This window comes from Ceratosolen solmsi, unplaced genomic scaffold (genome assembly GCF_000503995.2).
Source record: "Ceratosolen solmsi marchali unplaced genomic scaffold, CerSol_1.0 scaffold41, whole genome shotgun sequence".
In the NCBI taxonomy this organism is placed as follows: domain Eukaryota; kingdom Metazoa; phylum Arthropoda; class Insecta; order Hymenoptera; family Agaonidae; genus Ceratosolen; species Ceratosolen solmsi.
The window spans coordinates 7,230,416-7,302,504 of record NW_011948424.1 but is presented as its reverse complement, the minus strand read 5'-3'; the positions used below and the strand labels follow the sequence as shown (position 1 = coordinate 7,302,504).

At 26.8% G+C, this 72,089-nt stretch overlaps 9 protein-coding genes across 11 annotated transcripts in view; 6 read left to right on the top strand and 3 right to left on the bottom strand.

Moving 5' to 3' along the window:
• LOC105362752 (ras-like protein family member 10B) overlaps positions 1–651 on the top strand; it is a 41,959-nt gene extending 41,308 nt beyond the window's left edge. Inside the window, exon 6 of the mRNA XM_011500239.1 lies at positions 307–651. Within this exon, the coding sequence (XP_011498541.1) occupies positions 307–453 (147 nt within the window). The 3' untranslated portion in view covers positions 454–651. The remainder of the gene's footprint in view (positions 1–306) is intronic.
• A 1,415-nt stretch (positions 652–2,066) lies between these two features.
• Positions 2,067–11,813, top strand: LOC105362644 (citrate synthase, mitochondrial). Of its 2 annotated transcripts, none has more exons than XM_011500127.1 (8): positions 2,067–2,826; positions 3,848–4,060; positions 5,836–6,186; positions 8,158–8,372; positions 10,198–10,330; positions 10,794–10,991; positions 11,278–11,379; positions 11,476–11,813. In XM_011500127.1, the coding sequence occupies exons 1-8, from the start codon at positions 2,695–2,697 to the stop codon at positions 11,701–11,703; spliced, it is 1,572 nt and encodes a 523-aa protein (XP_011498429.1). In that variant the 5' UTR covers positions 2,067–2,694; the 3' UTR covers positions 11,704–11,813. The 2 variants fall into 2 exon arrangements, with proteins under 2 accessions (XP_011498429.1, XP_011498428.1); XM_011500126.1 differs by having other exon boundaries at positions 5,782–6,186.
• Positions 11,814–14,611: 2,798 nt separating this feature from the next.
• Snap29 (Synaptosomal-associated protein 29kDa) lies at positions 14,612–16,394 on the top strand. The gene is made up of 2 exons (XM_011500125.1): positions 14,612–14,938; positions 15,604–16,394. Exons 1-2 carry the CDS (start codon positions 14,660–14,662, stop codon positions 16,168–16,170), a joined length of 846 nt encoding a protein of 281 aa, XP_011498427.1. The 5' UTR covers positions 14,612–14,659; the 3' UTR covers positions 16,171–16,394.
• Positions 16,395–16,692: 298 nt separating this feature from the next.
• Positions 16,693–20,481, bottom strand: LOC105362642 (Cuticular protein 57A). Its single transcript, XM_011500124.1, has 4 exons — positions 20,323–20,481; positions 19,092–19,293; positions 17,710–17,924; positions 16,693–17,138 (listed from the first exon to the last, which is right to left on the bottom strand). Exons 1-4 carry the CDS (start codon positions 20,335–20,337, stop codon positions 16,974–16,976), a joined length of 597 nt encoding a protein of 198 aa, XP_011498426.1. The 5' UTR covers positions 20,338–20,481; the 3' UTR covers positions 16,693–16,973.
• A 3,602-nt stretch (positions 20,482–24,083) lies between these two features.
• Positions 24,084–27,023, top strand: LOC105362641 (CXXC-type zinc finger protein 1). Its single transcript, XM_011500122.1, is given in 7 exon segments — positions 24,084–24,312; positions 24,498–24,619; positions 24,697–24,787; positions 24,876–25,114; positions 25,347–25,923; positions 26,484–26,764; positions 26,766–27,023. Coding segments are annotated over 7 exon segments (1,563 nt in total). The 5' UTR covers positions 24,084–24,285; the 3' UTR covers positions 26,992–27,023.
• A 594-nt stretch (positions 27,024–27,617) lies between these two features.
• LOC105362640 (uncharacterized) lies at positions 27,618–30,142 on the bottom strand. The gene is made up of 3 exons (XM_011500121.1): positions 30,007–30,142; positions 28,255–29,535; positions 27,618–28,100 (listed from the first exon to the last, which is right to left on the bottom strand). The coding sequence occupies exons 1-3, from the start codon at positions 30,038–30,040 to the stop codon at positions 27,733–27,735; spliced, it is 1,683 nt and encodes a 560-aa protein (XP_011498423.1). The 5' UTR covers positions 30,041–30,142; the 3' UTR covers positions 27,618–27,732.
• Positions 30,143–31,403: 1,261 nt separating this feature from the next.
• Positions 31,404–33,686, bottom strand: Edem1 (ER degradation-enhancing alpha-mannosidase-like protein 2). Its single transcript, XM_011500120.1, has 2 exons — positions 32,345–33,686; positions 31,404–32,160 (listed from the first exon to the last, which is right to left on the bottom strand). Exons 1-2 carry the CDS (start codon positions 33,684–33,686, stop codon positions 31,436–31,438), a joined length of 2,067 nt encoding a protein of 688 aa, XP_011498422.1. The 3' UTR covers positions 31,404–31,435.
• Positions 33,687–35,138: 1,452 nt separating this feature from the next.
• Positions 35,139–40,093, top strand: phtf (putative homeodomain transcription factor). The gene is made up of 15 exons (XM_011500238.1): positions 35,139–35,648; positions 36,130–36,269; positions 36,360–36,571; positions 36,738–36,921; positions 37,078–37,320; positions 37,395–37,589; positions 37,777–37,841; positions 37,993–38,159; positions 38,227–38,360; positions 38,594–38,897; positions 38,976–39,204; positions 39,391–39,486; positions 39,558–39,701; positions 39,774–39,869; positions 39,944–40,093. The coding sequence occupies exons 1-15, from the start codon at positions 35,623–35,625 to the stop codon at positions 40,091–40,093; spliced, it is 2,385 nt and encodes a 794-aa protein (XP_011498540.1). The 5' UTR covers positions 35,139–35,622.
• Positions 40,094–47,913: 7,820 nt separating this feature from the next.
• Positions 47,914–71,618, top strand: oys (lysophospholipid acyltransferase 6). 2 transcript variants are annotated; one of them, XM_011500118.1, is made up of 11 exons: positions 47,914–48,146; positions 56,405–56,550; positions 59,950–60,027; positions 64,710–64,801; positions 65,369–65,480; positions 65,787–65,913; positions 66,962–67,112; positions 67,219–67,424; positions 68,890–69,087; positions 69,183–69,334; positions 71,192–71,618. In XM_011500118.1, the coding sequence occupies exons 1-11, from the start codon at positions 48,063–48,065 to the stop codon at positions 71,364–71,366; spliced, it is 1,521 nt and encodes a 506-aa protein (XP_011498420.1). In that variant the 5' UTR covers positions 47,914–48,062; the 3' UTR covers positions 71,367–71,618. The 2 variants fall into 2 exon arrangements, with proteins under 2 accessions (XP_011498420.1, XP_011498421.1); XM_011500119.1 differs by lacking the exon at positions 47,914–48,146 and having other exon boundaries at positions 56,504–56,546; positions 59,954–60,027.
• The last annotated feature ends 471 nt before the right edge of the window (positions 71,619–72,089 follow it).

Below are 72,089 nucleotides of genomic sequence, written 5' to 3'. Positions count from 1 at the left end.
ATTATTATTTTCATTAGCTGAATGCATTTAAACGACAATTAAATAATGTAGAGTTTATTTATCTCCTCGTATACTGGCGTATAATAATAACACAAAAGACATTCACAAGACAAAAAACACATACACAAAGTGTTTGTTTATTGGATAAAGAATGTTCAAGCCTCTCTTCACGCTTTAAGAAATACGTGGATAATAAAAATAAGAAGATAATAAATCAAGACAGAGGAGAGATGAAGTAAATTGTCAATAAATATAAAATACTTTTGCATGGAAATGTGATTTGTTTGACATACTTGTAATGCGCAGGTCTTTCGCGAACTGATGAAAAGTATCCAGGCTGTGGAAGGTAAATCGTCTTCGCCAACGCCTACGAGTTCGCAACCACTTCGTCCACATCCACAGGTGGGCGGTGCGGTCGGCAATGTCGGCACCGACAAGTGCATACTTCTCTGACATTAAATGAAAGGGTCACTGTTGCTCTCTTTGCTCTTGGAGCCGAGGAAGCATTTTATTACTACGCACGTTGGTGAAAACGAGCTAGCAGCTTTTAATCGCGACTAAAGAAATCAATAATAATGTATAAAGATCATACGAATAAAGACAACCCGAATAGCCCTTTCCTAAGCATTAAGTAAGAGAAAGTTAATGGAAAATGGAAAATCGATTATCAAATAAGCGAACAATAATGGTGACTTAACGAGCGTAGCGGAACCTACGATTGTTTAATTAAGGAGGGCAAGTTTGAGCTGAACCGACGACTTGACGTTGCAATTAAGTACGTACCACCTAATGCTTTCTGAACAATGTCGGAACAATATCTTTTGTTTGTCAAGAGTTTAAAGAAAATGTTGAATAGGTGGAGATAATTTATTATTGAACGTGCACGGCCTAATGCAGCAATGTGTCATGCGTGGCATAGGGCGGCTCAAGCAATACTATTATTATCGCGTGATGATCACGCGTTGTATATTTTGCTATTATAATAAGCATCGAGAGAGTTCTTTCGCGCCGTACTAGAATTTATAGAACGAAAAGCAAGAAAAAATTATAATACAAAAATTATATAATTTTCCGTAAGTTTAATAATTACGGGATCCACGTCGAGTAATATACCACGTGTTTTTAGTGATGAATATAGGCTAGTAAAACTGACAAAATGAAAAAGGATTGATTAAACAAACGTTAACGAGCCATATGCGTTACATACAGTATATTGTTTGTAAAATATGAAAAAATTGATTAAATAATAATAATAATAACAACAACAACAACAACAACAACAACAATAATAATAATAATAATAATAATAATAATAATAATAATAATAATAATAATAATAATAATAATAATACTAATAACAATAACAACAGCAACAACAACAGCAACAACAACAACAACAACAACAACAACAATATTAATGATATGAGATTTTAACTATAGGTAATATTATAAAGCGTTAATGAGAATAAGAAAAACGTGACTCTATATATTATAATAATGCTAATGTCAATTTGTCGACTTCGGGATAGAAAATTTATCAACTTTGATAGCATTGACTGAAGTATGCAGAATAATAATTGCTAAATACACAATCGCACTTTATAATGACGATAATGATAATGATTGTGTTAAAAAAGAGAAGAGAGAGCGAGAGCGAGCGAGAGAGAGAGAGAGAGAGAGAGAGAGAGAGAGAAAATTGAAAAATTAAAATGAAGCTTTTTTAAGATTTCTATATACGGTTTATCAGTTTTATTTGATCGATATGTATTTTTGGTATAGATGGGTTTGAATAAACGACAAAAAAAAAAAAAAAATGAGAAATAAAACGCTGTGACACGTTATGTGATTTTTAGTACAGGATGGTAAAATAAGGTAAGATAAAGTAACAAACAAAAAAAAAATGGTAAAAAAAAGGAGAAAAAGAAGAAAAAAGAAAAAAAAAAGTGATAGAGTTCAATTTTACAGGAGTGAAAGAATAACACAGATACATATATATATATATATATATATATATCTATATATATATCTATTATTGGAGTGCCAAGTTTATATTTCTTACACTTAATTTAGAATCACGTATACAGGGTGTATAATTATTTATGTGTGGTAATGTTCATTCCAAAGAATCCTTTATGGGCGTGAATTGTTAACATAGAATATATTTTATTCTACAGTTTAACCCTTCCGCGTAATTAAGTTAATTATAATGTGTACGTTTTACCTTGAGGTGATTCATTTTCGTAACTGAGCTGCGCGAACATAATTGAAACTGTGCCATGTTATATTATTAGCTAAATAACCTATCGAATATGTAATATTCGCTAATTGTTTTTACCAAAATTTTCTCGCATACTTTATTAGTTACAAACAAAAGCTGACTACGCAGTTCGTGTATTAAAAATATGAGAATGTAAACTGTAAACGTTGTTGCAATTTGAGATGTGGCGGGAGTAACGACGACAAGTGAGAAATAAATATAGTAAAAACCTTGACATCAGCTGTATTCAGTACCTAACCTTTCCTTCTAAATTCTCAAGTGGTCTTTTGCTAGCTCATTTCATTATACGAAATTCTCGGTTACAATGGCTTCTAAGCAACTTTTTCAGTGTAATTTTTAAACTCACAATGTTATTTCGTGACAAGTCCAAGGGGTAGAATAAAAATTACTGCGTTAGCGAACGATAGTTCATCAAAATGTTTCAACTCTGTCGAAATGTGAAAATTAAATACCAATTCTTGGAATCAGCAAACGTTCTACTTTTCAAAATTGATAGTTCAACATCGTCTAGCAATTCTACAACTAATAATGAGAGCTTTGTGTTAAAGGTAAAATTTTATTGTATTTTAGGTTATGTCTTCCAACTATATATTTTTATTATGTAAATTTGATGTAATTCGGTAATATTTACATAATTGGTTCGATAGTGTAATTCAAAAGAAAAATTTATATTGTCATACTGCTGACAGAATTAAGGTATACGTATGCCTTCAAAACTATTTTATCGATTTTTTTTATCAAACATTTGATGACGTATTGGTAAATTTAATAGCTATTTACTTCCAATTTTAACATTAATTATTTAATTGCTCTGCGTCGGTTAATTAAGAAAATTGAACAATAAAAATATGTATTTCAATTAGATAAACGAACGAATTATTTTAAAGAATTAAAATAATCACGGGATTTGTGTTTGGTAATTAGAATCATATAAACGTAAAAATTCATGCAATGCATTCGTCTAATCATTATTAGGCCGTAAATATTTCCTTAAAAAAAAAAAAAAAAAAAAAAAAAAAAAAAAAAAAAAAAAAAAGTAAATAAAAAGAAAAGAAAGAGAAAAAAATGATAACAAACATTTCGTGTAAACAGTTTAATCGATACCTTATTCTCACTGAGTTTTACTACTTTAAAATTTTCATTCAAATTCAAATAAAAAATGATAACAAACATTTCGTGTAAACAGTTTAATCGATACCTTATTCTCACTGAGTTTTACTACTTTAAAATTTTCATTCAAATTCAAATGTTGTGCAAGCCAATATATATATATATATATATATATATATATATGTAGCAGTATCATATTAAAAAATGGATTTTTAACGACGTTCGTGACCCTTAAACATATTGCTTAACATCAACAAAATTAAAACATAGAAATGTTTATCAACTCATTTTACAATGAAATACAATTTTTTAATATTGTCGACGTGTTTTATGCATGAAAATGCAATGATCCAGGGCACTGCGCAAAGTGCGAGACTTAATAAGAATTATGTAAACCGAAACCTTCGTGTTATTAATTTGACATGTTTTTTTTTTTTTTTTGCTGGGGTTATATTGTAGCTATTGTCGACGAGGGGAGTACCGAGCACGAGTACGGATCTCAAGGAAGCTTTGTGCGAAAAAATACCCCTCCATCATGATCTCCTGAGGAATTTTCAGCAACTCCATGGATTGGATGTGGTTAGTCAAGTCACCGTCAATGATATCTATCGCGGACTCAGCGGCGTAGATGTTTTAATTCGGGAAACATCGGAGGTCAATACGAAAAGCCAAGTAAGACTTATTTTCCTCGATACATGACGCGATACTTTAAATAAACGAATTGCGTTAAAAATCATTGTGTAGATCCTTCCATTTCCTGTTTGTTACTTGCTAATAAACTCGACAAACGTATGTTTACAATCAGTACCGATTATAGATTATCATTATTTTTACATTATTTTAGTGATATGGAATTTATGCAAGTACTTGATTAGCATATTAGCGGCAATAGCAGTGTTTGTGAAAACTAATAATTTACTCGACATCATTAAGTTTTTAAATAAACGAAATTTTCATATGGAATTTGTCCCTGAAACGCCCGTATAAGTTTTTATCTATAGCAATTTCCTACCGCTTTATTCGATCGTTGTGCTATAGAATTAAATTCGGATGAACTTTTTGGTTTGCTATAAAAGCTTTTGTAAAATCAATGTGATATTAAAAGTTTCAAATTGATAAAAACAGCGTTACTAAGAAAGAGTATGGGAAGAAGAATTTCTGCCGTAGAATATTATGAATGCGCTTTTGAAAATAATGTATGCCCACAAAAAATAAATAAATAACAAGATATATATATATATGTATAGAATCACTTGTCAACGTACAACGTTAATTGTAATTACTTTATATATAAGCATTATTTATTTATTATTTTTTATAAACGCACGTTTATAAAAAAGGAAAAAAAGAAAAAAAAAGAAAAAAGAAAAACATAGTTACATTTATCTGTTACATTAATTTTGTTATGTTTATATTTTTAATATTTTTATAATCCATTAACATTAAGTAATATTGTTGATAAAGCTTTTCACGCTTCCAAAAATTCATTAATAATATAATTTTATAATACTTTTAAGAGCTACGGTAATAACACGTATGTTTACAGAAGGTAAAGTGTTGTGGCATATGTAATCGCCGAGTCATAAATCATAGATTATTTTGCAAGTAGAACATCAAACAAAATAACAATAATGAGAATACATTTTTTTTCTACTTATAGAAATAATTTTCTACCTCACTGTCCCATATTTTTCCAATACTTTAACATCTTCATTGTAATCAATGATTTTTATGATATTTTTTTATAAACATTTGCTTAAAATAAAATGCCTTAAAATTATTAATATATATATATATATATATATATATTATATTATATTATATTATATTAATATAATAATAAAATTAATATATTACGGCATTTTCCAACAAATGTTCATTACAATATCAAAGATAACGATCATTTGTTGTCGTCGTCGTCGTCATCGTCGTCGTCGTTGTTGCTTTCGTTATTATTATTATTATTATTATTATTATTATTACTATTATTATTATTATTATTATTATTATTATTATTATTATTATTTGTATTACATGCCAAGAGAAAGATAATGAAATGTTGATTAAAAGGAGACAATCGCGACTAATGCTGGTATTGTTCAATAGCAGTGACTGAGAAAGAGCAAATTGCTCAATTATTCAAAAATATATCACTATATTTAAACGTCGATTAAAATCACGAGCTACTGAGATATGATATAACATTGAAAATATGATAGTAAGGCAAATAAATGAATTTAAAACGCTAATCTTGCTCAATGAAGACTGTGTAGAGATGACGTCCAATTCTCCTTTCAATCGAATATTCGCGAGTAGCTCTAATGCACTTTATTTCTCATGACTTCCATTTCCATTTTAAAACCATCATGTCAATCTCTTCTAATCCACATAAGCTCGTAACGGAGATAAACCGAGTGTGCGCTGAAAGTAAAAAACCGCAACTTCAGATAAAATACAGAGGATTATCCATACCGGAGCTCTTCGACCTTCTGCCCCGTAAGGGCAAGTCGCCCAGCCCCGAGGCCGTCTTCTGGCTCCTGCTGACCGGTGACGTCCCCACCATCCAGCAAGCGGAGTCACTGATGGCCGACTGGACCGAGCGCCGTGACAGACGCAAGGATTGGTGGTGGTCCGGGTCGCCCGGCAAGTCAGGGGGCGTAGTCGGCAACGTCCTCCGGGCGCTGCCGCAAAACGTCTCCCCCGTCGCGAGGTTGGCAATCGCACTCACAGCCCTCGACGCCGACAAGCATTACAAAGAGGCCCTGAAGACCGGAGCCTTGAGTTACACTTACTGGGAGGTGGGTCAAGCTATCTCGACATTCGAAACCGTTGCTCGACGGCCAATTCATAGGCCCTTTTATTTATTATTTTTTATCGAGGCAAGGATCAATGCTCGTTCGAACGTGTTTTTTATTTTTTGTTTATTCGACGTTCCAATAGCGTTCCGTTGCGTCGATATTGCATCCATTAGTTGTGCGATTTGGCCATTTTAGTCGTGTTCTTATTTAAAAATAATTTTCATAATGACGAGATGAAACGATTTTCGTATTATAAATATGATTGAATATGGATTTTAATATGGATCCTAATATTCAATTACATTCAAAATTAAGCAATGATTAATTTATTATATTTTCATAATGGTAAAATGATTATTTATTTCTTAATTGACATTTTCTTCAATTAATAAGGGAAATATTAATTATTACATATTGATAAACATAATGGTTTCTAAATATTATTGAAACATTTTTTCAACAATTTTAAACATTAAATAATAATATAATGAGTAGTCGGTGCTGTAATTAATGATACAAATTACAAATAATAACGGAAAATTTCGATCGAAACTTAATACATAATTATATTTCACTTGATCTAAATTTTTGTAAATAAAAATGCTTGTAACCTGCCTAAGGAGTATCGTTTTTCTTAATCTAATGTGTCGACAGTAATGTACAAATTCGTTACTTTCTTAATCTATTGCATTTTTCATATGTATATATATATATATATATATATATATAAATTGCTAAATATAGATAAAAATTATTGATATAAAAATGGACGTCTATATTTAATAAAACATTTAAATTTAAATCTAAATTATCCGAATTGGCGGAAACCTTTAATTTATTGATTTTGAAAATAGTATTGAGTTAAAATATTAAAAAGAACGTCCATTCAAACATCCATAAAAAAAAAAAAACAAAAATTTATTCAATTTGTTGAATAATAAAATTTATTAAAATTCATTATAATATTTTTATCTTGATATAGAGAATAAAAGTATTATAAAAAATGTATTTCAAATTATTTTTGTTAATGCTTCAATAACTAAATTGATATCAACATTCGTGTTTATTTATCCAGTATTAAACAATTATTATACGTTAAATTATTATTATTAAATGTCTCTCTTCATATAAAAGTTGCACGATTCTTTTAATAAAATTCTTTTTAACTAATGCAAAAATAAAACGGGATTAGTTCTATAGTACAAATTGAAAAATTGTAATTTTTTACAAATAATCAAAATCCACAATCCACACAAAAATGTTTTTGAGCACAAAGAATTTATTTTATCCTCAAATTTGAACGTTGACAATGTATTTACATGTATATTTACTGGATTTTTAATAACACTGTTTAAAAATCTATTATTTTACATGAATACATGTAACCAGATAAATAGTACAAAGAAAATGTTTATAACCGATATATAAATACATACGTATATATATATATATATATATATAGACACATCCATATATTTATACACGAATGTATGTAGATACGATGTATTATATGTCATAGTTTTTTATTCAAAATATAGAATATTAATAGATAAATTACATAAATTTAAATTACATAAATTTAAAAATTAAAAATACAGAGACATTATGTATTGCGTTGTACTATGAATAAACTTCTGACACACTTTAGCACGTGCACGCTATCGTTTTAAATATACCATACTTAAGCAGTATTTAAATAGACTGTGCTTTAAGTAAGGTTTCATTAATATTTTGATTAATAATTCATTAAACATAAAGCATTGCAACTTGATGTATGAACGAGATAAGTCGAAATTAAAAAAAAAAAAAACAAAACGCGAGCATGAAGTAAGCGATGTGAATGGTCCGTTAATGATACTTTAAAAAGTGCAGTGCACGCACAAAACCATGAAACTAACTCTCCTCCTTGGGAATTATTATCGCCCAACCGAACCGACTCATTAATTATATCTCTCGCACTGCAATATATAGCACATTTACGAGGACAGTATGGAACTATTGGCATCGTTGCCCGCCATCGTTGCCCTTGTGAGTGCTTGCGAGATGCAACCAACGCCCTTATCACTGCAAAAGTCCGATTGGGTCGAATTCTTTCTCGACTGTCTGCACAATACCGCCAACAACTTCACCGAGGCTCAGCAGCAGAGTCTTGGAGATTTTCTAAGGCTCTACATCACCGTGAACGCGTGAGTTATCCGTTTTTCAGCGGGAGGCCCGTCTACGAGCCTGATTTATACTTTCAGGCAATAACAAACACTTTCTTGAAATTTCTTGACAGCTTCCTGTCAATATTGCTTTTCATATTAAATTAATTAAACGCACATGGTGACATTAGAAAAGGCAAGCTTTTGTTATCTCATCAACTGTCGAGCTTGTGTTGGCGTATTTCAATCAAAATCAATATGAAATTCTTGTCGAAACAATTTCATTAGTACCTTTTTATTTATATTTTTTTTTTCTTTTCAAGAAATTAGATAATTCATAGGTACTCTCCTTAATTGAATTGCATTGAATATTAAGGTTAATCATCTCATTTATTTACCTTTCAAATTGATATTACAATGCCTCGGTACTATTTTATAAGCAGTATATTTTTATGTTATTCTACATATATATCGGATTTTATTTTTGATATTATTATGAAAGTTTATCGTAAAATTTATCAGCGCGCTTAATTGAGAAGCACTTAATTTTACTTTTACAATTTGATATTTTTATTTAATAACACTAATTATTAAAATTTTAAAGCAAATTTGTTTATTAGTATAAAATTCTAGCACTTTATAATTTTACTACGTAATTATAACATCTAAGAGAAATTTTATTATTATTAAAATTATCATTATTTTTAAAATATCAATTGTTCACATCTTCTCTGTATTATAAAAAATGCATATTATTGTGCATGCGATACTTTTATAATTAAAATATTTCTTTATAATTGTTTATAAATTAATGATCGTGTTTGACTATTTTAAAGTTTTGATATTCAAAAAAAACTTTTCTTAATTAAGCTTCTGAAAGTTTAACGTAAATGTTTGATATTTAATTATTTATAAAATATTTTAAATATTGCTATGTATTTGTTAAGAAGAAGATGATGGAGAATGGACAGTAGTATAAATTTAAATTGTTACTATTACTAGTAATCTAATAAATAAACAATGTCGCCAGTAATAATTAGCATTTTCAATAAATTTATATTACAATGTAAATTCATTAATTGGATACTTATATCGTTTTGATTTTCTTGTTTTTTACGATAATTTACAACATATATTAGAATTAAAAATCTTTTATAATATATTAGATTTATTAATATTGAATTATAAATAAGGCGATCTTACTTAAACTTCAAACGTGATGGTTGTAATCTTAATTCTATCGATTTACTTGTTCGACACTAAAAAGCAAATCGAAAACACAATTGCACAATAGTATCACATTTGTTTATGGCGTGATATTTTTTTTAATTGTAATCGATTAACATTTTGCAAAATGGAAAATTTATATATTCTTTCATTGTAGTATGAGTTAATAATATATTATATAATTTAATATATGTGTTTGTGTTTTTGTCTCTGTGTGTGTGTGTGTGCGTGCGTGCGTGCGTGCGTGCGTGCGCGTGTGTGTGTGTGAGTATTATTTATAATTTACGAATGATATATTATTACTATTAAACTATATGTAAGCTAAAGACAATAGGGAAATTTCTTCTAATATGATAAGCTTCGGTTTTTTATTATTTGAAAAATAGAATATGAAATAGTATGTTGATAGGAAATTTTCCACAACAAATTTATGTAAAATTATGTAAAATTGATTTTATTAATATGCGAATGTAAAAATAATACAATGAAAAATATAAAACGTTATATTTCATATTTATCATATATTTACATAAGAGCTTGGGATTAATCTCTTTTATACGAAAGCATTGAATGCATTGATGAGGGTGAAAGTTTTTGTGGCTTATTTCTATAAAACTTTATTTGATAATTCTTTTATTAGGGACGATGACGGAGGAATACCAGGAGCACACGTGGCACAGATTATGGGATCCTGCCAATTCGATGCAAGTCGAGCTTTAGCCGCAGGTGTACTTGCATATGCCAATGAACCCACAAGTGGTACACTCTATCAAGTATGTATTATACATCCATATGGCAAATATTCCTCTTGTGTACTAAAAGGATGGCGGTGTATGAAAATGGCAGCTTCAATCTAAGTAAAGTCGCAAAATTTTACTCACGCGATCACCTTCAAGTATATACTTCACGATAATCATAAATTACAAACTACGTTAGACTCAATTGTCAAATAATATTAACATTCATCGCTATTTTATTTACCGTATGAGCTTAATATTATACAAAGACGTTATATATAGAAAGACAGTTCATTCATTTAAAATATAAATAGATATTTATTATTGAAAAAATAATGATTAAAAATATTTTAAATATTAAAAGATTAATACATTTAATATTACATTCAAAATTTCCATATGAAAACTTTTATTTAGCGCATTAGTTTTAAAAATGATTTATACAATATAAATTAATTAAAACGTGATTCATAGTTCTTTTTCTTCTTTTTTTTTCTAGTACATGAACTTCCTGATACAGTTACAAAATGCTGTTGGGCGAGAACCAAAACATGATATTTTGCGAAACTTTGTCAATACTCTTATTGAGAAACGATATCAAATAGCTGGTCATAAAATTTCACAATTCGAAGACTCGCGGTACAAGGTTTTGCAAAACTTTGTGAAAAATTATGTACCTAATAATTCAGAAATAAAGGTAACGACTGCGTACTCTTCAATTTAAACAATTATTATAAACATAATTCTCATAGAAAATTTTATAAGAAAATTTGTATATTAATTAGCTGTAATTAAATTAATTATACTTTATTAATTAATATTGTATAATTATTAAAATTAGTAAAATATAATATATAATATACAAAGTTATATATTTATAGTGGCTTTAAGTATTAATGTTATTTTATACTATTTTATACTATTTTACTAATGAGTTATAGTATGGCAATGTATAATTGTACTAATTAAACAATTTGTTTTAGTTATCCCAAGAAATATCTGACATTTACACTAAACAATTGAAGCAAGCAAGAAACCACTCGGTAGTCGCTGAGCAAAATGCAATCGCGGCACCTTTATTTCAAGTACAACTACTTTTATAATTAATCTAACGTATAAATAATCATCTATATAATTGTTAAAAGTAAAAGTATGAATGATTCCAAATTATGTCTGCGTAGTTTTACGGTTTGCGAGACATGGATTATAACCAGCTTCTGCTATGCATGTCACGGGCTCTCGGCATTGTGGCTTCAATGATATGGACAACAGCTTTAAACGCACCGGTTGAGCGACCGAGATCGAAATGTACCTACACGTATTTCAACGACTTTAGGCATAACCCTTCGAAACCCCGCTCCAGGTCTACGAAAATTACAAGAACACCGGGAAATAAAAATGCAAAGTGATATTGACGATTGAAAAATTACAATACGACTAGAACTATATGGTTATGTGAAAGTAAATCTGTGGTCGAACATAAATGATGAGCTATATGGTATTATATTATTTAGATAGACGCCAAATATTTCTTACCATTCTTATTAAATTTTAATGAATATTTTACTATTTATTTGATTGCATGAAAATATATAGAATGTTAAATTTGTATTTTAATATTTTACGCTTAAAAGTAATATTAAATCATAATTAATTAATGAACTTAAAATGATGTCCACTTAAAATTATGTGTAATTAGAATGTAATATTTATTGATATATATATATATATATATATAGTTACTTTTAAAAGTACTGTGGAAGCTTCTGAAAGATAAAAGATTAAAGAAACGTTAAGAAAACAGTAGTTTGTTTTTTTATAACCATCCATTATTTATAAAATGTTCGATAATAAAATTTATATTATTGTTCGATTAAAGTAATAGTTAAAAAATATGTTATAAATGTTTCATAAACTATGATATAACTATATCGCAATTATGTTAATTAAAGTAAATTCAATTATACGTATTATTTATAAAGCAACTATAAGAAAATAAAATTTTTTTTTCATAAGTGCCTCCATAAAACTAAATAGTACGTGAATAAATGTAGACTAATTAATGTATTCACACTTCTACATAATATCAGATGTGTGCGTGTGTGCGTGCGCGCGTGTGTGTAATCTAACATATCACCCGTTGATATATAAAAATAGAACATAATTTTTTATTTATAATTAAACTTTATAATAATATAATATTAATTGCTGTATAAGGCTTACATAGGGCCAACATGGTAGAGGCTCTACTAAATATTTTTAAAAGAGCCTTTTATTTCATAATTTCTCTAACATTGTCTCGCCTAGTACTTGTATCTATGCTATATAGCAGACAAAACGATAGAACATATTGAAAAATCAAATCTTCTCAAATTATCGATTTGACACAACAATTCTATGTACACGTAATATGTAAATATTAATGTCAATGAAAATTCTGCATCTTCTTTCATTCGCTCACCTGTCGACGTATCCTTTAATGCAACCAACAATGCAAATTTCCTTTGACAGCTTATTTTTCAAACACTGTTTAATTATATATATTTTTATAACTTTCCAATTAAAAGCCCATGTATTCCATTTTGTCACGTAATAAATAAGTGATGATAGCAGAGGAATATTTATTTGCATACTATGCATACTATCTATCATAAGTGCCTTGTATCTGAAAACCTACTTTATTGATATCGTTTGAAACAGATTTATGACAATACACGCACTTTTCATGCTGCTCTTGGCAATTACTAAAGCAAGTGATTTAATATCACTATTACGCAACTAATACAATTAAATGTATTGTCTGTATTCCAAAATTCAAAACTCTAGTCGCCAGTAGTTATAAGCTCTTAATCTATGATGTACATACGGAAAATGTAAACCCGCGCAGCAGTTTTCTTTTAATAAACTTAATCGAGACGTTTCCTCTTCTATATTGACATTACTAAGCGTGTATGATAATGTTTATTGAGCAACATCTGTTGATCCTAATTAAAAAAGGTTGACTAAAAAGTAAGAAGACTATATTTTATAAAAGTTCAATTACACAATAATCGTACATTATATGATAAGAATAGATTTTTATTTAGAAAGTGATAAATATTTCAAATATTTCAATTAGGAAGGCGCGATTGAATAAATAAAACAAGAATTATTAGAAAAATTATTGTACAATTTTATCGAGCAAAATCCGTTGAAAAATATTAATTCTTCATAATTTGGATTTTTTTAAAAATCGAGTCCCTTTTTTTGACGATAATTTAACAATCGTGTAAGTGAAATATTTTTTTTTAAGTTTAAACATTTTTTATTTATAAGATTGAAATTTGACGTCAATTCTATTTTATTTATTAATTATTCTGATGCAATATAAATACCTACGATTTTAAACGATTTTCAAACACTACGTAATTCTCCTATTTTCATTTACGCAAATGTTTCTTTACTTGCGTAAGCACAATCTTAATTTACTATTGTTTGTTAATTTTTTGTAATATAGTAAATACTGAATTTAATAACTTGTGATGGAAGCGCAATGTAAAAGTGACAAAGCGCAATTTTATTAAGATTTTTCTCTTAATGGTCGATTCTCTTTCGATAGAACTATTATAAATTTGTATTAATTCAATATGTAAAACAATCAAGGCTTCTATTTATCTTTCCTCATCAATTTCAAAAAAAGCATTTTATTTAACAGACACGTTTAGAGAGCACAGTTTACAATGTAACGGTATTTCCTTATTCTTTTTGAAATTACAAAATTTGCAACTGCGGAAGTGGAAGGGATACATTCCTGCCCATTTTTTTTTTTTTTTTTTTCCCAAATAAGTATTTAATATGCTGTAGCCTATACCTAACCTATCTAGTTTAAAGTATTCTATGTCAAGTGACAATGACAATGGGTGTCGATTATGTCTATAGTGTCATTTAGTTTGATTTTAACTTTCCCTTACCTTAACTATACAGACAGATTTAATACTTGAAACAATTTTATTAATTTTGTTACTAGATTTGTAAATTTTATATTAATAAGGGTGAAAAGTTTAGTATCGCTGCGAAGCTGTTAAATTGTTAGAGGTTAGTAATATACCGTTTGACTAATATGGATTTACTTTATGCCATATGAAAAACAGTGTGATGAATAATAAAGATGAATAATAAATTCCGAAAATGTATAATATATTCAATTAGTTATAATATAAAATTAGTTGTATTATAATCAATCAAATTGATAAATACAAATACATGAATTTTAATTTCTAGCATTTTATTTGTTAATTAATTTTTCTATGACGAGGGCCTTTAATTAATTTTCACAAAAATTTTATTTCATTTATAGAATAATAAATAAGACTGCATTTTGAAGCGATGGCTGCTCATAACTACCGAAGTGATCCAAAAAATCCATTTTTTTCATTAGAAGATGATATCGATGATGAGACTTTTTTAAGAAGCGCACCTCCAAGATATCCAACTGCCTATAACAATGGAATCAATCGTTACAAGAATGAAGATAATGAACTTGAACGAAAGCATCAGGAACTTGTTGAACGACAAAAAGTAATAGAAACTAGAACGATTAAATCATCTGAACGCTCTATATCATTATTGAGAGATACAGAAGAAGTTGGCACTGCCACTGCTGAGGTATTTTATCATTAATTATATTTTTTTTATTACTTTAATTACTTGAGTAAACAAAATCCTATAGTGCAGTGTATCGTAATGTATAATTCGATGTCAAGTTGAAAGATTTTTTATTGAATATGTCATCGTAGTTTCAAAACAATAATATCGAGAAAATAGGTATTATTTATATGTGTCACTTGTAGTATTAAAAATAAAATATTTTTAGAGATCTATTATTAATTGAATTATATTAGTAGGTATATAAAATAAGCAAACGCTCGCTTGATTATCTATTTATTATAAATATTAATACTGTAACTTATTTAAAATTTCAAAGCCACATTTAACAATTGATTTAATATAAATTTTGCCTATCATTATCTTAAAATAATGTGGAGGTAAAATAAAATTTTTGTTTAAAAATGTAAGTGCTATCATTAATTTATAGAAAAATCGAACGATGTAACTTAATTCATATGAATAAATAATGAGTTTATGTTTTATATATGTAAATGTGTATGTAATTAATTCATTTGTTCGTGTGTTATAAATAATAAAAATTCATTTTTATTTCTGTTTCTAATTTAAATATACTTTATTGCAAATATGATATACTTTGAATGCTCTGTTTTTTAATTAAAAATAAAAGAAATTATCATATTAAGCTATTTATTTTCGTACAGGAATTAATCAGACAACGAGAGCAATTGGAACGAACGGATAAGCGTCTTGATGATATAAATAGTACTTTACGTTTTAGTCAAAAACATATTCAAGGAATAAAAAGTGTCTTTGGCGGATTGAAAAATTATTTTAGCGGTAGTAAATCTATGGATTTAATACCTGGATCAAGTGCTACTGGAGTAAAGACTCCAGAGTCTCCTGTATCTCCTATATCTCCTATATCTCCTATATCTCCTACATCTAATAATAGTCTAGTTGATAAACTCAATACTTCTGCTGAAAATATTAGAAGAAACTCAGAACATCCATCATTTCGTATTCGTGGATTATCCGAAGAAGAACAAAAATATGATATTGCACCTGCTAAAAATATCGCAGCCGTATTAGAAAAAAATTTGGATGAAATGAGTGGTTCGATTGCACGATTAAAAGGTTTGGCCATTGGCCTATCAGAAGAAATCGATACGCAAAATGATTTAATTGATAGTATTACAGACAAAGCTGAAAAGGCTGATATCACGTTACAAAGACAAAATAAGGATATCAGACATTTATTAAAAAAGTAATGATTTTTTGAAAATTTCATATTATTGTTTTGAATTATTATCTACCTTATTATTGTTTATGTAAGTGAAACTATACATATGAAGCAACCTCAATCACTTGCAAAGGAGGAATTTTGAAAAGACTAGTTCAGTGAAATTTCTAACTAGATGCAGCTTTAATAATTTGAATATATCTTAAGGAAATAATGAAAATTATTTTTATAATAATTTGCTATTTTGCGTAGATTTAATTATTTTATTGTAAGTAAAAATAATTTGGAATAAGTGATAAATGTTTGTACTTATTCATTTACAATAAAATATATATATGAAAGTAATAAAATTTAATAAAACATAAACTAATTTGTACATATAAAAAAGATAACAATATTGTTTAAAATTTATAATAATTTAATAATTTTAAGAAAATTTGTATAAAAGTTATAATTATTTATAAAATACATAGTTTAAAAATGTCATATGGAAACTTAATAAAAAGCTGCTGTCAAAAACGAAAATTTCAATTGTTCAACAATTCAACATCATCTATTGAGTAGTGCATTGTTGTGCGTGCGTGCGCGCGCGTGCCTATGTAGTTGATATAATGAAGAAAAACATGTTATACCTAAAAATAAAATAATCAAGGCATTTATACTGGTTTTATCATTAAAATTTTGCCAATTGACTTTCAATGCGATGCTCACTCTAGCATTCCATTAAATTTGCATCCATTGGTTGTTTGTTTGTTTGTTTGTTTTTTTTTTTGTTTTTTGTTTTTTAATTAAAATATTCAATGTATAAACACAATTCTATAATTGCATACGTTAATTAAAATAACTTCCTGATTCGTTAACTTCATTCGCTACGGAAGTTGCTTCAAACGCCAAACGTTGGGCTTCGCGCTCTGCTGCTATTGCTGCATGTTCAGATGCAATTTTGTGGAACAAATTTAAATGACGATTTTTTGCTCTAGCGACACTTAGGGAGTCCTAAATATAAAAATAATTTAATCAAATAAGCGTCTTCTAAATAATTTTATACATACAAAACCAAATATCAGGCAAATCAAAATATAAATTGAGAGAAATTTTTAATTTTTTATATTATTTACAATCTGCATTCTATATCTTATATTGTTATTATTATTATTATAAATTGGCAAAAAATAAATATATATATATATATATATATATATATATATATATATATATATATATATATATATATATATATATATATATATATATATATATATATATATATATATATATATAGCATATATTTTTATTATCGTTTTATGAAATTAAAGAAAAACAATTTTTTTAACTATCAAAAAATTTAAATTGAACACTAAAATATGATTTCAAAAACATTAATTTTTTATACAGATACATAATAATCGAAATATATTTTATGAATTCAGTTTTATTCAGTGTAATATTATAATCGTACGTAAAAAAAGTTACAATCATAGATTCTTATTCAATTTATTAATGCATAAAGAATTCATATTTCTTCTTAATTAGTAAAGTAAGGAAAAATTATTTTTCGATGTTATACCTTAGGTAGTTGAGCTGGTGTACCCTGGGCATTCGTAGCTGCAATTTTTTCATAAAGTATACGATGCTTTTCTTTTTCGCGCTGAACAGCTTCAGAATCTTTTGGCTGCTCAAGGATATCATCAAAATTTATCAGTGATTGTTTAACGCCATTTTCATTCGCTATATATTGAACAGTTCGGACTTTGAATTTTGGATCAATAAATGAATAATATCCTGTAAAAAAGTATATATTAATATATTGATACAGGCATTGATATTTGTATATAATAATACGCTAAAGGTACAATTACAATTACAAGTCCGTCATAATGTGAAATATTATATAGAAATTAAAAACTCAAAATTTATCATAAATATTATATAAAGATTATTTCTATAATAATATTAATACACTATCTGTTATTTTAATTTCTATAAAACCAATGAGGAAATAAAATTTATTCAATTCTTTTATTTATTACCAAGTAATAAACTTAAACAGAATTTATTGTTGATTTTACCCGCGATTGCATTAATAATTCGATTTAAATTTATCCATTCTCCATATATCATAAAAGCGAGGAAAGCATCATTTAATAATCAATTTTATTATAAAAATGAAATTAATTAATATTTAAAGTAGAATTCATTGAATGAAAATGTGACTAATAATAGAATGAAAATTTCTGACAATGCATTGATACATTGTTTAAATGCTCTTTGACTTTACTTTTTGTTTAAATATATAACGAGGTCATATGTACTTACGGGAAATAAATTTATTGACGGAAAAAAAATAATATAAAACATATTATACCTCAAAATATCGATTCAAAAGACAATTTTTAATGTTAATTTTGACTTAAATACATTTTTTACAATATGCAATATTTTAAATATTTACAATGTATTGTACTAATTAATTAAATTTTTATTTTTTCCTAATTAAGATGATTAAGTAATTTTCAAATACTCCTACGCGAATAAATATCTTGCTTAATCTTTAAGATTTAATTCATATTTTTTTAGTTGTTGCAATTCTGCATTAACGACCAATATCAAAAGCAATTAATAATATAATTCTTAGAAAATAAAATCCTTTTCAGGATGGTATTTATCAGAAATAAAATATAATCTCATAATACAATCTCATAATAATATTTGTAAAAAGCAAATACTTTAAAGAATATAACTCTAGATCTCTAGAAAATCACGATTGGTATTTAATAAAATATATCCACTTAAAATACAACTGCAATGATAAAATTATTTTTCTAACTCACTTCTCATATGAGTAGACTGTACATCGTCACCTATACCATCCGTTTATTGAGAACAAACGGATTTGAACTCTCTCTCTCTCTCTCTCTCTCTCTCTCTCTCTCTCTGTGCAAAGCTCACCCTGAACACGACCAGCTCCATCGCCAGTTTCACTATGAATCCTGTCGACATGTCCAGGAAAACGTCCAGCACTATATTTGAAACTGTAGGGATTCGGTGGTCCCTCTGTTGTGGTTGTGGTTACTTCATCATCAACGAGTCTCGGTAACTGCAGAATTTGGGACACATCCCCTCGGCAGAGACTGGCCAAGCTGATAAAAGCCTAAATAAATAAGCGTATTCGGTTATCAATGATATTTTTTTAAGAGAGAATTCGGAAATTAAAAGATTTTTACAGTTTATAAATTGGAATTTATTAAATCACACGAGAATAATAATATTGAGCTCGATGCATTAGTATTGAAGATGAAGATAATATGAACGATATTTTGCAATTACAAACTAAACTTCTTTCGTTTACTTTAGCAAATTTACATTTTTTTACAACTTACAAAATTTTTATTTTAAAAAATAATCACGTTATGAATAATAATAAATATTCAACCGCTTAATAAGTTTGGATTTTGTCTTAAGTAATAAGTTTCTGTAAAAAATGTCTTTTACATATCGTATTCGTAATTTAATATCTAGTATTACTACATCTTGAGAAAATTTAAAAGTTACGTTTGTCCTTTAGAATTCAATGTTGACTCACTGTTCAATATTTTGTACTCTCATTTGATATATCAGTGCTATAGAAAAAATTATCACATCGTGAGTAAATCATTAAAAATTTATAGTTAATATATTTTATTAATTATAAAAATCATTTATAAATTATAAATTTTCTGGGACCATTAATTATTACGTGTATTATTTTAAATTAGTATAACAATGTATTAAACGTTCTAACACATTCAAATTAATATATATATATATATATATATATATGCATATGAACTTGTATATTTGGTTTGAATATTGTCTTCATAAAATATCAATGGAATGAATTATAAGAATATATAAGATTATATTCCACTACAGTCATTCGTAAATAATATATTATTATTGGCATAAAAGAATTGAATAATTGAAAATATTCTCATTTGCAAGCTACGTGTAGCGACAAATTTAATTGAAACGGTCACCGCATCCTATGCTTTCACTTTCCATACGTTATTTATATCGTCCTTTTTGAACACACACACGCACACAACACACATTAAACAATATAATCAAATACCATAAATTAATAATTCAATAAGATAATTCATTTATCATTGATCAAAACGTTCTATAACAATACACTTACTATTAAAGATTTCATTCTGGCATTCACGATCCACGACTTGGTAATTAAAAAGGAAAAAGGAATGTTCGTCTTGTTGTGTGATACCTCGTTCTCCGATGTGCTACTAAAACGAAATGCTCGAAGATATTCTTCTGGCTTCCAAGCAGTGAAAGTGATGGAAGGAACTTTAACGAAATACACTATGTGAAAAACTGTTCTAATAGATCGAGAGAGGAGGGGGATTTCATAAAAAATTTAATTATACTTAACGAGATAAAAAAAAATTAAGAGCATATTTGTGTTTCGTTAATTAATGTATAAATTATATGAAGAATATATTTTCTAATGTAGAATCATATGTAATACAATAAATAGATATAAGAATTATATTATAATTATGACAAAACAAAATTATAGTAATTAAATAAATAATTAATAAATTTAAATCCAAATTCCTTATTAATGTATAATTAATAAATATTTAGTGTCACAGGGGCGTGCAATTAATTTAATATTTATTATTTAATCCTCATACATATTTATATATTTATTAAAAAGTATTAAAAAATTAATTTAGAAAAAATAGTAATTTATTTAACTTGAACGATTAGCATTATCCAGAATCTTATAGTATAAGCTCAAATAAACAATTAATATTGTAATAGAATGTCAATAGCTGATATGGTTCGATTAAATAATAAAAATAACATTTTATTTCTCTTATTTATTTACTTAATCATAACTTTAACTATGTTTTATACAGTCTATAAGGTCCGCTAAATTGATGATAACAAAAAACAAAAAAAATAAATAAAAAAAAATAATACCAAATACTATGTAAATATCTATTTACTTAAAAACTAATTAAAAAATTGAAATTAATCGCATTATTTTATAATTAAATTTTATAATCATTTGTAATAATGTATTATTTAGCTTTCATAATAGCTACTTTATAGACATTAATATTTTTATAATTTATCATTTTACGGTATTAGTTTAATAACAACATATAAACATAATTATTAATACATCCTTAATTTATAATATATAATAGAAATTTTATCATTAATCGTAATATAGGAAAATCATCGATTATTTTTAAAAATGTAATATTGATAATTTGGCCTTACTTATTAATATTGAATTTGAAATGTGATTATTATTACTTCACCGAAACTATCGCTGAATATTTAAACAATACAATAGAATACTATAAATTTTGGTAATTATTTAACTTTTAATTATTGCAGATTCTTTTTCGTTTTAACATTCTGTATTTCTAATAATCGATCTACGCTTTTTTCTAATTATTCCCCGAAAAAGTATGACATTCATCGGAAGCATGTAAAATTATTTTACAAAAATTTTTTTATTTCTTGAGTAATGAAACTATTAACTTTTTTAATGTGTTGTGTGAGTTGTCATATTAGTTTTAAGATATAAGTATAAGATATAAGGAAATAATGAAAACAATATATCTGTACTTTACCGATGTTATTGATTGTGGAAAGAGTATTCATTAATAATATAATCACTACAGTAAACAGGTTTTTCTGAATATTTAATTTGATTTTCAAGGACCATGAATAAATTGTTTACTATTTGATCATTGCTCTATCTATTCGATATTTTATTTTTGTACTTAAAATTTTATGATTCATAATTATTAGTTCCCGATTATAACGCATCAAATCAATAATTCTTTGAGATGTAAATTATTTTCTATCAATGATATTTAATATTACATTTATTGCCTTAAAAATATGATAATATTTTTTTAGAATTAATGTAAATAAATAATCAATATTGCCGCACGCGGTAAATGAGCTGTAATGAATGTGTAATACAATATATTTTTAGAGTCTTGTATAGAGGAGTAATATTTTTAAATGATATTTAATTGAAAACATTATGATGTTTTTAATTCTGATGAATAGTACGGAATAACAAATAATTATGCTTATTTCTCATAATTTCGTAAAATGTTATGGACAATTTGCCTGCAAATTCTTTTAAAATTTCTCATTTCCAAATGTATTAAATAATACTCATAGATTTTTGGAAAAGTAGATAACTAATAATTAAATTAATCATATAATTTCACATTGATAAATCAATAATAAATATAATGCCTTACATATAAAGATGGATATCGTATAAACAATCGATTGAATTTGAAATGTGCGCAGTCTATTATAATTATCCTAATCATCAATCGTTAAAATTCAAGTACTATTAATTTAACTATTAATTAGCAACAATTTATTGAAATACATTAGATTTTATAAGTTCTCAATATATATTAAATAATTTAAGTATATTAATCTTTATTACTAGGTATCAATAACAGCTGGTATTTAACAGAGGACAATTTAAACGGAGTCTCGATTAGAAAGTAAATTAAAACATCGAGGTCATCCCTATCAGCAATGAAAAAGTTAACTTGGCATTATTTTAAATATTTACTATTTACTGAAAATATTAAGTCTTTAAGAATTAATCTTTAATGGCTAATCTAATATCGTACTGTAAAAGTGATTTTTTCTTACTACGAAATCGTCCGTTTTATTTGCATTAATTATTTTACAATTTTTATTGATATATTTAAAGCTTTATATAGTGCGAATTAATAATTATTTATATTTTTAATACCATTTCATTATTCAATTAAAATAAATCTTGATTTTCTCGACTATTCAATTTTTATTTTTTTTTTTTTTTTTTTTTTTTTTTTTTTTTTTTTTGACAACTTTATAATTCGTAATTTTTCATTCATTAGCATTAATGATTTACAACTTAAAGTAAATGGTATAAACGGTAATCAATATTTTTATATTCAAATTTTGCTATTAGGTTCATTAGTTGTATAATTGTTCTAAAATATTTTTAAAAAATTAATAATTCTATTAGAATTATTAATAATTTAACGTACAAATTATGTCTAACTAGAATTGCGTGATTTTCATAAAAAAAAGTATTAAGCTCACGTGCCGTATAGATACAATTATATGTTGTTACAGAAAATAATGTTATGATGACTATTATTATCAAATTCTTGAACCTCATTTGATAAATTATATTCATTTTATTTAATGTTAAATTAATTATAATATTTCACCCTAAAAAGATCAGATCTTCATAATACAATTTACATAAGCTTAATTTGCTTTCAGCATTTCTACATAATATTCGACTACTCGATATTTCTTAAATAATACAAAAGATATCACGATATAAAAATGTTTATTAATGATCATTACATATTTTCGTAGAGTTCAATATAATTTTCAAAATTATAAGGAATTATAGAACATATTTTATTATTAATTTAAATATTGATCATAGTACGTGTAACATTTGACAAGATTAAATAATTTATTACATTTAGCGATTAAAGATAATATTGTGTTCAAAAAGATGCCATTGATAGAAAATTTTACAGAAACTAAAAATGTACAAATACAAAATTTTTAAAATAATACGCATGCGCAAAATTTGTCGATTCATTTGACTTTTTGCATATAGACAATTGTTAATTCATTTTTATTGAAATTTAAGTAATAAATCATGAAATATAATTATTGTACAACAGCATAACATATGTGAATGTTTTTATATATACATGTGTATATATATATATATATATATATATATATATATATGCGGATATAATTTTACTGTCTATATAACCTAATTTTCGAGCAAAAATTATTTTTATACATTATCAAAACAAAAGATGTAATGATTAAAGTTTTCTGCTTAATTAATTATTAAATGTGCGTCTTTCTAATTGTTGCTTAAAATCGACTACATGCTTGAATATTTATTTCAAATAATTTGAATAATTTCAGTTCTGAAATTGCAAAGAAGATGTAGCAGAAGTAGCAATTGTTAAGGAATAATAAACACAAAAATAAAAACTCTTTATATTGAAGTGAAACAGTAAATAAAAAACGTAATAAAAATTACTTACCAAATGAAATGGGTGATAAACGTCATGGCTTGTCGGTAATGAATTAATTTGATATTAATCCTTATATAAATTCTAAATTATTAACAAACATTTGGTGATGTTAATTCACTATATTTCTTTATGTCTAAAAATATTGTTGTATGAAATTATTATATTAAAGTATATTATTTATTATTTTTTATATTAATTATTTATCATGTAATTCATATTATAACTTTAGAAAGAAGAAATTGCAAAGCAATTTATGCTACCAGAGAGGAAAAGTAAAATAGCAACTCTTTTAAAGCAAGATGGACAAGCATATTGTATTTGCAGAAGCTCGGATAGTTCTCGATTTATGATGTTAGTAATTTTTGTATAAAAATTTAAGTAATTTTTATTTTTCTTTCTATAATATTCTTTCTTGTATAATTTTTTAGTGGATGCGATGCTTGTGAAGAATGGTATCACGGAGACTGTATAAATATCACGGAAAAAGAGGCCAAATACATTAAACAATTCTTTTGTGTTGTAAGTTACTTCTGTATTAAGTTTTAAAATTTATAAAGGAATTTGAACTTTTTCATTAATATGCTTCAAATTTAATGTACTTTTATAGAGATGTAGGGAAGAAGATCCTACTTTAATAACTAGATATAAGCCAAAAAAGACAGAACGTGTGGAAAAACCAGATCAAGATGATCGTAAACATAAAAAGAATAAAGAAAAAGAACGAGTTTTAAGATATGAATATGATGCACCTTGGGATCCGACAGTTACTAAGAAATCATCAAAGCGATGCGGAGAATGCTCTGGCTGTTTACGAAATGAAAATTGTGGGAAATGCGATGCCTGCAGGTAAAATATTCTTTACACATTTTTTCAAGCGCAACAATTATATAAATTAGATGAAATTAGAATGCAAGTAAATGTAAATCATTGAATTAAATTGTACTTTCATATTTGTAAACTTATTTAAATAATTTCGTTTGATTTCTCCATTTTTTTGCAATTAGATAAAATCATTTAATTATTTTGATTGATGTTTAAAATTAAAAATATGTTATTTAACCCATTATATAAATTATAGACATCTGAAAAAATTTGGTCCATCAATTCGTTTAAAACTTCGTTGTGATCAAAGAACTTGTAGAGTTCTTGGAGATCCGTTGAAACCATCTAAAAGTATTAATCGTAACACAAAACTGAATAGAAAAAGAAGACGAGATTCAAGCAACGAAAGAATAGATTGTCTTGAACCACCCAGGCATTGCTACGGCCCATCATGTACAAAGCAATCTCGACCCGGTAGCAAATATTGCTCCGAAGATTGTGGCATAAAATTAGCCACAAATAGAATTTTTCAGGTACTTCCACAAAGGCTTCAAGAGTGGTCTTTTACGCCTTGTATAGCTGAACAAAATAATAGGTTGGCCTTAGAAAACGTTAGAAAACAGCAACATGAAGTAAGGAGAATTCTCCAAGAATTGGATAAAAGGCATGCAGAGCTAGATAAAATTGTGGAACGTGCGAGACATGCAATTATAGATCCCAAAACTGAAATTGATGATAACGATGACACGGAAATGAGTATGTACTGTATAACCTGTGGTCATGAAATCAATTCAAGAACGTCTATTAAGCACATGGAAAAATGTTTTAATAAGGTAAGTACAGTTATAACTCAAACATAAGAACTGAAAATTTTATGTATGAGAAGCTACAAAATGTCACCCAAATAAAGTATGTAGAATGTCTATAGAATATTTAGTAATTTTTCAATTGACCAATCATTTCATTGAATGAAAATTTAAATTAATACTGTAAATTAAATATGGCTATTTTATAAGTGATAAGTGATTTTGAAGTTTGGAGATATTTTTGAGAGACTTGATTGGTAACACAAATTATTATGTGCATATTAAATAAAACTTTATATTTAATAAAAATAAACTTGAAATTATAGATTTGCTTATGATTAATAAATACATTATAATATGCAAACTCTATTGTATTATTTAAAAATTTAGTAACACAAAATGCTTCATCTGAAAAAAAAGAGTCCAATTTCCAATTATGAAAGTTAATACTTTTTAGGTAAAATAAATTATGATCAAAAATATTTATAGACTCAAATTTTAAATATATAAATAGAGGCAAAGCAATTAATGATTAGAAATAGAAAAAATAATATACTTATAGTTAATCGTCATATTTTTTGTTAAAGTATGAATCCCAAGCATCCTTTGGATCTATTTTTAAAACTCGAATTGAAGGACAAGTTATGTTCTGTGATTTTTATAATCCAATAAATCACACTTATTGTAAAAGGCTGCGAGTACTATGTCCCGAGCACTGCAAAGATCCAAAAATAAGTGACACGGAAGTTTGTGGTTGCCCTTTAGTCACAAATGTTTTTGACGCAACTGGAGAATTTTGCAGAGCTCCCAAAAAGAATTGTGTAAGGCATTATGTATGGGAAAAGTTACGAAGAGCTGAAATTGATATGGCAATGGTTAAAAATTGACGAGCTTGTTGAACAAGAAAGACAAATTCGATCGAACATGGCATCCAGAGCTGGTGTACTTGCTTTACTGCTTCATTCTACATATAATCATGAAATAATGGAGCAAATTACGCAAGAACAAAATAGAGAACAGATGAAAGCAATGGAAGAAGAAATGCAAAGAAGATATGGAATGCATTTACAAATTGAATCAAACAATGATCAATGACAATTTACATGAGCTTATTTGTAAATGGATAAAAAAAAAAGGTTTAATAAACAAATGAATATGTTACTAGTATAAATAAGTTTATTAAATAACTGGATTTAGTTTACAATAGATATATAAATTTTCTATAAAAATACAGTGGTTGAACATGCATTTCAAATACATTTTATTTTAATGAATCCTAATCTTGTAAAGAATTAAAAAGAAAATAATATTTTACCTTTAATAAGTAATTTGTTTGAATCTTTAACAAGATATAGGAATATTATTTATATGATTATAAGTTAATTATAAAAATTATAAATTAGACAACTTTTTCTTGCTTTCAACTTTCAAAAAGGATATTTTTTTATTTAGAATTATCGATTAATAAGTACACATAAGAATCCTTATGTTTTGAAACAGTTTTTAATTTAAGTAAAACTGAATATTATATTTAATTTGAAAATCTATAAATTCTATTACTAAATTTATAGCTTCCAATACTTATCACTAATATATTCTGATTTTAATTATCTTACAATCTATTACAACTTTTATAGAAAAATATATTCTTGCTAATATGTTGTATCTAGCTGGTAATATAAAAATATGTTTAAGATAATAAAAACAAAAAGAAACGGCGGGCATAAACTATAAAATTTGGTTAAAATAGAAAAACGAATAATTAAAAATATAAAATATTAGCTTGCACATTTTATCACTTTGTATTTGTACTACTAACAAAATTAAATTAATTTTTTATTTCTTCTTATTTGGAGAAGTTTTAAAAGGACTTTGCCTTTTACCTCTTATGTACTCGCCAACTGGTGAAACTATTTCTTTTTGCCAAGAATATAATCCACGTTTCTTAGATGGTGTAGTTGGTGTTTTATTTAAAGGCTTTGGACTTAGTTTGTGTACATCTTGAGGTAGATTTTTTAAAGGCTCCGGTGATAATTTACTCATATTATACTTCTTTGTTGGTGTAGTTGGTATTTTATTTATAGATTTTGCGCTTAACTTGCGAAGATCTTGGGATAGATTTTTCAACTTTTCTACGGATAATTTACTGTGATTTGTATTTGTCACTAGTTTTACTGGTGAGGATTTAAATGAAGATTTAGTTTCTATAAAAATAAAGTAAAGCGAATAAAATTTTTTTTTATTAGAAATTTTGTTAAATTTTAATATAATATTGTAAAGTCAGCGAATGAAGTAAATTATGTAAAATTAAATAACGTTAGTGCTTAATAGTTATATTTTTCTAAAATTAAAACTTACTTTCAACTTTTTCATTTGAAATTTTAATCATTGGAGTAATCATATTAGATCTTGAATTTCTTCCGCTATTTTCTTTGTTTGAATGTTTTTGATTTAAATTTGGGCATGTACATATAATATTTTGCCTTCTAATCATTTCAATTTCTTTTGCTAAACACTTTAAAAATCTGTCATACAAAATATGAGGTAAATGTTTAACTTCTCTCAAAAGACTATCACAAGACTGACTTCTATATCTGGAATATTTTTTTTGGAATAAACTTTTATCATTTGGATCAAATCCAATATCAGACATGTATGTATTATCAAGAGTTTTAAAACTTGTCGAGTATTCATCATCTCCCGTATAATTTTCAGCAATGAAATTCAATTCCGAAAATGAATGACTTCTCCTCGGAAGCAATTTATCCGATGTCTTACAAGCTTTTTCCCATAATACAAACGATTCTGTTGTATTATGATTATTGCAAATCTCATTAATATCTCCTTTATTCTGTACATAGGATTTATCTTTAATAACTTTCATATTAGAGCACGTTTCTTTCTTTCTTTCTTTTAGTTTATTAAGTTTTCCATATTTTTTATTATTATCATTTGTAAATAAAACTCTCTTCGTACAATATTTATTAGCGTTATCAATATTATCCGAAGTTTTGCAATGCGTAGGTATTTCTACGTCCCTATCTTTCACATTATCTTTCAGATTTATGTGAGACTTATTCATTTTACATGAATTAGTTGCACGTGCTACTTCCGATTCTTCTATAATAGTTATAAGTCGATCGTTTTCATTATGTGGTTTTATTGGAAATAATAATGAATCATTAGATTCATGTATTTCAATAGTATCATTTAATTTATTTGTATTTAAATAATTACTATAAAATGAATTGTTTGACTTGGTCTTTGATAATTTTGATGCTGATTCAAATTGTAAGTATTTAGTGCTATCATTGTCGTTTGAATCAATTGGACATACATCGGTACAATCCATAAAAACATCGCTGTTATCCATAAAAACATCTAAATTTTGATCTAAAACATTTACTGAAAAATTACTATCAATACTTATGTGATTATTTGGTACATTCAAAACTACTGATTCTTCTAATGTCGTTTCTTTTTGATAACACGATTGTATTTGGCCTGCTAATATTACAGACTGCAATGAATCATTTAAGTTTTCTTTCTTTAAGCTCACATTTTCAATAGGATTATCAGAGCAAGAAGTATAATCTGATGAACCAGTGGAAGGGCAATTTTTACCTTTAATTACAGAGCCTAGAAACATTTTAACTTTAATTATATATAACTATCATATTATTATATCATCTGCTCTTATAATAGTTTATACGAATTTTGTAATTTGAATATATAAACAAAATTATTGTCTACGGGGTTTTGTTCTTTTTAAATGATTTTATGAAATATTTCATTGATAAATGACAGAATTCAAACAAATTTAATTAGCATTTTGTTTCCATATTAAAGACATATTTTATAAACGTACTATAAAAAATTTTTAATTTTATTTTGCATTTCTTTACTTCTAATTTTAAAGACGATATGAGAATTTGTAATTTTTATTTCTAGAATATGAAAAAAATACATTTCATAATTATTTAAATGATACACAATTGTATATATTTTTTCTAATTTTATTTAGAGAATTGCTTAATGTTTATATAATAAAGAAAAGATTCATAGTAAAACAAACGAATATACTATATTCTAATTTTATGATTTACTTACGTTTTGTATCCAAATTTTGTTTTTCACGATTCATAGTACTTAATAATACATATAACAAAACTGACTAAAACGCAATTTCCATTACATTTAACTATTGCAGTTGCATTTCAATCATTTTGCTTTGGGATTTGTAAACGATATATATACACATATATACATAGATGTGTATGCATATATATATATATATATATATATATTAATATAAGCATTAATATATGCACTTGAAATCATTTAACACTGTAAAATATAAAGGGCTGTTAAAAGCACAAAAACATCTTATAACCACCGAATAATATTACAGATTATTATGCCCTATGCCTAAGACTTGTGTTTAAATCAATTAATTAAAAATGCTGGTCTCTCGATTAAGTTCCATGATTTAAGAAATAGTAACATTAGATTCACGGCATAATATATAAAATTACACCTTCTCTGTTCAAAAATGCGTTAAAGAAAGAAAGAGGATAAAAACAAAACATAGCTAACGTTTAAATCAAAACGGTCATTTTCGAACTTTTATCGTGTGGGGATAGGAGATATATATAGTGCCAACTGTGTAAAAGAAAATTATTTTCATTACCCAATAATATATTTATATGGAAAATATTAAATGCACGATCTTTCTTAAGAATTTTTGCTTAAATTTATTTAAGCTATTAATGAAAAAAAATTTTGATTCGTAAAAGCATAATGTACAATTTTACATAAGCACATGCGTGCGTATTTGCATGCACAAGTGCATAAATGCAAACATACGACTTTTGAGTCCGCATGTAAAAGAAATTAAATTCAACATTTCAGCAAAAATAAATAATTACTCATGAATGCCGTGTTGGATAAAATTTATAACAATTATTCGTATTAGCGAAATTAAAATAGTAAATTGCATAGCTTAATTATTAATGTATTTAAATCAATAATACAGTAAGTAATATAAATGATATTTTGACAATAGTTTATTATTTAAATTACGCAATAAGATTGTCCATTGAAAATTAATTTACATAAATTGGAAAAATACAATTATATAAAGTTTATAAATCTACAATTGGTTTAATTTATATTTATGACTATCTATTCTTTCACATTGCACATTTGATATCAAGTGAATTTTACAATTGCTTAATTAAAATAACGATATATGTACATTTATACATAAATTTTAAATATTCAATTAAACTATTTTATTTAGTACATCTATATTATAATAAATGAATTATTAATAAATGACAGAAGTTAAACAGATTAAAAATTTTAAATTAGATTCGATGTTCATTTTATACCATTAATAAGTTGAACGATTGCAATTAATGCTTTCTTACTGTATTAAGAAAAATCCATAGAAGTGTATATAAAATATTTTATAATTTCAGTATATAAAAATAGAAGTGCTTCTATTTAATTTTTTTGATAAAAAAATTTTTTTAACTTAGAAAACTTCTCCTATAATAGATAAGCGTTGAAGAAACGGCTGCGATTGACAGCTTAATAATTGAAAATCTTCTTTTGCTGTAACGTTGGATGGATACAAATTATCATTCCTTATTTTTTCTAACATAACTTGTGGATCAAAGTACATCTTCCTTTTTGAGGTAGCTTCGATATATTTTGTAGTTTCATTTTTCTTCAATCTGCCATCGTTAGAAGATTGAAATTCTTCTCTTGTCCCGGACGATGTTACAAGTGTTTCCACATTTTCACTATCGTCTGCTTTATAAATTGCACTTGGAGGAGCTATTACTTGAACTTTACCATTATTTAAGTCTACTGATCCATTTGTTTCAAGAATAGTTTCTTGATTTTTTATAGAATTTTCATCGGAATAATTTATTAACTTTTGATCATTGATAATATCACTTATTTCACTTTTTTTAATATCGGACAGCTTTGCGATCTTAATAGTTTTATTGTTTTCTTCTCTCAAGTCAATATCGTCTTCAAAAAGTTTTATGTTAGTTGTATGTTCGCTTCTTCTATCGTTTACAGCAAAAAATTTATGTATTTTTGATGTCTTTTGCGCAAATAAATAATGTGGATGTTGACAACAGTATAATGCCCCAGGATCAATTGGATGAGCTTCTGTATTAAATATGTAACCCCCAGCATCTACAATGCACTGGCCCCATGGGGTTTGAATAACATCTCCATGTTCCCCTATAAAATAAGCATACATTAATATATTTTAATAGTATAATAGTAGTATAGTAGCTAAAAATTTATCGTATATCCTTTTATGGAAAATAAATGTTTAAATTCCTTAAAACATGTTTTTGAGAAATAGTACATCTTAATGCAATAAATATTTATTTACAAAAATGATGTATTTATGTATTTATACCTGTATTATGAATGAAATTATCTGGATCAAAAAGCAAATAAAGATATTTTGTTGTTTCTGCGAGAAAAAAAGATTCCATTCTATCGGCTTTGCGATGATCTCTAACATCGTTAATTGTAGCGTAACCACAAGTGGTCTTTGCACTATGTTGCAAACTTCTTAAGACATCGATTCCCACTTGAATTAAATATGGATCGCTAGTGGCCCTATAAAGATACATAACAGATTCTATCAATTCTGGTCTTAACGGATACCCTTCTCTGTTGGTTCCAGCTTCACCTTGAGGAATATTATAAAATTCTGGAGTAAAACCAAACTGTTTCCAAACTTTGTGATAATTATGGATCGATTTCATGGCATCGCCAACTTCGCCAAAGAGACTTAAAACGCCTGGCCAATAGGCATCGAGCGATTGAAAGACTGGGAGAGTAACTTGACCTTTTGTCATAGAAACCCAAAGGTGCCAGTCCTCTTTTCTAATATACTTTTCAATGGCTGCTTTATGTTCATGAAAAATAGCGGCTAAAGAGGGATCCTGAAATAATAAAGTTCCTTTCGCTAAGTATTCAAAGTAAGAATCAACACCAGCCCCTATTCCAGAATCTTGAGCTGTCCAATGGCCTGTTAAAACATCTACATGATTTCCAACTAAGCCAATATTGGATTTATAATAATGGAGAGCTTTCATTGCATTCATGGCAACTTCCTCGTACAAAGGATCGCCGGTTAATCTTGACAAGGTGCCAAATTCCAAAATAAACGTACCAATCCCAGCCGTACAGGTAATACTTGTTTCACCCTGAGGAACTCCATATTTTAAATTCACAGTTCCATATGGCATTCCAGTCGGAGTATCGAACGCAATGATCAATCTTTTAGCCATATCTTCGGCAAGACGAAGTAACGGGCCATTACATGGCCAACCAGGCTCTAACTGCATACCAGCTTTCCTTGAAAGCAAATGTGCACTTAATAAACCACCGACCACTCTAATATTTGTTTCAAAAACGGACACATTAATATTAGCTTCAAAGTCTGTCCTCGATGCAATAATTTCCGCTACCCTGCGAAATTCTGTAAAATTTCCCATTACAGCTAATGTGTCTAAAGCATCGATAAGGGTCAATGAGAAACTGCCCCATGTATCAAAGCCGTCGCAACTCAACGAACGGAGTTCATCATAGGGATAAGCGTACTTTAAGTAACTCGAATAAGCATGATCAAACATTGCATGAGTTTCCTCGCGTAGCTTAAGTAAGTCTTTTTTTTCGTACCTTTGGGGCACGCCACAAATTAAAAATGCACATCTTAACACAATAAAAAATACAAATATAATCAACATTCTGTAACATATATATTATATTTGTTAAATTGCAATATTATACTATAATAAAATATTAAAATTACACTGATAAATTGAATGTTTTATACTTTACTTTTTACAAATAAGCAAATGAATTATAGGATTTTTCTCTTAAATTCCATTTGAATTTGAACATCTGAAATAAAAATAAAATAAATAAATCGTAACGTAGTAAAATTAACTTTACTAACAATTTAATATACCATGTGATATTTAATAAGCTTATTATTCAATAGATCAATAACAAATAAAGGAAAATTTTTTAAATTTAGAAAATTTTATGATTATTTTCATTGATCGTTAAGGCTAATATTATTTCATTATTTCAGACATAAAAACATAAAAAAAAAAAACTGCGACTCTCCCCTCTCTACCAAAATGCGACACCAACATATTTTTTATATTAGTAATAAAAATCTTAGATGAGTATTTGTTACATTTCGATGGCTTTAGGCGTCTTTTGTCGTAGTTAACACCTGGTCTTGCAATATAAAAAAAATTAGAAAATTGGAATCACCAATACTCAACTTCATTTAAACGTAAATAAATGTCTTTGATTAATATTAATTACTTGTAAACTTTTTTATAAAAATAATCTACGTTCTCTACCTGGTTTCCATTTATGTCTTCGATACAAATTCAAGTACTCAATATGGATTTGTTCTATCGATACACAAACCGGTATTTTTTTTTTTTTTTTACTAAATCTCGAGATAATACACATGTAAATAAAGCAAAATGCTTACTTCATTTCTATTATATTTACATAATACTCGCTCGAATTATTAGGTATAAAAACAAAAAAAACAAAAGAAAAACAAAAGAAACTTACTCGAATTATATATTTCTTTATTTCTTTATTTCATTGATAGGAATGATTTTCGTCGCATATATATTATCACAATCTCTTCCGTCAATATTACATCATTCCTATATTTTATTTAATTAATATAACGTCTACAACAATTTTTTTCCACCCAACAACAAAATCAAATATATAAATATATATTGTAAATGCTAGCGTGTAACCGCTAAACGAATTAAAAATAATATATATATATATATATATATATATAAAGTATTTTATAATATAAAAATTGACATTGAAAAGCCAGTAACATATATATATATATATATATATATATATATATATATATATATATATATATATATTATAAGAATTGGTGCTTTAAATGCCAAAGTCTTATTGATTTTCTTAAACCGTAGCCTTGCATGCCTTGCAAGTATCTTACTTACTACATCACGTAAATTACAAATCTCCTCATTCCGAATCCATATGCTATGCCTATGTGTGCGTATATGAGCGCGTGTATAATGCGTGGACGCGTGGATGCGCGTATGCATAAAGTTAGCGATGTGGTATTTGACTGCTGAATTAAGGTATTAAATCCTATGTTGGTCGATCGATTGCGCAGACGTGGCAAATGTCCTAAAATCCTTTCTCCAGAGAATTTACGCTCTGAAAAGAGTAAAGAATCTACAAGTATTGAATCGTTTAATATCGAACTGACGGCAGCTACGTCAGTCCGTAGTATACCGCTGGGTAAATCATTGACAGGCCGATGAAATAAATTTATAATATTTGTATATTTGCATATGCAAGTAAGATTTTACATTGTTGCTAAATTCTTAGTAAAAATGGTATTGTAGGTTAACGAATTAGCCTTGACCGTAGGGATGGGGGGATTTTCAAAATTCAAATGTTCGAGTATGTCCGGTGATGAGCAAATAAAAATAAACTAAATTTTTGGAATGCCAAAAGCATCTCGTAAGATGAACAGTTTCTTATTGACCACAATTAATCAGACTAGCAACAATTTGCCGCAATCCCTGCAGTATAAACAGCTAGAGGAGCAAAGAATTTTGAAGTTTTCGCGCTGAAGAAAACCGTAAAATGACATTCAACAATCTTGTTTATTGGTAAGATGTCAATGAACCATTCGTTTTACATAAATTTTTCTACTTTCATTTCTTCCACTTTTATCTCTTGTAATTTTGGACCTAATGTTTTTTTATATAAAATAAAAATAAACTTACAATGATAAATTCGTTGCATTTAATTCATTTGCAATCATTATTAAGTTGAGTTGTATTAAACAATATTATATTAATGTGATCAAATTATATAAACGAGAAACTGTATTTTCAATAATTTTAATATTCTTCAATTTAAAGTTTTCACCCATTCGAACAAATTCTTTTAAAATTTCAAATATTTCTTGATAATTTTTGGCTCTGTATTAAATGAAATATATTAAACATATAATATATATATATATATATATATATATATGTGTGTGTGTGTGTGTGTGTGTGTGTAAATTGGATTTTTTAATACAAAATTTTAAATACAAAATATATGTATATGTATCCTATCCACGCTCATCTAACGTTCTTTTAGGTATCAAAAAAAAATTGGCACGTACGATAAGCAGCAATGGGAAAAAACAATAGAACAAAAAATATTTTATGGTTTCACTCATGTTCCCATGAGAACGGCAAAACTCAAAACAGAATTTATCGATGTTGATCTTGTTAGAGGTAATTTATATTATCCATTGACACATTAATTATACATTTTAAATTAATAATTTATTCAAGCTTAGAATATTTAATTGTGTTATTTAACAGGCTCGTCTTTTCCAAAAGCTAAACCAAAGCACAGACTTGGTACGATTATTTATCTTGCCATTCAGAGGTTACTATTTTTACCATTTAATGCGCATTGGTGGATTCAACAAACAAGTCCCCGCATTTACATATTCTTTTTACTTCTTTATGGACTTCAAATATTGAATATTTATATATATTTTAATCATTTCCTTAAAGAAATTGAATCCGAGGTAAGAATTTAAAAATTATAATAACAACAATTTGCAGCTACAACAAATCAGCTATATACCAAAGTAAATAAACAATAAAGTTAAAAATACAATGTGCTATTAAAAATAATACAAATAATATCTTAATAATACAAACATTGATGAATAAGTAATGGGTTTTTCCTAGATTGTTTCAATGTCAGAAGTGTTAATACCTGGAGTTATGATGCTAACGTTATGCATGGTGCATTCACAAATTGTTTCTACAAACTGTGCTCCGCTAATATCCAAAAAATATGAAAGACAACGAATTCGTCATTCTAGACATGGTCGATCACGTGCTAATAAAACGAGAACAAGAAGAAATATTTGTACGTAAATACTAAAATATTTTATTAGACTATTATTACTTGATTATTGCTTGAACTCAGTGAATTTAAAAGAATTAGCTATATTAACAAAGTTCAGATAAAATAAATCATTTAGAATAAAACTAATTACGATATTCAAAATTTTATAAATTGTAGTCGACAATAAAGAGTCTAAAGCTGCTCAAAATTCAACATTAGAGAAAACAAATGTGCTAGAAACTGAAGTATCTCCTTCGGTTAGATTTGCTAAAAAAATAATTATCGAAACATCTCCGATAGCCAGTACATCGGATCAAATATTAGAATTTAATACATCGCTAAGTGATAGTAGACAAAATTCAATAACGAGTCTTCAACATTTTATTGAAGCTGAAAAATTGGAAGAAATAGAAGAACTAGGTATTTATTAATAATTATATTTAATATAATTATTTAAATGTATATTATTTGTCATAAATTGTAATTACTTATAGTTTCCGTAGTTAATTTGGAAAGCAATCAGGAGAATGATGACGTCGTTCATCATCAAGATGATGATGGCTTTGAGAGTTTAAATGGTAATGTTTCAAGTGATAACGATCGCGATCAAATGAAAATAGAAAATAAAGAGAAAGAAGTGACTGAGAACGAAGCAACGGCACAAGAACATTCTCATTGTGATCTGACTGGTTTGTACAACTTAAAAAGAATATAACATAATATATCTTATTAAAAAAGAAATTTTTCATAAATATTAATATGGATAATATCATCAAAATAATTTAATTTAAAAGAAAAATAGAAAACTGTTAATATAATGTAATCTTTGTTAAAAAGGCAAAATGACATAATCATCGTTTTCTGCTTTGCATGCAGCACCTGAAGTATCGGTAAAACGCGAAGAATTTCACGATAGCGAAGAAGATGAATGTGATAGCCCAGTAAGTTACTGTTAAAAATACTCAATGATTCAAAATTATTTAGAATAAATTGGAATTAAAATATGTCACGATCTTATACTTCCATTCAATTTGTGAACTGAAAGTATCACATAATTTCTCCAATAATTATTATATATAAACCAAATTATAGGACAGCAATCGTCTTTCAATTCAAAGTTCAAGGGATGATAGAAAAGAGAGTGCAAGCGAAGAGGAAGGAGAATGCGAAGAAACAATTACAAACCATTTGATCGAGGCAACGACTTCAGCTACAGAATGGATGGGAGTTACGACAAACAGTGACGAATGTAGTTATAGGTATGTAAGTATATCTTTGTAAAATTTTTCGATAAAATTAAATAATAAATCCCATTATTGGCTCTAGTTCTGAAATTGAAGAATCAGATCGTCATAGTGAAGCTGATGCAAATGGAGAGTATATAGAACATCCGTTTTCATGGGAATTCGAATTACCTTCTTCAACTATTTTAAATTCAAATTATACTTCATCTGATCGAGGTTAGTATTACTCTATTCTATGCAGCCTTTAAAGTAATATTTAATCTTACAACTCATTAATATTTAATTATTAGTTTATTCCTTATTGATTTCTATCTGACTATCTATCTGAACATTAGATATAATTTAGTTTTTTCTTACTTACCAATTCTCATTGATAAAAAATATTATTAATTGAAAAAAAGTAGCTACTGAAATAATAATATAAAGCATATGACTTATATTTATTATAGTATCGTGCACAATATGGACCCATCGAGATGTAAAGAAAGCTGAACTTTCAGTGTTCGATATTAGTTCAGCAATAATTGCAAGAGTAGAGTCAATGCCTGAAAGTATGGATTATTTTTATAGTGGATTTATTCTTGCTATTGTGTTATCTTTGGTGCCTTGTCTGAGACGTTTGAGTGATCATTTTGGAGTGGATTTTGTTAATAATAGTTCCTCAATAAATACTGAATTATCGTTAGTTACTTCAGAAACATTCTCGGATTTGATTTGCAAAATACTTAACATTGCATTTGGATCATCGTTATTGTATGTTTATGGATATTGTATTGTTATTCGTAATATCGGTAGCAAATTAAATTTTCTCAATTTTTTTCACATGTACAGGGATCGAACAATGATTTTATCATCGGCACTTGAACGACTTGTTTTAGCATGTTTATTATTTTTTCTATTGGTAGTAGCTGAAAGAACATATAAACAGCGATTGCTCTATGCAAAATTTTTTTCACACTTAACATCATCTAGACGAGCAAGAAAATCTGATTTACCACATTTCCGATTAAATAAAGTTAGGAATATAAAAACGTGGCTCAGTATTAGATCATATTTAAAGGTAATAATAGTGATTCATTCTTTATAATTAAATTTTATGAAGAATTTCATTAATGTTTTATTAAGTATTTTTATCGTGTAAAATTACGTATAAAAATTATTTAAAACTTTTTGAAAACATATGATTTTTAAATGTAAAATATTATAAATATATTGGTATTATTTTTTTTTTTTTATACAATTTTAGAGAAGAGGCCCACAAAGATCTGTCGATGTTATTGTATCTTCAGTATTTATGATTACCTTAGCTTTATTATCATTTGTTTCATTAGAATTAATAAAAGTAAGTTTGAATGTTAATTATCAATTTGATAACATATATTCTAATATTTTTTAATACAATATATTTATTAGGACCTTGATAGTTTACACTGTCATTATAACATTGAGGCTTTATTTTGGAGCTTCGCACTCGGTATATTTATTTTAAGATTTATGACACTCGGCACAAAAATTAATAAAAAATATAGAAACATTTCCATTTTGATTACCGAACAGGTACACTTATTTATTTATGTATTTCGGATCCTTTCATAATATTCAAATTAATAATATTTAATTTTTTTGCAGATAAATCTTTATTTACAAATTGAACAAAAACCTCATAAAAAAGACGAACTCATGGTTGCTAATAGTGTTCTAAAATTAGCAGCTGATTTAATTAAAGTAATATTAAAGGTTTATTATGCATTTTATTTTAAAAACAGGCTTTCTCATATCATATACTATTCTATTTGCAGGAGCTTGAAAGTCCATTTAAAATTTCTGGTTTATCAGCAAATCCATATTTGTATACAATTACAAAAGTTGTATTGTTATCTGCTTTATCTGGAGTTCTTTCAGAATTACTTGGCTTTAAATTGAAACTTCATAAAATCAAAATTAAGTGAACAATTTTCATTGTTATTAACAATGGTATTTAATATTTTAAAAGTTTGGAATTAAAAGAAAGAAAACGCATATTTACTTATAAATTAAATTGTTCAAGGTAATATTCATTTTCAGCACCATAAATATACATTTTAAAACACAAAAGATTAATATTCTATATATCACACACGACACTTTATCATCTACAAATTAAAATACTGAACTAGAGTTCATAATATTTTGATCTTAATAAAAAATAAAAGTTAATAAATAATAAAAACTAAATAAATTTCGTGTAGCTTAAACTTTTATATAAAATCGTAATACCATATAGTTATATTAATATCATTAAGTATTTACTTGTGATAGCTGTGTAATATAATTTATATCGAAATACTGAATTACTATTTTTACATAAATAGTGTACATATCTTTTTTTTTTTTTTTTTTTTTTTTTTTTTTTTTTTTTTTTTATATAAAACATTAATTATTAATATATTTTTAAAATATTAATTTATAAATATCAATTTTATCATAACAAAGGCTTATCATTCTATCACAACAATGAAAAATTAACCAAAACAATATAAAAAAAGTATTTATACAGACATATATAACTTACTCGTAAAGGGATATAATATTTTCAAAAATTTGTGTACTTTAATTAAGATACATTTATTTTAATAATTAGTTAACGTAATATTATCTAAGTTACCATACCTTTAAATATTTGTATTTTTTTTTTCAATATTTTGAAAAAAAAAAATTTTCTATATTATATTTCGCTCTTTATTATAATTTCAAATCTATTGGAAGAGCTGATATAGTCTAAAAAGAAAAAAGTTAATATAATAAATTAATGAAATGAATTATTATAAAATAATTATGTTACAGACATTAAAAGAAAACAAAAATAATAATAATTAGCTGTTAAAGTATAAACGAAAATAATAGGGTTTAACGGAAATAACTTTAACAATAATTTATAATTTAGTATAGAAATTCTAATGACTTGATTGACTGGAATTATTATAAAATATAAAAATATTGAAAAATACTAGTAAAACAACAATATTGAAACCTATATTAATTTATCAGTCTTAATTAATGGAAAAAAAAAAAAAAAAAAAAAAAAAAAAAAAAAAACCAGTTATTCTTCATTATTTAGCTATGTCAAATTACAATATTTTTCATAACAATATTTGAAACATAATTATTGTTTAAAAAATTTTTGTTTTATATTATATTCTATATTGTATATTATATGTTCTATTCCATGTTATAAATCAATGGATTAACATAATTTTACACTTTATTTTGATTTTATATGATATTTTATTGATATATAATAGATAATATATACGTATAAGCTAGTCAAGTTTTCAAATTATATATTTTAATGCATTAAAATTATTTATAGTGCTATCGTCGACATAATGTATTTGAACTAATATACTGAAATCTGTATGATAATCTATTTAAAATATTGTTTAAATTAAGCTTTAACCTTAATTATTAATTACAATAATAAATACTTGTAATATTTTTAATAGTTAATTTTATATATTAAAATTGTTAAATATCGTATTTTTCTTTTTTATAAAATACAATTGTGTTTCGATGATTATATTTAATAAATAATTAAATTATCAATTTATAAGAAAAACATTAGTTGTTATGAAAAATAATATATCTTCTCTGTATAAATGTATATATTGTAAAGATATCGATATATTTACTATTCTTTATAAAAATATTTATATTTGTATTATCTGTAAATGAAACTCTTTTGCTCTCTTAATTTCTGTAGTAAAAGAAAAATAAATGCAATAAATTTCTTTGATATTTTATTTTTTGCGTCTTATTTGTCATGACATTTTTAATATTATTTAAAACATAATTATATTATATAATCATTTATTAAAAGTACATTATTACGGAGGTGTAAATTGTCATTTGTGTGCAATTGCGATACATTTTTTGACTGAATATATCGAGAAATTTATTATTCTCTAGTAAGCTTTTAACGGAAAAGCGAACTTTTCGTACTTGTGTAATTTTTAATCTAAAATAAATCGAAAACGAAAAGGCGAAAATGTGCGAAGGGATTCGTACGGGCGCGCATCTGTATATTTAATTGCAAAAGCGCGTTTAGACGCGAATCTAACTACAATTATTACGTAAATTATTGACTTATTATCGACTTGCTACCCGCTGTATGAGGAGTATTCGATTATTTTCAGCATCACCAAGACCAATGACATTTAGAGCCATTTAGTTGTAAAGAAAAATTATTCTCTCCAGCAAATCGTAGCTTAAGCTTGCGTGACCGGAGCAGGAGCGCCTAGAGAAAGGCAAAGGCACACGAGTAGACTTATCACGAAATAAACTGGTGAAATGTGTGTAAATGCACTTTGTGTTATAATGATCATAGTGAACATAAGGCAATTAGTGTTACAATGTTGCCATTTCGAAGAAAGTTGAAAAAGTTAGTTAAAAGTATCATTATATTGAACATTATTATTGACATGATAAAAATATAATTGTTATGGTGCATCTAAAATAGTAGTATTATAATAATAGTTTTTTTTTTGTTTTTTTTGTTTTTCAATTGTTCGCCTACAAAATGAATTACTTCTTTATACGATTAGAATGAAAATTAATGTAAAATGTTAAATGTAAAAGAGATGAGTAATATGATGAAAAATTTAACAATGTCGTTTCTATCATAGCTATGATAATGAGTACGCAAATTTTTTTTTTTTTTTTTGTTTACCAAGTTATGAAAATTATTAATGTTTGAATGCTTATGTGCATACTGTTTATGAGATATTAAAAAGAAAAAAGAAAAAAAATTATGAAATTTAAAAGTATTTGGTATAATAAAAATAATATCATTTAAATAATACTTCTTTTATTTCTATTATTGTACGTTAAAAATTGTTTGTAAATGACTTAAAAGTTTATATTTGAAATGACAAGAATTATAGAAATTTTCAAGTTTCACTTAATTAGTTCTAACTTGAAATTTTTAATTCTAATTACTGATTAGTCATCGTCACGCGTGTCAGTCACGAATGTATTATAAAAAAAAAGTAATAATTTTAATTCGCATAATTATGGTATAATTTATATGGTAGTTTCGTAATATTAAAGCATTAATGACTAAAATAAATAAACTCTCTAGACAATATTTTGATATATTTAGATTTTTATCTATTTGTCTCTTAATAATTGATTGATTAAGTTTGTTTATGAAATTGATAAAATATTTAAAATTTATCAACAATTTTTTTAATTGCTCAAAATAAAACAGTAGGCAATCCTTTAATAACTTTTATGAAAGTACTATCATATGCTATCGTTTACATCTAATTTTTTCACATTAACATTAGTATTAATAACAATACTCATAATCATAATAATGTGATTTTAAAAAATAATCTATATTTGAAAAAACACACCAGAGAAATTGAAATAGGAAGAGAGTTTAGTCGAAAGCTACCCTCGACAAAACTCTTCTCGGGAAAATACTTGCGCCATAATTATCAAATATTCGGTACGCGATATTCCCGAAGACTGGTTGGGAAATATTTCGTAATATCGATGAACAAAAGTAGTGACAAAAGATATCCTGCATCGTAATAGGTGAAGGAGATACTTTGCCGTTGGGCATGCACGGAGGGTGGAAAATTGAGACTGCGCGACAATCTTATTGGTAGCTAAATATAAAGCGATACAGATATGATAATAAAGATCAAGGTCAGTTGGGAATTATAAAGGACTGGGAGAAAGGTGAATTTCAAGTGACAGTAGGGCTGGGATAATCAATTTTTGCTTGGAATAATAATAATAATTAAGATGAAAGAAATTATCGATATCAATTCGTTCACATATCTGACAATCTTGAATTTCTATCAAGGTAAAAAAACTCTTTAATACTGCAGTATCAATATGAAGTAAAAACAAAAGCTCCAAGTTCAGAAGGTTTGCCAGCTAAATTTCTGAATATATATCATTCATGATTGAAGATGGAGAAATTTTTAGCCATCGAGGTTCATATTTTGAGCAGTTGGCTTTAAATTTTAATAGATATTAATTACATGATGATGTAATTAATAATAATAATAAGTCGATGATCTACATAGGAATAAGTAAATGGATAGCACATACGGTGATCATTATTATCGTAAGAGATGCGAGTATTTTTTTAAATTTGACCATAGTATTGATAGTTGAAAAGATTAAAAAATAATACCGTCCAGTGCTACCTACCGCGAAAACTTTTCTGTCCATATATTTTTTATCTGGAACGTGATGTAATGTGATATCGAAGAGAGAGAGAGAGAGACAGAAAGAAAGAGAGAGAGAGAGAGAGAGAGAGAGAGAGTACACTTTTAAATTTGATTTCATAATGCTTATGCTAGAAAGATTTTAAAATGGGGTGAAGGTAGTTGTATAAATAGAGTTGTATAAACGACCCTTAATCCAAAATATAAGACAGCGACAACTAAGTCACAATCGTTCAAAAATATAACTTATGGTAGCTTTAGTTAAATTAAGAGCTTTTATTCTGAAGGCGAATTCACTGGTATGAAAAAGCTAATGTCTCACGACTATCTCGAAATACTTCAAATATTAGCATAATTTCCATATTAGCCTGAGCGGGGGAAAATTTCTCAACTCGGAGAATATATTTCACTTTTGTTTTTACAATGTCGAATATATTCTCATAGCAATATAATATCCGTGAATAACTAATACATTCACCAGCAAAGAGTATATATTTCAAAATTATGAAATTTATTCAATGCACATAAAATAACAAATAATTTTAATTCATATTAAGTTCAGCCTATTAAAAATACAATATTTATCGTATATTATGTACGGCATATATTAACTAATCGCCATTCTTATTATTAAATAAATGCTATTAATAATATAGTTATTAAAATAGTAGTGTAAGCGATAGTGTAAAAAAATTCACAAATTCAAAAATTCTCAATAAGAGTTATAGGAATTAAATTACACGAGTTTATTAAAACTGATAAAAGTTGTTATTTTTATTAATGTTGTTCAGATTAATATTATTGACTTTTAAGAAATAAAATATAAGTGAAGATCCATGTTTTCAAAGCAACTTTTTTCTTAAACATTGTAAAAAATCAGTGTAAAAAGATGTTTGAGATAATCATTAATTTTTAAATTCAACTAAATATGTATTTGTAATAAACATGAAAAAAATTAAGTGGTCATGTATATTTGTGTATGCTTACTTATAAACATACACGCACAAACGCGCGCACACAGGCAGACACGTACACACACGCGCACGCAAATATATCTATTAAATAATTTGTACGGCGGCGTGTGAACGATTATGCATATATTTACTGCCCTTATTAAAATTTTTTTTAAATCAATTATAACGCCATCAATTATATAATTATAAAATAAATCATTTTTCGTAATTTAATAAAAGCTTATAAAAATTTAAATGTCAAATTAACAAATCTTTATTATTATTTGTTTCTAAAGTGGAACAGATTATTGTTTATCGTCTATAATTTGAAATCACAATATCGCGTAAGACAAGTAAAAGTAATCGTGTAATAATAGTTTTATAGTAGATTATACAGTTACAGAGATATCATTGATTATATTTAATTCATATAAAAGTAGCTGAAATGTAATTGAGACACTTTCTTAAGCACTATTTTCTTGCAATAAACACTTGTATTTCTACAAATAAATCATAAGTGTAGATTATGATGAAATAATTTATATTTACTTGAACAATGAGCTATGTTCGCGAATTTTACCAAATGAAAAATATTTAATATGATTGTATAACAACGTAAATGTTGTTACTGCTACTCCTGATTTTTATTCGTCATTTATTCATTTTTAGTTTCATTCTTATTTGGAAATTTTTATAGTTTTTTATTATATTTTTGAAATATAAAGATATATCGAAAAATGGCAAATTGCTTTTATGAAAAGTAGCTCGAGGTATGTGAATTACATTACATTAGTGAAGGTAAACAATGTATTACATATATTCATTACAGGACCCTCTCAATAGAGTATTAAAAAATTATTTTGTATTATATAATCATAGAATATGAATTTCCACAAGAATAATATGATTTATTAATCAACAATTGGTATTAATTTATAATGAACAATATAATCACATTGTACGGTAATTATATCAATATAATGTAAAAAATTGATATAATGTGTTTGAACTTGTTCGAATTTATATTTCACACATGATTTATGAATAAAATCTTGTAATAAAAATTCCAATTTCAATTTTTGTTTTCCAATTTATTATTATTATATTGTATTAATTAATAATAATTCGAGGCGAATCCAATAGTTTTAAATAGTCAATTTTTATAATTACGATAATGCTGTAAAATTAGAACTTGATAAATCTACGTATTCGGTTGATTTACTAAGAAATTATAAATCGTAATTGATGTAAGAACGTATTGGAATGAAATTTAGTTAGGACGATAGTTTATAATTAAGAATTATGAAAATAAAAATTAAATATTGTAGAAAATATACGCTACAGAAGTTCAACAATGTTGTTTCACGAAATCGTCGATTAATCCATACACAAAACAGTTTCTGAATTATGAATTATGAAAAATTTGTCGAAAAGAGGATAAAAAAAAAAAAAAAAAAAATTTCTTATTAATGAATACAATTGTGATGAAAAAAAAAAATAATACAATTAACATATACTATGAAAATAAAACAAAAACAAATTTTAAATAAAATTTTCTATATAAAATTCTCCAGAGGTGACGCAACATTAGATACGCTCAATGCGAATTAATAAGATCTTACCAAAGTAGAATAATTCATATATGAATAAAGATAAATAGCAGATGTGCATGTGACTAGGAACGCTTATTCGCCGATTTTAATACGAAGATTCGTCGATTCATTGATTGCCAAGGCTGAAAAATCCTCATGAATGTGCAAAATCCTTATGAATGAAAAATTAAATTTGTTCATAGCATCGCTAATAAGTGCAAAGTAAAACGTTTGGAGTCGCATCAACGACGAGGGTAAGAAGGAACAGGAATCGGTCAGTCGTATCATAGACAGAATAGCAATGTAATCGTAATGAAATTTTAATTGCAATTGCTAAGCCAATGCTTCATCAATGCCAATCACAATATTAAAGATAAATGCGTCTCTCGTCGCTTTCCATCCTTTGCTACAACCGCTGCGATAATAACGAGCGCAAACGACTGAATTGTTATTATGTGCCATGTGCCGAGGACTAAAATTTTATAAATTACGCGCAATCCTTGTCGATGATTCTTGTGGCCCGTGAATCTCCGCTGCTCCGCGTATGATTCATCTTCCCCCGCGTAATACGATCCACGTACTTTCCTCGCACTTGCAATGTTAAGTATATCGGATATAGCCAGTGAACCGAACGATTCGCTAATTACTTAGCATTGTCCTCTCCCCTCAAGTCCCTTTTCTAATTTCTAATAAAGCGTGTGTGTTGGCGAGTGGGTGGGTTGCCTACCACTTGGCGCTCTTGTCGCTCCGTTAACTTTTACAGCAGCATTGCTACATGATTCTATGCTCCGACTTCCTCTCTCTCTCTCTCTCTCTCTCTCTCTCTCTCTCTCTCTCGATCTCCCCCTCCACCGCGTCCACTGCCGCCACCGCCGCCGCCGCCGCCGCCGCCGCCGCCGATCACCATCACCGCCACCACCACCACCACCGCTGCTCCTCCAGCTCCAGGCGCAAGCAATCCTTCTCTCGAGTAGCTACGGCATCTCTCCATCTCGGTCCGATGCGTGCGCAGCTATACGACACCACGCATTCTCTCCTGAATGCCTGTTTGTCTCTCTCCCCGGTAAGTTAGTCAGTCGTAGAGCTGCTCGGGCTTGAGGCGCATCGCAGGGCAACCGAGTAAATGCGCTGATATCCTTACATCCCTCGACAATGGCATCCAGCGGTCATGACTATTACGATGGCTTTCGTACCTTCAGTTGGGTGTCCGATCTCATCGGCCTGCCCATTGACCAAGTGAGTTTGCTTGCGTTTGTATTAGGTCCGGTTGGTGTCGGCGTACGTCGCGGCATGTTTCCTAGCGTTTACGGCTACGCTTCGCTACTTAGGTTACTTACTTTACGCTCTTTTTCTGTCCTTCCCATGTATATGAATCTATCGTGACATCACGTCTGCCGTATAGCTGTATTAGCTCTAGCATCTCTTCTACTTGCGACGAAATATCTTTGCCATTTTTATTCAAAGTTTATAACGCGAGTTCGAAATTAGGGAGTCTCGGCTACTTTAGTACGTAAGACCATATTGCCTTTCCCGTATACGTACGTATCGCGAACGTTCTAATATGTCATCAGTGCGGATATTGTATTTGCATCTTTTTCTCTTTTTTTTCTTTTTTTCTTTTTTCTTTTTTTATTTTTTATTACGAATAGATATTTTGGCATTGTATCTATCGCCTATTGTGCTTTGTCGATCGTCTGATCGTAAGGATAAAAGTTATTGCTTATTCGCTTATTCGCAAATAGGATACGTTGGAAAATGATAAGCGAATGCACGCTTTATGTCTAAGAATCGATTGTTTTCCAAATGTATTCGTATTTTTTTTTGCGATAATAAATTGACAAATTGCAGCGTTATTATTGAACATTGCGTAATGATGTTGCGTTGATTCGAGTGTCTCGATGAAAATGGACATGAAGTTCGAACGATGCACTTTTTTTATTTATTTATTTATTTTATTTTATTTTATTTTATTATTATTATTTTTTTTTTTTTTTAACTATGCATTAGATGATGCGAGAGAATTTCATTGCCCAATTAATAGTAGTTGGATATGCTTGGACCGATAGCGAAAATATAATAAATTCTCGGCGTAATCGTTGACGACTACGATTGGCGGTACTACGATTTCCACGTATTTTTCCAATAGGAGCAGAGCCAATTTATTCGTTCGATCATCGCGAATTATAAATATTCCGATCATATGCAATTTGCAAGCATCGAATTGCCTAATGGTTAAACGATTATAAATACAATACGTTAAAAAAACTTCTCAATTTAGCCAATGAAGCGCCTATGATACTTAGGCACCATCATATATCGGTATTCGTTATAAATTGACAACTTGCACGCTAGACAATCGTGGCGCTTTCTTCGACTTTTTCGTTCTATTAATTTTCTCGAGCTATTTTCTTTACGCTTGCTAGCTGCCTCGAGGAATCCCATTCGCAACAATAGCGATACTCACGATAAACAATACCCGGATTGTTCCATTACCGTATTCGGATAGAGAAGATCCACCCAAAGCGGATAGAAAATAGAAAAAGGAAAAACAATCATTGGAACTGTTGGCGCGCACTTGTTGAATCTCCTACTCTATCCTATCTACGGCTTACGACTAACTGCGGTAATGACGTTTATGGCCGTTCCCTCTCTGTCTTCTCGGTAGCTTTCGAGATGCACGACTAAGCGTACGTCTGATTACAGTGGTACGCGCTAAAATACTGGCTAGGCGTAGCATTGGAATCACCGAAGAATTATTCACTATTATTGTTCGACAGCGATCATTGAGACGCTTAAAATCCGGATTATGAATGCCTGCGTTTACGAGTGCGCGCCCGCGCTTTTCATCCTTTCATTTCTACTAAACAAACATTTTAACATCATTATTATGACGTTCGATAATTAGGCAATTAATATTGTCCTGAATATACTTTGCACCTAATCTAACCTAAAGTAAATCCTGTTCGATTTCGTGATATTAATTTGCAAATTTAAATGCATGCCACAATATTTGTATCTAAGTATAGCCACGCATAATATTATAAAAATATCTTCTTTGTTCTACATATTTCTTAGGCCACCTACTCGTATTAAATATATAATCCAATACTAAGGCCTATAATAGTATTTATAAAATTTAATTTTTCGAATTCATCCATCTGTGCGTGAGATTTTAAAGGAAAATTTAAGCATTTATGTTGGAGTAATTTTATATAAAACAATAAAGTAAAACAAAACAAAAACAAAACAAAAAAGAAAAAACAAAAAAACAAAAAGAAAAAGAAAAAAGTCGCGAATACAATTATTAACAACAATTGAAAGTAATTTAATATATCTATTAAAATATAATCTAATGCTGCAAATTTGATTATTCTCTGCTCTTAAGAGAATACAATTGCTATAAAAATTTTACGATTACGTATTTTTATGTCAAATATATAATGAATGAGCTGTACCATTTGCACAATAGTTACGTTAATGGAAAGAGGAATTTCAATATTCTTTCTTGTAAAACTAATTACCCGGACATAGATGAATCTCAAGCTTTTCCTGCGAAATAAAATTAAAAATAAATCTTCGCGTATCTGCTCGAATAAAGCTCGAATGCACATCACAATAAACATGAACGCTGTGATTGACACGAAATCCACTCTTCATAAAGACAGACCTTTTGTACAAATGTGCTAGAACCTTTTTCTATTGCTCTTGGAATGCTTGCTAAGTATTCAACTGTTGCACTGATGATCGCGAGATTTTATTTTCAGAGGCCTATTTTTGACGTCGCGCTTGCGAACTTCTACAAGGACAAATATTTGCGAAAGCTTATGAACTAATAGTCTAGTAACGTTGCACTACTGAAATTTTGCTATAACTATTATACGTTTTAATATAAATGACATTTTAGATCAGTTTTTTGTTTTTTTTTTTGTTTTTTTTTTTTGTTTTTTTTTTGTTTTGATTTTTTGTTTTTGTTTTTTTGTTTGTTTTTTTCTTGTTTGTTTGTTTTTTGTTTGCTTTTCATCATATCTACAGCCTCCCCTTTCTTTTTATCCAGGACTACGAAAAATGTTAACTTACCTAGTTACAATAAGCTGCAATACCTTTACTCTAACAAATCCAATTCTGAATAAAAACAAAAAAATGTAACAAAATGTTCATGTATTATATTATTTTTATTAAATTACTACAATAATCAATAATTTCAGATAAATTAAAATATATATAAATTTGTTTTTTTTTTTTTTTTTTTTTCATTAGATTTACAGTAATTTTGTATAATTAGAAAATTCTTCATATGCCGTAAAGAAAAAAAAAATGCACAATTTAAAGTTGATTTTTATTTTAAAATCTATTATAAAATCTATTCGATTCAATAACTCATTGTAAATAGCAATACTTTATACTTCGCTACGTCACATTATATTTGACTACTTTTTAATATTCATTATTAAATGTTAGTAAAAAGGATTAATAGGTAACATTGTGAGCCCATTCACGATCCAATAATACTAATTTCTTCTATTTTTCATGATAGGCTAAATTTTACAGATACTTACTTGAAAATTGTCGAGTATATATTTTTCATTAAATGTTTGAGGTTACTTAGCTTGAAAATGGTTTTTTGCCGGCATATATTATCATTATAACACTTCATATAAGTTTATGTCACCTTATCATACATAGGTGACTGTAATTTAATAATGGAAGGTGGTTGCAACGTCGATTTGAAGAAATTAAAAAACGAGTTTTTAGAATTTGGAAACTACGTTATGGCAAAATTGATCAAACATATTGCAAATATTTGTAAAAATGCAGGGACTCTTGTTAAATTTACTCATGCTTTACATAAACTTTAAATTCTAAAACATCTCTTTCATGATAGAATTGTCAAATTTCTTATAAACTCGACTTTCGATGCATTATTTTTAAACGCATTTTCTCAAAATTAATTTACAATAACTCTGCATAAAAATTATAATATTAAAAATATTGCTAATATGACGAAGAAAAAAAAAAGAGAGGAATTATTTATGTTAACACATTTTTGCTGATGTTGGCATTTTTATTGAAGAAAAAATCAATTGAAAAATAAGCCGCCACGAACAATTTTAACAAACTGTAAATATTCATAGGAGGGCAAACATAATGAGTAAAATGCCAAATCCCTTGAATTCTTAGAATACATAAAATTATTTATTATTTGAAATAATAAACAATTTTCTTATACTCTCATTGAATCATTAAATATTGGATTAAATCCTGTTATTTCAATTATCTTCATTTTTTTCCGATTTAACTAGCCGTGCATTTATTCAATTACTTTCGAATAATCAGAACGCTCTTATTACCACAAATTGTGGCATTGAAATAAACTTGATTTAACAATTTCGTAATTATTATGAAATTTGTCATGAAGTCATCGATTAAAAAAATACTTATATTTATAAATTGCTAGTAGTAGAAACTATTCTTACTTCAATGCAGTAATTTTAGTTCCAATTGATTTCGTTCCCTTGTCTACATATTTACATCTCCAGATTTCGAAAATTTTATGTTTTTATTGTTATTACATGTTATGAAATATGATGAATCTATTTTATCATTGAAATAAAGACCATTTTATTTCGAAACTTAGGTAAATAATTAATCATATTAACATAGATGTTAGGATGCAATTTATTTATGCAATACTAATAAATATTTTATTTACAAATCAATTGTAATTTAGTTTATTGTGTAATGTATTTGTCGTTAATTCGCACGTTTATACATTGTAACAATTTATAAAATGTAATCGCGTCCTTGTTCAACTTCTTTATTAAATACGAAGTGTGTTAATTCAATTTCTGTATTTAATGAATGAAGTCGGCCATGAATGAATGGAACCAGCAATAATCTCTTTATGGATTTCAATACAATTTTTGAAAGATGTAGCGAACACATGTAAAAGTTATGTAGTTTATTATAAATCTGAATCTGTTGGGACAATAATTTCACAAAATTGACATTTAAGTTGTAAGCAAACAAATACTTTTTATTCTTAAATTAATATTTTTACTGTAATTCGCATAATTGAACATTGTTCCAAGTCTCTTGTTTTTCTATTATATCATATCACTATGATTTTTTCACAAAAAGGAAAATATACATTTTATATCATTCAAAATTAATTTGAATAATTGAACAATTCTGTCTCAGTATTATACGAGTAATGTTATTTTATATATTTTATAATACTTATAAAATATTTATGTTATAAATTCAATATTTCTTGTTATATTAACAAATTAATAAAATTCTTTCGAATCAACTGTATAATCTGTTATTAACGCTAAACACTATTACCATACAATATAAGCATGTCAGATTAATTAATTTTGAATCCACTGATAGCGATTTGACAGCAAATCCATATAGTCGTATATACTTTGAAAGTATAATATTTCAACATTGATTAGCATTAAAATATAACACAAAAAATGAAATAAATATTAAGAATATTGTTAATTGTATTATTATTTATAGTAATAATCGCTTAATATGTATGATACTAATTTTTAACTGATAATTAATAAGATAAAGATTAAGTTAATTATTAATCGTAACAAAATTAAAATGAATAGAATTCTTAATTAAAATTTGGCGATACACATAACTGAAAATATCAATGATATTATTGTACCAAAATAGTTAATTATTTCTGAAAATTGTTGAATGAAGCATTATTATTGATATTAGCCAATAATGAAAATTTCTCTTAATTAAATCTGTGATTGAGAGAAAGAGAGAGAGAGAGAGAGAGAGACAGACAGACAGACACACAGAAGAAAATGGTCGATTTTCTTGCATCTATTATATAAATTATAAAAATAAAGCATTTGTTATAAGAAGATTGAAATACAAAGTTGCATAGTATATAAAACTATACAAGGAAGTTATAAAAACTTTAATTATACATAATGTAATTTAAAAATTTAGAGTATTAACATTTACAAACTATTATATTTAGATAATTGAAATTTTGAAGAGAAAATTCAATATGCAAACATAGTATTAATACGTGAAATAAATGACATATTAATAATGGGAAATAATACACTATAATTTATAATAAACAAAATAAAACAAAAGATACTGATACAGTAGATTTTTGTATATTTAAAGTAATCAACATTGAGTATTATATACAATTCATATTCTCTTCAATTGTATAGTGTGCGTGGTTATTCTCACAATCGTTAATTAATTCTTGATTAAAATGATCAAGAACGTATAACTAGCAATTGTAAAAGATTTTCAATAAAATACTTCTCTAATTTTGAATTCTTTCACGTCCAAATGGAAGTAGAGCAAAGATCAAATAAACAGTCATCGAGAATTAGAATTATTTTAACTCTAATTATCTTTCCGTATATGTTTGATGACTAATATGTACTAACTAAAGTTGTGTAATTATTAATTTCATACTGCAAACTTTTTGTTCAATTAATAAGGCTTAATTTCATTTTCAATTATTATTAAAAAAAATATCATATTTCTGATATTTATTCAATATTTTTTTTTACAAAAATTGCAAAACATTCACTTAAATATTTATGAAACGAATGACATTTTAAACCTTTTCTAATAATTCATTGTTTCAAAGGATTTTTTAAAATAGACTCGATAAAATTGCTTTCAAATTCATGGCGTATATAACGTAAAAATTTTTTGTTATCTCTAATACATGCACGTAGTGTATTTATAATTGATTTATAAGTTTTAAATGATATTGCTTATATATTACGAATCATGTATAAAATAGTAATATAGTAAATTTTATTTTATTGCTTTTTTTTCTTCTAAAATACTTGCCATCTATTTATATAAAAAAAAAAAAATTTATTTTAAAAACTTCTTTACGATAATACGTTGAAAAACAATTTCTCCAAACATCGAACCCAACAATTAATAATAAATACTGATAGCATTATAAACAAAATAATATAATTATTAACTTTCTCTTTCCCGTGGCTCCTTATATCGTACTTTTTATTTAATTTATTCTCTGTTCATTTTATATTAAATAATTAACATATGGATGAGCGTGAAAAAGTAACACTATAAATGTTTTATTATCTAGAAATATCTATGAGCGTTTTTTTTTTTTTTTTTTTTTTTATATATATATATTTTATATATATTTCTTGATATATATGAAAATAAAAGTAAATATCCAAAATAAATTTAAATAAAATTTTCTAAGTAAAATTATGTTTATCGCTTATATTTGATTTGCAACAAAGTTAAAGTAAATTAGTACAGTGAAATGTGAAAGGTAAAGAAATTATGTGACTGGTACATTAACGTTCATGAAGTATTTTAATTTGTTAATGATTTATTTCAGTTTTTTTATTCATTTATTCAGTTTATTTATTAAATTTTATTATAATATCCCAAATTTTCTGTAATTAATCAAAATTTTTACTTTTAAATTACTATTGTTAACTATTTTATAATTAACATGTCAACATGCAAATATTTCATGCAGAATTTGCAATGACTCATACATTGAATTTCTAGTTTTAACATCACAATATAGTATTACTAAATCTTTTACTTCATTACTAAATCTTCCACGAAAGTCTATTATTTATATTATTTTATTCGTAACAGATGAGTCGATAATACAAAAATGTTTGATACACTAATTGCATTTTAATTAATAAGAATAAAATATATTTTTATAAGATCTAAAAAAAATATGATACATGTCGAGAATATTTCCATCAAATATTTATAATGTTAAAATCAATAAAGAAAAATCTTTTTTTTTGCAAAATAAATATATAATAAATGAAATGTATGCAAAAGCATCAGTAATTAAATGAAAGTTAAATACTATCTTATTTTTTTAAATAAGAATTGTGAAAGAACTTATGAGAACGTATTAATTATTGCTTATTATAATTAAAATGCTTTCAATCAGGATGTTTTCAATTAAGATGAATTGCCAAATGCATGTTTTAATTTCTTAACAATTATTGTTTTTGTATAAAAGAAAAATACACCTCGTATATATTATATAATAAATAAATACCGATATAAAGTTTTAATAATTTTTACATCTTGGTGAAAGTAAATTATAAATGATTTGTCATATGTATTGTAAAAAATTTATAAATATATATATATATATTTGCATGTATATTCCAAGTATAAAATACACCTTTAATGGTATAACTATGAAATTATATTATAAAAAGTAGTCATTATAAAAGTATAATGTATATTAGATTTGTTAAATAGCATTAAAAGAAAATTTTTAAAATATCTTAATATAATATTGTATTCTATTGTATTAACAAATACAATAAAATATCATCATCATTATAATTACAATTTTACATAATAATGACTAATAATAACGCTGAATTATCTGGATTATGAATTCAATGTCTATATTAATATAATTTACTCATTTAACATAATGGCATGACTTGTGTTTTTCATAGGTAAATTTTCTAATAACCCAGTTCACAGCTTTGGGATTGGCTGGATTTTTGAGATTATCGTTAGATCCAACGTCCTCCTCGCCGTCCAGCAGACATTTATTTGGACTTGTAATTGGTCTTATGCTTGGTTACTTCAGTTTTGGCAAGTAAGATTTAGATTTTTTTTTTTATAAGATAATATAATTTGTACTTCTAATTATCAAATAATATATATATATATATATATAATCGAAATAATAATGTTTTTTTTTTACTCAAGTAGAAATATAGGCTAATAATTGTAATTTAACGACAAAATATTTTTTCGGTATTAATTTACAGAAATATTCAGTATGACATTATCACTGTACTAAACGATAAAAAATATATTTATTCGTTTAGATATTTTCGCCAAACTTGTATATTAATGGAGATTTACAAATTATATTATTATTACTGTTGTTATTGTTATTGTTGTTATATAATTGGTGTCTTTGTCTCTCTCTCTCTCTCTCTCTCTCTCTCTCTCACACACACATTCATAATCATCATTATCATCAATATTTACAATTGCAAATATCATATCATTATTGCAATATATTTTACCTCTATTAAAGCCTACCGAATGAGTTTACTATAAGCTCTAGTCGTTAAATTACTAGCGGTATATACTATATCGCAAATTTATGTAGATAAATAAACTGTGCTTTGAATACTAACGTTACACCAATAACGTACTGAAATAGGACCGTTGTAAGAGGAATACTTACATAACTACATACGTTTACGTTCAAACGGTAAAAATTCGAAACGTACAATACAACAAAATTGAAAGAGTCAATTGAAAATTAGACAACGAAATCGGTCACTTCAATTGTATTATTAAATGCTTCGAGAAAAATATGATCGATGCCCATACAAATGTCTAAATAATATTTCAGCTATAGGATTCAACAAAGGACAAAAAGTGATTTAAATTATTAAATTTTAAATTTCATTTTTCACAATGTCAGATTTGAGATAGCATCACTATTTTTAAAAGGATCTTCTTTGCCGTGGTGATACTTATTGCCATTGCATTATTTAAAAATTATGAGAATTGAATTTTTAAACTATAATGGCGTTATTGTAATTTAAGTTTTTATCAAGTGTATACAGATTCAATAATTAAATGTAGTATTTCACGTTGTAACGGTATCGCAAGGAATGAGTCTATAATTTCACTTTGGTTACGGGCATTCAAGGTCTGTTACTTAATGTTCTCAGGATGAATATTTAGCTGCCTCAACGATGTCTAGGTTGGCATGAGGTCGCTGGTGAAGCTGTATACACTACACTACCGCTTGGCACCACATCTTCTGCGTAAAAAGAACGAAAGAAATAGATAAATCCTCGATTAAATTAATAAAGGTCAGCTTCATGTAATTTGAGGGAAAATATTAATAGACAAAAGGCGACCATAAGACACGATGTTAAGGAATAAATCGACTTTTCTCCACCTGTCATTCTCTCGCTCCGACACTTACGCAGCTGATAATGTGTTAAATCTATCAGTGGGTAACACGAAGAATTTCTCAAACTAATCTACATTACTTTTTCCAATTGTTCGATACGCTAGCTTTGCTCCAAGATATTATATATAAATCATTTACTCGCTCTCGTGATTTCATACCAACGTCTACATAAATCTCAATCTCCCTTAAAGTTTATTCTATAAGGAAACCACTATCCTGTTTTAGCACGGTGCCATAACTCTTCTCTAACAACAAGAAGATTACACTGCCCCTCCCCATCCCTGCCTTTATAGGCCACAATCCGCTGTTTCGTAATCCGTAACGGATGCGCGAGTCTTTTACGAAATCTAAAATCTTTGCCACATTTCCGTGTAAGCGATAAGCTCTTAAATCCAGCAACAAATTAATCCATCTTTCAATCTATTTTTTTTTTTTTTTTTTTTTTTTTCATGTAACAATTGAATATTTTATATATTATGGAGATAATATTGAAATTTTTAAAACTAAATTACGTAGATATCGTATTTGGTTAGTAGATAAGTCGTAATATCGTAGATGGTTCAAATGATTATTAGCGTGAAAAAAAAATAATGTAGAATCTTAATTTTATGTCGATTATGGATGATGGATGCAAATTTATAATAATAAATATTATTCTTGTATTCGAATTATAATGTTTCTTTGGTATTATCACTTCAATGGAGGATCGTAATTTTTTTAAATTTCAGTATTGTGCTTCACATACGTTATACTTAACGTATAACCTTGATATTTTTAGTAGGAAAATAGTTGAAGAAAGTTTATGTTTAAGTGAAAAGCATATCTAGTTGGCTTTTAGAACGCACGCACTAAGGTGATACGGGATTCAGTAGAAAATAGAAAATCCATAAAGTATAGACTAGAAGGTACTCGTCTGCTATTGACAATGGAATGTCCTCCATTTTCTCAATTAAACTAGGAAAACTAGATACTAGCGCTATTAAGGATAAAAAAAATTTTAGATAAAAAATGAGAACGATCTCCCATTTTTTTTTTTTTTTTTTTTTTTTTTTACAATTGATTTCCAAGTTATTTAAAGTAACGGAAGAACATCTTAGAAATATGTAATTCTAAGATATTATATGAAGCTTTTTAAATGTCTCGTTAGGTATTTACAACGATATTGAATATTATCGAATTATTAATTAATATTTATATAATTTATATAAAACTGTAAATGTTATGATGGTCATTAAACGCTGTCGCAAAGCTAAATTGTGTATGAGCGCTCGATTAAGATTTATTTCTTAACATCGACCATTTTGAATTATAAATTTTTTCGAATTTAGCCATTTTCATTCGTATTCTTAACAATAATAATCATAATATTAACAATTAATTATTAAATATTGATTTAACATGAAAATTACAATTACATACATATTTAATTGAAATGGTGGACATTTCGTCATTAAAAATTTATACTTGAAATTTAAATAATATATATAAAATGTTTTAAACAATCGCTTGTTCATTGCTTTTATATTATGTTCATAAATTCCACTTAGGGAACATACAAGAATCATACAATACATTATTAACTTATTTTCAATTGCCTATACTTTAATATAATAGATATTCAATTATTTTGGATAATTTATTTTGGATTTTTGATTCAGTGATCGGCATGTTAATAAAATAAAATAAAATAAAATAATGCATATTTTGTCGAAGAACTTTGACTAAAATTAGAATCCGATGTGAAATTATTAGATCTAAAGAGTCAATGTTTTTCGTGGGAAAGTGCGATTTAGCGGCTGTAAATAACGGCATCCGGTTTAATATAAATCACAGTAATAAAAAGTAAAAAAAGAAAATAAAACAAATTGTTTCAATTACCAGTATCCGGTTTAATATAGATCATATTAAAATTAAACATAGATAAAATTAAGAATATGAATGGTGATGAAAATTTATTTTTATGCATTATTTAATTGTATTTAAATATTTCTTTCTCTATCGCAAAATACATGTTTATATATTGACAAGAATCGACATTCTCTTTTTATTAAGGCAGGCGATGCATTTGGCAGGGCTGCCAGCAATATGTTATGCTGCCATGCGAACCTTGGATCCCCATCACATGCAACGGTAAGTTTTTCTAATTTTATTTATTACATTATAATAGCTGTCTAGTCATTAATTCAACTAAGACGTATTTAACGATAGATTTTTTTAGTTCTCTAAGCTATTCATTTCTTTCCATTTGACCCGACCTCGTTCTATTCTTTCTTTTATTATTTTTTCTTTTTTACTCATGCTATATGATTCCGATGATTAAATAATTTCATAAACTCCAAATAATTTAGATTATGCCATCGGATCATGATTATTCATTGGATATATCAAATTTTAAATATTCAACGTTTTCATAATATTTGTATTCCAATCGTCTGCGATTCAAAGGGGGAAAGCTATACACGCCTTCACATATAATCATATAATCATTGCATTATTGTGCCTAATAGAATTGTTTTCACATTATTGATTTTAATTTTAAATTTAAAGAACTGATAACTTGTGTAATTAAAATAAAATGACTTGTCATGTTTGACGACAATCTGGCTATAAATGTAAAGTAAGTGAGAATATGTCGATGAATGCACGAGTGGTTTTTACGTAAAATGCGATGCTGTCGAATATATGCTCGAGATAATCATAAAAAAGTGTAAAAAAAAAAAAAAAAAAAAAAAAAAAAAAGAGATGTTCGGCGCTCTTAACCAGTGAATCCCTGACATTTTGCTCAATGATGCTTAGATAATCTCAATTCCGAAACTTGAAGATGCGTATGAGATGCAAATAAATGATGACTAACATCCAACACGTATCATTCCGAAATAAATTAATTGATTATGATATTAATAAATGAACGCTTATTGTATATGAATGGATTTAGATAAAGTAGTAATTAAAAAAAATAATTTTTGATTAATTTTTTTGTTAATATTTTTTAACTTATTAAATACAAAATTTTATATAGCAATATAATATTTATTAAATTCTTACTCCCTTTATGCAGAAATTCAGTGAAAAAAATTATCAAAATTGTGGATAATTTTCTTTGAAATCTATAATGTTGGGTCGTTATTCATTGAAAATCATTATAATTCAAGCGATTTGTATCTCTTGAATGTATTATTAAATTACAATTAATGCATGCCGTTTTCTATGTATGATATCAGTTCGTGAGCAGTTTCGCTTTTTCAACTTTCCCTAATGCGATATGATTAACTAATAAAACACTGGTACTTTCTATATTTACGCTGAATTTCCATATTTTCTATAATTCTTGTTAATTCCACGTAATAGAAATAAATCGAGTGAATAAATATAATAACTTTATTTATATTAATTGTTGATTTTAATCTTTAGATTGTAACTATAGACACACTGATGTTGCACCACAGTATTTTTTATAGGTTCAACTCCATTCGTATGTTTTGAAGGAAATAAATTATGAATATATGATAAATAAGCGTAACAATATTACACTTTACATATTATTCTATTATACTCTATTAATTCCATACAATTAAATAATTTATTACCATAAATAAAACTAATATAATGAAGAGAATAATTAAATTTGTTAAACAATATTCACTCTCCGTCGAGATTTATCATATGCACAATAAATTATCGATAATAACTGTAAATATATGCGTTGCTACGTAATGTTTATAACAGTTTTCACCAACAGTCATTTGCACTTTTCTTTCATGAATAAAAATTCTAAAAATACATTTCAAATTCAATATGTTTCTAGTAGATTATAGGAACTCAAATATTATGTTTGGTTAAAACAATGTGTATGAGAAAATTTTGTGCGTAGTATTGATTGTTTTCATATTTTATTTGAACAAAATTATATATTTTGTGTGAATAGCGATGTCGACCAAATAAAGCTTAGACATAAATACAGAAGACGTAAAATTTTTATTAACATTAATTCCTCTTTTTAAATTTAAATGGAAAATAACTTATAATTAGTTGTTAATGTAAGCATTTGAATGATTTATTGGAGAAAGTTTGCATGTGTATATTAAAATTACTCAATGCTGAGCTTTCCATTAAATTCATCTGACAATAAATCATAGTTCTAATGTATTAAATAAAAAATTTAAATAGCTAAATCAATAATTAAAATCGGTTTAAAAATGTTAGAAATTAATGTGAATGAAATCTAATATGTATGATATAAATATAATTATATGACAATAGCAAATGCTGTAAGTTAATGTAAATTACGAAACATTGACATTAATTTAACAAATTTGAGAAAAAAACTTAATTAATAATTAATAAATGAAAATAACGAAAGCAATGAAAAATCAAAATAGATTTAGACATTAAAATGTATTAAGTTCTGTTTAATTATATAAAATATGCACGTACGTGGTTCATTGTACAAATAGTACAATGAAGTGTTAAATTTTATCTCGACAAAAATGAAAAACAATAATGAAACATTCATACTCATGCACTTTTTTCTAAATTAAAGATGAAATATTGCTGTTAGACATTTAAGAAATTATATAAGTAATACAATTATCTCAAAAAAGGCTACTGCGTTTTTAGTTCTTTAGCAAACTGAATCGCCTTTTTAAACAATATACAAATAATAAATTCTACTATAAATTTTAACAAAAAAAAACAAAACATATATTCATATGGACTTTATTTTAATTCATAAAAGTAAAATAGTATTCAGCCATGCTAATTAAAAAATGAAAAACAATAAAGAAAAATTACCAATACTCTAATATATATATATATATATATATATATATGTTATAATAAATATGTCATTTATACTTGTAGCTGAATGCAGAATATTAAAATTTATAAAAAAAAATTATACCGATAATATATACAATTTATATAAATAAATAAACTGTATATCAAATGATTGACAATTAATTATATGAGAATATAAATACTATTTATATTAAAAAAATATTTCTATACAATCGTTTTATAAAATTTCTTGTTGCAATTTATAATTAATGTAGTATTATTAGTATTCAGATTATCATTAAACATATAATAATATCATTGAACGATAAAATGTTATTTCATATTTAGTTATTGCCAATTGGAAATAATTATCATTTTCACTTAAATTGAAATATTTTTTTTTTCATTAATACATTATATTTCGCGTGCATGCAAAATATATGCAAAGCTCAGAATATGATCTATTATACCGTACAGCTACTACGAAAAAACTCAATTATTCTAATTGATTCATACACTTGTATATAATATAGTAATAAGAAAAATAATCACAAAGTATGAAGTACTTGTAATTATTCATGCAATTCAAATTATGCCTCATTAATAAATAAAATGTTAATTAGAAAAGAAGTGAAAAGAGTTCTATTGTACAATTTTTATGAATATCTACGTATAATTGACATCAAATCATCAAATTATTAAACTATAATTTATAATTAATTAAAGAAGAAATCGTGTTCATTCTCGTTGCATGTATCATCATTATTATTAGCGGTTTAGTAAAGTCATTATTGATTTGGAATCATTTATAAATGCCAACTGATGAGATTTGGTGTTACGAAAGCATGAATTAAAATAGAGATAAATCAAATAAATCATTCGATCGATCGAAAATCAATCGATAAATGTTTTTATGCAATTATGAAATTTTTTATAAATTTTTTTATATGGGATTTTATTTTGACAAAAATTTTAGAAACTGTTGGTATATATTTTGCATTCGAAAAAATCAGCTCTGAGTACATCTTAATTCTTTAAATTGAGAAATATTGTTAAATTTATTTAACAATAATATAAATGCAAATTATTGGTTAGATAAATATAAGCAGAATGGAAAATAAGTGAGATTTTGTTTATAGAGTCATATCATAAAACGAATTAATTTTTTGTTCAAAAAAAGCAACATGTGCTCTATTTTAATATATTAATATATTTAATATATTAATGAAGTTTTGAAAATTACAAATGATTCTTTGTAAAATATTCCGAAAGAACACAACAGTAGAAATGAAATTCGTTAGAAAAATGTATTTATGCTGTTATTATGATTTTATTATTTATATTTCTTATCTTACATATGTATTTATATTTAAAAAATATTATTTTCTAATATTTTAATATTAAAAAATGATGAGATTAACAAATTACGCAATTAAAAAATACATCATATAGTCTATATTAATTGTAATGCAAAAGTAATCATAGCTTGTTCCTGATAAGTTGCAATATGAAAAATTTATACAAAATAGAAATACGAGACAACTCCGCAATTGTAAGATGAAGCAGTTTTTAAATGTCATTTTACAGAAATAAATTACATATATATTAATTAGAATGCATGGGTTACCTTACGATAATAGCAAATAAAGAAATTATGTAAAGGCTTTTATTAGATGCTTATGAAACATCGAAAAAAAACTTTTGAAATAAATTAAAAAATAACAATGAAAAAGACAATATGAAATGGAATTTAGATAACAATATAATAATAGCTCTGAATTTAATTGAAATAAGAAAAATAAATATTTTTTCATTAATGACTTTCTAACATTTCTTTGTAACATTGAGGAAAAAGTAATGATATATCTTACTCTCATTTCTTACTATTTATGGTTTATGAGATTAAGCGAGTTAATTTCGATTATTTCAAGGATAAAGATATACACGATTTTTCTAAGAATAAAGATTATAAATATGAGATTCATTCTCAAAGAAATAGAATTTCGCTTATAAAACTATTTTATTCTTATTTGCAGAGTAGTTCTTGCTGTAGCGCTAATATACTTATCGTGTATACACTTTCATCGACAAATGTACGACTATGGCTCCTATACTCTTGACATTACTGGTAAATTATTATTGTAATAACAACGTTATGCATAATTAAGTATTAATAATGGCAATTATTTGGTTTTTATTTGTTTTTTTTTTTGTTTTTTTTTTTGTTTGTTTTGTTTAACACTATATGCACGCATAGCTTTGACTTAGGAACATAAATATCTTTATTACTATAATTTATTATATACTATAGAATGTAATGTACAGGAAAATTAATTATTCATATTATTTTTGATATGGTTAATTATACTGAAATACGAATGCACATAATTACTTAAAAAAAAACAAAAAACAGTGTCTATCATTAATTAGTCATCTAAAAATTACACTTCTTTTAAAGCAAACATATTTTTTCCAATTCTAATTAAAAAAAAACTTGTAACAATATATACATTATAAATATATTAAACTAAATTGTAAATAAAACATAAAAAAAAAGTATAAAAGCTGATAAATGTAATAAATGCAATAAGCAAACAATATTGTATGATTGTGTGCGTGCGTGTACACGTGTGTTACATTGTTACTTTTCTTTTGAAATAGTTGAGTTGAAATAAAAAAGTTATTTATGTAACAGGTCCACTGATGGTTATTACTCAGAAAGTAACGAGTCTAGCTTACAGTGTGCATGATGGGCTGACATGTAAGGAGGAAGAACTCACACCAACACAACGTGACCATGCCGTGCAGTACGTTCAAATTTGTACGGGAAAATTAATTGTCAAAATCTATTGCAGAGTATTTTTTCACTAGAAATTTATTTTTATTTTATTCATTATCGTATTTAGCTCTCTTCTCTTAACTTTTTCGCAACTTTTCAATTTTCACTAGCTCGCACGAATGAAACATGCTTTTCTTTAAATTATAATATATAACTTTATGAAAACATACCGTAAGCGGTTTATACATTATTCTTGTGCTTATAATTTACAAACAAACAAACAAACAAAACAAAAAAAAAAAAAAAAAAAAAATTATTAAATCAATTTTTCCAGAAAAATGCCAACTATGCTGGAATACTTCAGTTATATTTTTCACTTTCAAGCTCTCATGGTGGGGCCTATAATTTTTTACCGTGACTACATTGATTTTATTCATGGGCGTGGTCACAAACTATTAACGGTAAAGTATTTTATACATTTTATACATTTTTTTATGCAAACAACAAATTGTTTCAGAGTTTTGTAATGTATTTAGTCTAGATTAAACAAAATGGGCTATAAAAATTAAGCCTCAACAATACCTTCATGAGTTATTATTGAAAATGACTCATTATGATTTTTATCAAATATTATATGGTACTGTATATTAAAAATATAATTTTAATTAAATGATGTAAATGAAAAAAATATACTTAAAGCCATAAACATTAAAAGCTCTTATTTAATCGATAATTGCAAAATTTATTTGTTTAGTATATTAAACATTTTTTTTTTAATAAATTATATAAAATTGAATTATTTTATTGAATTGTGAAAATTAAAATAAATTCTACGATTAGTAAAAGAAAATCTAAATAATATTTAGTATTTTATTAAATAAAATAATTATATTATACCGTTTTAAACGTAAATGCATAATATTTTACTTCCTGCTTATATTTAAATTACAAACTAAGACAAAAATTGTTATTGGTTATTGAAATTCTCTTTTAAAAATAATAATTTAACTGCATAATATATATATATATATATATATATATATATATTTTTTTTTCAATGAAATAGTATCATAGAATTATTATTTAATAAAAAAGGAAAAGCTTCTCGAAAAATAAAATATTATATTGAATTTAATTAATTTTTATTACATCGATCTTTCATTTGTTAATGTTAATTAATGTTAATTAATGTTATTAAAAGCAAAATCAAGAACTAAATTTAAATAGTTATGGTGTACAATTAAAATATTTAATCGATATGATTTGTTTTAAATTGAATGTTTACAAATTTATTACAAATTTACAAAGAAATTAAATATGTTGACAATTTGTATACAGTTTATGTCCATTTCAAAATTGAAAACTCGAATAAGATAATAAAAAGAAAATGATTTATTTTTCAAACATAATAACATAATTTTTTATAATTTAACATCATACGAATCATAATAATGAAAATATATTTTTTTATAAAATTAATATTGATCTTTTATTTGTTTACTGTGAAAGAATGCGAGCGACGAACAAAATGGTCAAGTAAATAAAATAATAATGGAACCATCCCCGAATGTAGTTGTGATAAAAAAAGTTATAGCGAGTCTCATATGTGCATTAATATTCATCATTCTCCTCCCTTCTTATCCAATTAAAAAAATTAAAGGTACCGATTCAATTCTTAATTTATAATGAATATATACTTTATTTAAGCATTTATCGGTATATCTAATTATTTCAAACTATTTCATTGGCTCTTCTCTTTCTTTCAGATGAAGAATTTCTAAACAATACTTCAATGCTTTACAAATACTGGTACCTGATATTATCAACTATGTTAATTCGTTTTAAGTATTATCACGCCTGGCTTTTCGCTGATGCAATTTGTAACAATTCTGGTCTAGGCTTTAATGGCTATAGGGAAGATGGCACAGCCCGATGGGATCTCGTTTCTAATGTTGACGCCATCAAATTTGAGGTATTTCATAACACCTATTCCAATTATAAACTATCCTGAGCCTTTATATTTATAAATAATTTTTCAGTAAGTTAAGCGTACCAAAGAATGACCGTAAGATGTAGAGGAAATGTTTTTGCTTGGATGAAGGAGGATATAATTATTTGCAATGTTTCGAAAATTTAAGAAAAAAATTGAATAACGATAAAGAAAAATTATATAATTCTAATAATGGTTTAATTAATTTGTAAAAATGCGTACTTCTGTTTTAATCATAAAAATTTATATCATTTTAATTTTAAAACGCATAATTTATTCATTATTTATATTGAATTTTTCTTTCAGTAAATTATTTCATAATATTGATACGGACAACTTCTTTTTACACAAAGTCAAATTAATTGAAATCAACAAAAATAAATTAGTTGCGTAAATTTTAAGACATTGAGATTTATTTGATTTTGAAGTTATTTTACCATACTTTTATACACTAAAATTACTTATAACAATAATAGTAACGCTTAAAATGAAATGTTTTATGAATTTTTATCATGATCTTAAAAAATTTTATTCAAAATAAACGTATTGGATCTAAAGATATTATGGAATATTAAATTTTAATGTGATTTTGATTCTCATGATAATATTTTATTATTCGTACTCTAATCGTTATCCTTTGTAATTATGATGTAATAATAAACTGTAAAAATTTATTATTAAAACGTATGATATCTTATCTGAAATGATGGTTATCTAAATAAATGTCTTGGATTTTCTTGAGATTAAACTGCAAATGTATGTTTCAATACAGATAATATCAATTAAATCTGCGAGTGTGTGAATTATACCAAACTTTCCCTTATCATAAGTAAATATTATTTTGACCTCATTTTTTCAAACAAAAATACCTCCTGTACATAATACTCTATCTTTTGGAAGTGGTACTTACAATAATTTTATTTATAATTTATAAACTGAATATACATAATTATTATTACAAATTTTACATAATAGTCGATTTATCAATATTAAGAACAGCGATAATAGATTTTTGATTATTCTTATTAAGGCTAATAGTTAGCCAACTGATTAATTATATATCTATATGTAAATGTTTATACATTATATTAATTTAATAATTTAATATCCGCATTAAATCTTCTTCTATTATTAATGTTAGTTTTAAATAGCAAATAATTGTTTCGATGCTTTTCTTAAAACGCATTAAGACATACAAGATATCTTTATAAATCATTCATTTTAACTACATTATTTTAATACTTTATTTAGTGTAGATAATATATTGTGTTAACTGCAAAATCTCATTTTCTATATCAATTTGTTTTAATCCATATAGTTTATCTTTTAATTAATTGACTCAAAGCTATTTATAAATATGTACCTGTTGTATTTGTGACAATATTTATGCTAACTTATCCAAATTCTTATACCTTCAATGATTATTTTCATTTTATGTAATTTTTAGACAGCTTTAAGTTTAAAAGATGCTATTCAAGCATGGAATAAGGGCACGAATCGATGGTTAAGAATGATCGTCTACGAAAGAGTGAAACACAACAAAACCATTCTCACTTATGGTCTTTCCGCTCTGTGGCATGGTTTTTACCCTGGATATTATCTTACGTTTGCCAATGGAGCTTTGATTACATTTGCCTCTAGATCGGTATGTTTCTAATTTATTCAAATATCCAAGTTTATATGTTCCTTTTTTTGTCATGAGCTTATGCGTGGTTAACCTATTTTATTACTTTGCCATAGATTCGTCGATGCATTAGACCATATTTTCTTACCTCAAAAACAAAGAAAGTACTTTATGATATTATTACCATGGTTATAACTAGATTTATCCTGGCCTACATAATTTTTAGTTTTATTCTCCTTGAGTTTCGTGCTAGTATCATCTTGTACCTGTAAGTCGTTTTCAATATATATTTCTTATTTTTTAAGATTATCGATATTACTCATTGAGCATGACACTGGAATTTTTTCATAATTTACGTATTACTTAAGAATTATGTTGAAGCTTGTTGCTCATCATCAGACCTTTGAAATTCGCACATATATATATGTATATAAATGTATATTTATGCATACTCAACGCATTGTTTACTCGACAGAAATCCATTAGTGCTTCATTGATTTAGATTTCACCAAAGTCCTTCACATTGGCAAATAAATTTCACAAATACCATTTAGGAAACTTCCATTCAACCACCCCTCCACTCAATTCAATTTTTCCATCATTAATCGAAAACTCTCTTTCATCTCTTTCATCCGTCACCGAGATGATAAAAGAAAAAGAAACTTTAGCCAGACGCATGAACGAGTGAAGCCGACGTGACCGCAGCGGTGTTGTTGTTGTATGATACAACAAAGTCACACCAGATGACGCCTCAAATCTCACGTTCGCCGAGCACAAGCTTTTAATGTCAGTTAGTTATCTTATAGAGCTCCGACAATATACGTGCACCGCGATATTGTGCCACGGATTTTGCTTTTCCAAGATTCGTAATGACATTGTGAGCAGCGGCACCGCTTTTGAAGTTTTTGCAAAACTTGCGCGCACCGCATACCTTTCGCGAAGCATTTTTCAAACGATCGAACTTCCGTTTGCACGGAACTTCTAAATAGTTTATATGAACACTTGTGACTGCGGCTTCTTTTTCCGAGGTATGTACGCTACTGAAGTCCTATCGATTAAATAATTTTGCAATGCGTGACCCTTCCATAAAAAAAATTAATAAATTTACCAATGGCAAACATTATCTGGAAGTATCTCATTTCGTTTAATAATAAACAGTAGGCAGTATCGTGCATGAAATAAATATGCGCATATGCATATTCATAAATGTGCGTGCGTGCGTGCGTGCGTGCGTGCGTGCGTGCGTGCGTTTACGTATGTCAATGCAAACAACAACAGTGGTACATATACAGATATATTTGTCCCTATGAATTCAATGAAGCGCAAACGAACATTAAAACGTATTATGTGGAGTGGGGGTGACGGCTGCACGACTTTCCGCACGTATTTCTCGTTTTATTAAAAAGAAAAAAATACAAACGCATCCTTGAAGCGCAACGAAAGAGGACAAAAGAAAATTATTTTTCTACCGTACGCGTGTCGTGTGTACGTCGCACGCGAGCGCGTCTAATATTATTAATTTTTTTGAAATTTTGAAGTACCTCAGTTCGCACGGATTTTTGACAATTGGCAAAATTTCATTAACTGAGTTACGTGTAATTATGAAGAAAAGAATAAATAAAGATTAGCACATAATTAAAGTTATTTTTAGTTTAATCGTGCGCGTTAAAAATAAAGTTTGCGTCGTGAGGCATTTTTAATAATTGTTTTACAGATTTACAACGGACATAAGGTAGGCGAACAATCAAATTGTAAAATAAAAATACTCGAGCTTTTATTTTTATAAAAATTAAACGCCCACGATTTATCAATATCGCGAATCGATATCCATTTCTCAATGCTTAAACCGTTCAAGTTCGATCGTTTCAATAAATTTTCCTAATTAACTGCGTATCTCGCTCGAGCACTCGCTAATCATTCCTTAGACGATTCCTCCTCCTCCTCATCCTCCTCCTCCTCCTCCTCCTTCATTTTGCGATGCATAATTAATGAAAGACACGATTGATAAATATGGCCGAGAGCGTGTCTCTTATCCACACAATTATCGAAGCTCGCTGTCGCAGTTTGCGCGTTGAACGAATTGAAAGAGAGGAGAGAAACATAAAAATCTGCCTTATGATTTTAGGAACATGTACCTTGCACCGCACCTTATTGGCATGTCGGCGATCCTTGTGCTGCCACTGTTGACGAGGACGCGCGAGGCCAATGGCTCAGGAACTTCAAAAGCCAAGCATGATAAGCCAGTGGGCGAATTGCGGACCACTGCCAACACTAACGGTCACATGCACAAGAGCAAATAACACGGCCCAAGTGGTATGCGTGAGAGCGATGGATGACGCGAGACGGAGAGTGTTACCGTGGGGTGCGTTTGCTCGTGTTCTTCTTGCTTGCGGGAATTTAAAGCCATGGGGCTTGGGCATCGAGATCGTTAATGAAAAGCTGCTGCCTTGGGAACGATTGGGTAATAATCTGGTTCGTTATTCTGGAAAGTCTCGTGGAAGAGCGAGCTGCTCGTCACCTGGTGGAAATACCCTATCGAAACAGACGACCGTGAATTAATATTTGATATTAGTAATTAGGAACGAGTTTGATTTGGTGTTACGTCGCGTCCCTTTTCCGAACGATTCATCAATAATATGCGAAGGCATAATTGCGCTAACGTTGGCGGCTACAACCTTTCCAAATACTCGCTCCGTCATTGTTTCCTATACGCTCTTTGGCCCAAAGAGTCTTTTTATTAGCACGAACCTCCCGTTCCAGAAGCAACTGATAAGCCATTTCGTGGAAATGAGCATTGTAAACTAAGTGAAATTTCAACATTGATATTAATTTTTATATTGTCACGGAAAGTTATAATCTCGAAACTTGATTGATTACGACACCTATCCGATGAAATTGCCACATCTCTAATATATTGATTTGAGTTTTCGAATAGTCGATCGACCAACGCGCGCTTGATCGATATTATAGTCTTAAGAAGTACAAAAGTGAGAGAGAGATAGAGAGAGAGAGAGAGAGAGAGA

What these genes read in the sequence shown, in the direction of transcription:
- LOC105362644 (XM_011500126.1), top strand. Translation starts at nt 2,695, where the DNA reads ATGTTTCAACTCTGTCGAAATGTGAAAATTAAATACCAATTCTTGGAA. An exon ending in CAAGTGGTACACTCTATCAA is followed by an intron (nt 10,331 to 10,793) that starts GTATGTATTATA and finishes TTTTTTTTCTAG; the next exon opens with TACATGAACTTCCTGATACA. An exon ending in CTAATAATTCAGAAATAAAG is followed by an intron (nt 10,992 to 11,277) that starts GTAACGACTGCG and finishes AATTTGTTTTAG; the next exon opens with TTATCCCAAGAAATATCTGA.
- Snap29 (XM_011500125.1), top strand. Translation starts at nt 14,660, where the DNA reads ATGGCTGCTCATAACTACCGAAGTGATCCAAAAAATCCATTTTTTTCA. An exon ending in TTGGCACTGCCACTGCTGAG is followed by an intron (nt 14,939 to 15,603) that starts GTATTTTATCAT and finishes ATTTTCGTACAG; the next exon opens with GAATTAATCAGACAACGAGA.
- LOC105362642 (XM_011500124.1), bottom strand. An exon ending in TGGAGCTGGTCGTGTTCAGG is followed by an intron (nt 17,925 to 19,091) that starts GTGAGCTTTGCA and finishes ACTTTTTTACAG; the next exon opens with GATATTATTCATTTATTGAT. An exon ending in CACCAGCTCAACTACCTAAG is followed by an intron (nt 17,139 to 17,709) that starts GTATAACATCGA and finishes TTTTATATTTAG; the next exon opens with GACTCCCTAAGTGTCGCTAG.
- LOC105362640 (XM_011500121.1), bottom strand. Translation starts at nt 30,040, where the DNA reads ATGAATCGTGAAAAACAAAATTTGGATACAAAAC. An exon ending in ACAAAATTTGGATACAAAAC is followed by an intron (nt 29,536 to 30,006) that starts GTAAGTAAATCA and finishes AAATGTTTCTAG; the next exon opens with GCTCTGTAATTAAAGGTAAA. An exon ending in TTCAAATGAAAAAGTTGAAA is followed by an intron (nt 28,101 to 28,254) that starts GTAAGTTTTAAT and finishes TTATTTTTATAG; the next exon opens with AAACTAAATCTTCATTTAAA.
- Edem1 (XM_011500120.1), bottom strand. Translation starts at nt 33,686, where the DNA reads ATGTTGATTATATTTGTATTTTTTATTGTGTTAAGATGTGCATTTTTA. An exon ending in TAATTTCATTCATAATACAG is followed by an intron (nt 32,161 to 32,344) that starts GTATAAATACAT and finishes CTTATTTTATAG; the next exon opens with GGGAACATGGAGATGTTATT.
- phtf (XM_011500238.1), top strand. Translation starts at nt 35,623, where the DNA reads ATGACATTCAACAATCTTGTTTATTG. An exon ending in GAGAACAAGAAGAAATATTT is followed by an intron (nt 36,922 to 37,077) that starts GTACGTAAATAC and finishes TATAAATTGTAG; the next exon opens with TCGACAATAAAGAGTCTAAA. An exon ending in TTCTCATTGTGATCTGACTG is followed by an intron (nt 37,590 to 37,776) that starts GTTTGTACAACT and finishes CTTTGCATGCAG; the next exon opens with CACCTGAAGTATCGGTAAAA.
- oys (XM_011500118.1), top strand. Translation starts at nt 48,063, where the DNA reads ATGGCATCCAGCGGTCATGACTATTACGATGGCTTTCGTACCTTCAGT. An exon ending in TTGACGCCATCAAATTTGAG is followed by an intron (nt 67,425 to 68,889) that starts GTATTTCATAAC and finishes TGTAATTTTTAG; the next exon opens with ACAGCTTTAAGTTTAAAAGA. An exon ending in GCTAGTATCATCTTGTACCT is followed by an intron (nt 69,335 to 71,191) that starts GTAAGTCGTTTT and finishes TTATGATTTTAG; the next exon opens with GAACATGTACCTTGCACCGC.